Source organism: Canis lupus, chromosome 37 (genome assembly GCF_011100685.1).
Source record: "Canis lupus familiaris isolate Mischka breed German Shepherd chromosome 37, alternate assembly UU_Cfam_GSD_1.0, whole genome shotgun sequence".
NCBI classification, from domain to species: Eukaryota; Metazoa; Chordata; class Mammalia; order Carnivora; family Canidae; genus Canis; species Canis lupus.
Genome location: NC_049258.1, coordinates 2006540 through 2078628, shown reverse-complemented (window position 1 = coordinate 2078628; position 72089 = coordinate 2006540). Strand labels below are relative to the sequence as shown.

At 42.7% G+C, this 72089-nt stretch overlaps 1 protein-coding gene and 1 long non-coding RNA gene across 9 annotated transcripts; one reads left to right on the top strand and one right to left on the bottom strand.

Moving 5' to 3' along the window:
- Positions 1-32512: 32512 nt before the first annotated feature.
- On the bottom strand, positions 32513-46492 carry NABP1 (nucleic acid binding protein 1). 8 transcript variants are annotated; one of them, XM_038585203.1, is made up of 8 exons: positions 46331-46492; positions 45874-46012; positions 42869-42940; positions 41130-41205; positions 40622-40688; positions 39295-39426; positions 39043-39105; positions 32513-37043 (listed from the first exon to the last, which is right to left on the bottom strand). In XM_038585203.1, exons 1-8 carry the CDS (start codon positions 46419-46421, stop codon positions 36907-36909), a joined length of 777 nt encoding a protein of 258 aa, XP_038441131.1. In that variant the 5' UTR covers positions 46422-46492; the 3' UTR covers positions 32513-36906. The 8 variants fall into 8 exon arrangements, 5 of the variants coding, with proteins under 5 accessions (XP_038441131.1, XP_038441132.1, XP_038441135.1 ...); XR_005385085.1 differs by having other exon boundaries at positions 36900-37038; positions 38973-39105; positions 46331-46491; XR_005385084.1 differs by having other exon boundaries at positions 36905-37043; positions 38973-39105; positions 46331-46491.
- Positions 46493-48356: 1864 nt separating this feature from the next.
- LOC111094373 lies at positions 48357-53518 on the top strand. Its single transcript, XR_005384938.1, has 3 exons — positions 48357-48739; positions 49286-49388; positions 53232-53518. It is a non-coding gene; the product is annotated as an uncharacterized LOC111094373 (long non-coding RNA).
- The last annotated feature ends 18571 nt before the right edge of the window (positions 53519-72089 follow it).

Sequence of the window (72089 nt, the reverse complement as noted above, 5' to 3'; positions counted from 1 at the left end):
TCCCTCCCCCCTTGTGCTCACACACTCTCTCTCTCTCTCTCTCTGTCTCAAATAAATAAATAAAATCTTAAAAAAAAAAACAACAACAAACTGGGAAAAAATATTTGTAACATTTATATCAGGAAATGAGATAATATTTTTTAACATTTAAAGAACTCCTAAAAATCAGTTTGGACAAAAACAAACACTCAATAAAAAATAAATGAAGACATGAGACATCAATTCCAAGAAAAATAAATACAAAGAGATGCATTGCAGCTTTGTTCAAGTCTTAGGGATACATGTTCATCAATGATGAAAATAAAAAATGAGATGAACATATAAAATAAAATCGAGAGACGTATCAACCAATCACAATGTGTGGACATTACTTGAGTCATGATTCAAATGAAAAAATTTTTTTTAGGAATGATGTTTATGAAACAATTGGAAATTTGAATATTGACTGAATATTTGATGATATCAAGAAATCAGTGTCAACCTTTTTTGGCTTGATAATGTTTGTTTTAAAAAGTTATTTTCCTTTAGAGAGTCACATTGAAATATTTATGAATGAAACTATATGATGTTGGAGATTTCCTTCAAAATAAATATGGAGGGAAGAGATAGGAAAGAGCATCAGTGGAAAGCTGGTGGAGTTGGGTGTTGAGTACGTGTTGGTTCATAGAATTATTCTGTTCACTTTATCTCACACTCAAAATTCTCATAATAAAATGGAGGATTTTTTTTTATTTTGTAAATAAATAAGACCCAATGAAGAGACCACATAGTTTGGTTTTTGGAGAACTGGCTTCAGAGTCATCTGCCTAAATTCAAATTTCAGCTCAAGCAATTACTTGAGTAGGTTCTTTCTCGGTTTTCCGATATGTAAATTGGAAGTAATAATAATACCCACCTCTAATAAATAAATAAATACATAGAAGTGCAAAACAAAACAATAATATCCACTTCATCAGATTGTCGTGAAGATCACTTTGAGACAACACCCCAAAATTAGCAAACCGAATTCCATTGGCTTTGATTTCAGAAAATCATGCCATAGATATAAATTGTCCTGTTAAATGCAGCATTGCCTCTAAATTTTTCTCACGCCATCCCCAACAGTACAAGTAAGTAGATTATCAGCATCCTAGGACAAGAGGTGATTTCAGAAAATTCTGCAGAGCCTCTGATATGCTTGCTACATGGGATCATGTTCCTGACAGACCATTATTCAGTTTCTCAGAGATGCTCACATGGCAGAAGCCAACAGTCTCCACCAACTTGCCAACCATGTGAGTGAGCCACTTTGGAAGTGGATGGTCAATGCCCAGAGAGGCCTTCACATGGCTACGGCCCCGGTCAACAAATGACTCAATCTCCGAAAAACCCTCAGCCAGAACTACCTAGCCAAGACATTCCTGAATTCCTGACCGACAAAAATAATAAAGGCTGTGAGATATAATAGATGTTACTTAGAGCTATTAAGGCTGGGAGTAAATTGTTACACAGTAACGGATAACTAATAGACATAAAAATATGAGAACATTAAAATTCACTGGTAAATATAAATTCAGCTGTAAAATGCTACTCTGGTTTGCATAATTCTCAGAAAAATGTTCTTGAATGAACTTCAGAGAAGTTCCTCTACAAAATCAGTGCTGGTCATGGTTAATCCATGAATCAATTAATACAAAAGATTTTAAAGACCGGCTCAAAAAAAAAAAAAAAGAGTTTGCTTTCTTGGGGTATATTATCCACTTGTTTGAAAAAAAAGTATATTCTTGAAAAATAAATATTTGATTAAAAACTATCTAATGTAAAGCATAAGATGTAATGTAGATTGTCAGCAACAAACTGTTCCTCATGGCATGTGTAATTTTGGTTTGCGGTCAATTTTTTTTCTCAAGTGATCTTAGTATTTTTGTTGGAACCATCTGGCAATACTATTTCCAAACATGCATTGGAAGTTCCAGTATGGAACTTTGCATGGAGCTATGCAAATAAGGTCAGGGATAGTTAGAGCTATAAACTATAATTGACGAAGATTTTGGTTGAACAGAAGGTCCTCCCTCTATTTGCCAAGCACTGTGCTAGATGCTTGAAACAGAAAACTCAGTCAAGTGTGGATTTAAAAAAGCTCAAAGAGTCTGAGAACTCTTTCAAGCGTTGAAGGCATTGATACAGGAGAAAATCAATTCAAAAAGAAAACAAAGGCTGGTCAAGGGTTGTAAGACTTCTACTTGAAGAGATAGTGGAGGTTTAGTTAACACCATCACTATGTCTGTCCATTTTAGATTTTCTCTAATATAATTGTCATCTCAAATGTTGAGTTGTTGGGGAAGGTCATCAAAAAGACATGACCAAGGGCAGCACTCAGAAGTCTCCCCCATTCCTGTGGGTTCCACTTGCCTTTCCCACTCCCGGAGTCTGCTCCAAACACACAGCCTTGAGATAACGATGTGATGTTGAAAATGTCTGCACAGTATATATGACCAAACCCAATGGAGGCCACTTTTTAAATTTTTAAGATTCGGTGGGCAGGCCCGGAGATCCATTTGTCTTGCTGCCATCCAGTACAGGCCTTGTATATAAGTCCCCTTTGGAAGAGTATTACAACGGTCACCTGCCAACCTGGAGTGGCCCGTCACTTTCTTTGCTCTCTCCTTGCCCTCCCTGCACAGGGCAGATTATTCTGGAAGCTCCAGAGGGGCGTGAGAACTGACAGAGTAAACTCAACCCTCAATTAACTCTCATTCTGTGGGGTGGGTTCTATTATTCTCGGTATTTTTGGTAACCATAAATCCTACTTGGAAAAGATTTACACAGAAATATCTATGTCACACTACAGTTACATTTTTAAACCTTTAGGTTAAAAACATATTAAAGAACTGTTTAGTAGATGTGTACATCCTAATAATTCCCCGTCTAAGGAGACATTTTTAAAAAACTTATGTGAGCAAGAATTAATGTAGAGAATGTTCTTTGTGGTGTTGTTTATAATAGGCAATATTGAGTAGCTTTAGTGGGAGAAGTGAAGTATGGCTCCTTCATTGCTTTTCATTTTGGGGTTTGCCTCATTGTTCTTGCTTGTGTATTTTTCAAATTATCTTTAGATTTGATTTATCTAGCTCTAGGGGAAATGTTCATTAGTATTTTGTTGGTCTCGACTTAAATTTATATGTTAACTTATGACAATTGACATTTTCTATGAGATTAAGCCATTCTATCCAGGAACCAAAAAAAAAAAATGTCTTTCCACTTGTTTTTCTGTTTTTTTTTTTTTCTTTCAAATAGTTCACAGAGACATGCCTCTCTCCCTCTCAGATTATTGACATTGGTGAGGTGGAGCCTAAACTAATCGAGGGGAAAGAGTGGCCACATGACCCAGATTCTATGCATCAGAGTGATTATTGGGTTCAGGAATAGATATATGACCTGACCTGGACCAATGAAACCACTTGAGAATTCTTTCTGGATCTATTAGGAATGAGAGACACTCTGCTGTCATTACTATGTAGAGTATAGGCCTTCAGTTGTTTGGGAAGAACCTACGAACCAAGCCAACACCAAGAAAAAGACCACTTGGGAATGGAGCGTCAGATGCCTGACCACAATCCGCACACCACCACCCCGCCTTGCCTGACCGAGCGCGCTGGAGTCAATACATTCATTTTCCTTAAGGTAATTCAAGTTGAATTTTCATTACTTGCAACTGAGACATGATCAATATAATACGTTTTTTTGTTTTTTGTTTTTTGTTTTTTTGGAATTCCACGTAGAGCATGACTTTTTTGTTATCAGGCCATTTCTCTCTACCTTGGTCACTCATATCTCACTTCATCTGAATCAAAGAATTGAGACAGGGAAAGGCCGTAGTGGGAGATTTCTAAACCCCTGTCTCCTCAGAGAGAGCTCAGGTCAGCAGCCACACACACATCACTCTCTCCGTAGACTGTCTTGTCTCCATAGCGGGATCTCTACTTAAGGGCATGTAATTAAACTTGTAAATATGTAATGAAACACGTAAATATTCAGTCCAGGAAGGATGAGTCTCTCTGGATCTAGTCCTTTCCAGCCACCAGACAGTCTCATGTGCATGAGACTCCTGGGAACAGCGAGTCCGATCTGTCCTTTATTTCTGAACACAAAGATCGGCCTCCCAGTTCCTGGTTGGCAAAGTAGAGATATGCTGCGCTACTGATTAACACTGTATGTAAAGGACAGAAGGTCTGAACCCGGAGCAGTTTGAATCTGTGCAGCCAAAGCTACAGAGATACCCCTAAGATCCTGTCCTCATTTCCCATATTCTGCTGCTTACGTCTTGCACCACAAAACACAAAGAGCCGGGCAATACGAGGACCCCAGCAAATATGCAGACAGCATTTCCCAGCATCTCCCAGCAGGGGCCTCAGCCTCGCAGCGTGGGGCTCAGCCTCGGGATGTGAAAAGCCCGTCACAGACTGACTTGCCAGCTGATGCTGCAGCCCTCTTACATTCTGGATAAGCAATTTCTATACTGTTCCCTTCTCACATGAATTTCACAAATGGTTCATGTGAATTTGGCACAAACCTTCCAAAATTTCTGAAGAAATGACATTTCTATCCCTGGAAATGTAAAGTAAATTTGTGAATGTATTTGGGAATGTTGCTTTAAATATTATGTTACATATTCCAGTTACATTGTATCTATTGGCAATTAGAACCTTATTTCTCTTTATCTGCCCTATATTACATGACACAGACTCTCTAAGAATGTGTCAGAACCTTTAGAAAACTGTTAGTCCTTACTTGCTCCTATCCCTTCCTCCCACCTTAAATTAAGGATTTATTATGTGCTCATTTTCTTGAACTCTGTACTCAAATTTATTCTGTATTCCCTTTTTTATCCTTCATTTTCCTTCCTTTTACACTCTCTGCCTCTTGACCTGCACTAGGTGCTTTGCTGGGCTCTGGATAACGTTCTGTGCATATGCATGTATGTATTTTGGTGATAGACTTGAATTAATCTGTTATAGGTGCATCTGCTTGACCCTAAGCTTTGTTTGCTGGAGGATTTAGAATGTATTCATATGTCTCAATGGACAGTGGAGCAACCAAACCCAGAGTCCATTTGCAGCAGGAAAAAAAAAAGGGGGGGGGGAATGATAATTGAGAAAGAACTCATTCTAAGAGAAGAGAGAGTCAAGATGTACATTTTAGTCACAGGGGTGAGGGTGGTAAGTCCTAGACAGAGGGCTGGAATAAAGTAAGGAAGCCAGGTGCTGTCACCATCTTGCTGAGTAGGAGACCCCAGCCCCCTGTGTCCCCCCAAAATAACCAACCATTGCATGGCCATCCATAAACAAATGTAGCTCTAGAAAAGCTTAGGAATTCGCTTTAGAAAGTTCGGCAGCACAGTTGAGCAAAAATTTTCAGAGAATAACAAGGCTAAAAAGGAAGGAACAGTGACTTCATTTTCCCTGCATCACCTCAGCCTCCAGGCTGACGTTACACAGCACCGAAAGGAACTTCCCAGCTCAAGAGGCCCCTTGCCAGGAAAAGGAGAACAGGGTGAGCCATCAATTTCTCCAGCCTCTCATTGTGTATCACGAAGAACCTACTTCAGTCTCATCCAGAGGCCAACAAAACAGAGACACCTGGAGATGGCTAGGAACAAGGAAGAAGGGCGGGTGTCAGGAGGAGCAGCCATGCAGTGGGAGCAACGGCAGTTCCCAGGGACGCCAGCAGCTTTCAATGCTGAAAAAACCAAGGGTCAGCACAAATGCCGTCGGCCCCTTACAGATCCCACCACCGGTGTTCACACGCACAGATTTTCCCATTTGCAAATACCGACTCCCTCTCTATTTCCTCCTCAACCCTTCCCTCCCTGTACCTCCACCAGAACTTGGACTTTTACTGGTGGCCAGCCCTAGCCTCTGCTGTGGTGTCAGGCTAAGACGCTGGCCAAGACCCCAGCACCTGACTCCCACCCTATGTGTATTCAGGGATAGCCCTCTACTGTGCACCTGCAAGACCCACACTCGTCTCTGCTTCCACTGCCATGACATGCCCATGGGGAGACCCTGAAGCCAAGGAGTACATGCTGACAGCCAGGGCCTCCAAGCTGACTGTGTCCAGATCCAGCCCAGGACTCTATCACCGGCCTGAACTGCTGGTTCACCTGCAGCTAGCCCTTCCAGGTGTGCACCTGCACGCCCCTGCCCCAATTCCTGTTACTGACCTTTACTGCCATATGCACACCATGGGGAGACCCTGCAGTCACAGGGGTGCAAACCAGCAGCCAGGGCCCCCACAACTGCTAATATGGCCACAGTTGGCCCTGGCCCCCACCCACGATATATGTGTCTGCATTCAGCCCCTCCCATTATACAAGCACCTACAGCCAGCCCCCATACCATGCATATGCACACCACCAGCACTAACCACAACTGCTGCCTTGCTTGGTACCTAGAAGTGCTGCTGAGGATACCCAAAGCTCTTGTAACCACTGAAGCATCCCCATAGTGTTCACTAAGGACCATACGGTTGTCAATGTCATGGACCCCAGGAGCTTAAACCACCAAGACATCATGCTCTATCCCCAGGTCTGAGGATAAGCCACATATTTGGTGCCCTAGATCCCAGGCAGCACTCAACAATATGTGCCCAAAGGTCTTTCCATACTAAAGGCAGTCCATAAAATCTGAAAGAGGTTACTTCTTCCTCAAATGTGCAGATACCTACACAAGTTTAAGGAATCATGAATAGTTAGGTAAATATGACACCACCAAAGAACACAGTAAACTTCTAGTAACTGATCCCAAGGAAATGGAGATATATGAATTACCTGACAAGGAATTCAAAGTAATTGATGAAAAGATGCTCAGAGAGCTCCAGGAGAACAGAAATAAATAATTTAATGATATCAGGGAAAACAATACAAGTTCAAAATGAAAAGTTTAACAATTATCTTTTTAAAAGATTGTATTTATTTATTTGAGGGAGAGAGAGAGAGAGAGAGAGAGACCCAGAGAGAGAACTTGTGAGTTGGTGGGGGCAGGGACGAAGGAAGAACTAGATTTCCCACTTAGCAGGGAGCCTAACATGGGGCTCAATCCCAGGACCCTGGGAACATGACCTGAGCTGAAGCCAAACACTTAACTGACTGAGCCACCCAGGTGCCCTCAAAAGTTTAACAATTAGATAGAAAATAGAAAAGAACCAAATAGAAATTTTAGAGCTGAAGAATACAATGACTAAACTGAGGAATTCAATATAGAGTTTCCATCACTAACTAGATGAAGCAAAAGAAAAGAATCAGTGAATTCAAGGACAGATCATTTGAAAATACCCAGTCAGAGTGGCAAAAAGGAAAAATCATGAAAAGTAATGAGAAAAGCCTATAGGACCAATGGGACACAATAAAAGAAACAACCTATGGATTAGTGGAGTTCCAGAAGAAGAAGGGTGGAGGGGCACCTGAGTGGCTCAGTTGATTAAGCATCTGCCTTCAGCTCAGGTCATGATCTCAGGGTCCTGGGATCAAGTCCCACATCAAGCTTCATGCTCAGTGGAGAGTCTGCTTCTCCCACTCCCTCTGTGCTCTCTCACTCTCTCTCTCAAATAAGTAAAATTAGAAAAAAAAAAAAAAGGAAAAAATTGCAGAGAAAGGAGCAGAAAGCTATTTAAAGCAATAATGGTTGATAACTTCCCAAAACCAGGGAGAGATTTAGACATTCAAGTTCATGAACCTCATAGGTTCTCCCAAAATTTAAACCAAAAATGATTTTCTCCAAGATACATTATAATAGGGACACCTGAGTGGCTCAGTGGTTGAGTGTGTGTCTTCATCTCAGGGTATGATGCAAGATCCAGGGAGTCCTACAACAGGCTCTCTGTGTGGAGCCTGCTTCTCCCTCTGCCTGTGTCTCTGCCTCTCTCTGTGTGTCTCTCATGAATAGATAAATAAAATCTTTTTTTAAAAAAAATGATACATTATAATAAAACTGTCTAAAATCGAAGACAAAGAGAGGACCCTGAAAGCAGCAAAAGAAGCTTGTCACTTACCAGAAAACTCCCAGAGGCTATGAGATTTCTCAGCAGAAACCTTACAGGCCAAGAGAAATTTGGACAATATATTCAAAGTGCTGGAAAAAAGAAATCCCATCCAAGAATACTTCCCTCAGCAATATATCTTTTAGAATGAGAGATAAAGATTCCCAAACAAAAGCTGAGAGAGTTCATCACCACTAGACCCACTTTACAAGATTTGCTAAAGACCCACTTCTTTACAAGAAATGCTAAAAGTACTTTAAGCTGTAATAGAAGGATGTTAATTAGTGCTGTGAAAACCTATGAAGAAATAAAACACACTGGTAAAGGTAAGTATATAGTTAAATTCAGAATTCTCTAATACTGTAATATGGTGGTATATTAGTCACTGAACTCTAATATAAAGTTAAAAGGACAGAAGTATTAAAAATAGCTGTAGCTATAACAACTTGCCAATGAATACACAATGTAAAAACATGTAAATTGTGACATAAAAACATAAATGGTAGGGAGGAGTTAAATAATAGAATTTGGGTATGCAGTTGAAGGTAAGTTGCTATCAGCTTAAAAAGGCTGTTATACCTATAAGATGTTTCATGTAAGCCTCAGGGTAATCACAAAGCAAAAACCTATAGTAGATGCAAACAAGATAAAGATAAGGGAATCAAAATATACCACTATGGAAAATCACCAGTTTACATAAGAAGACAGCAATAAAGGAGCAAAGGAATTAAAACCAGCCAGAAAACAACTAACAAAATGGCAACAGTAAGCCCTAATCTATCAATAATTACTTTAAGTATAAATGGATTATATTTTCCAGTCAAAAGGCATAGAGTGGATGAATGTATGAAAAACAAGACTAATCAAATGCTGCCTACAAGAGACTTACTCAACTTTAAGGATACACAAAAGCTCAAAGTAAAGGCATAGAAAAGATATTTTATGTACCTGGAAACCAAAAGAGAGCAAGATTAGATACATTTATATCACATAAAACAGACTTTCAATTAAAAATTTTAACAAGAGAAAAACAGTCATTATATAATGATAGAGTTGTTAATTTATGCTAATTTGGAATTTATCAAAAATGTGTGGTAATAAATTGTATAAATATATGTGCAACCAACATTGGATCACCTAAATATATTAAGCAAATACTAAAAGATCTTAAGGGAGTAATAGAAAATAATACAATAATAGTAGAGACTTCAATATCTCACTTTCAACAATGGATATGTTATCTAGACAGAAAATCAATAAAAAAAACATTAGACCTGAGCTATACTTTAAACCAAATGGGCCTAACAGACATATACAGAGCATTTCATCACAGCAGCAGAATATACATTCTTCTCAAATGCATACTGAACATTCTCCTGCATAGATCAAACGTTAGGTCACAAAACAAGTTTTCACAAATTTAAAAAGACTGAAATCATACCAAATACATTTTCTGACCATAATGGTATGAAACTAGAAATCAATAACAAGAAGAAAACTGAAAATTTCACAAACATGTGGAAATTAAACAACATGTTCTGAACAACCAATGATTCAAAAAAGTAATCAAAAGGGAAATAAAAATATATCATAAACAAAAATGGAAACACAACACACCAAAATTTATGGGATATAGCAAATGTAGCTCTAGGTGGGAAGTTTATAGCAGTAAGTGCTTATCTTTTAAAATAAGAAAGAAAGAAATATCTGAAATAAATTCCCTAACTTTACATCTCAAGGAGCTAGAAAATGAAGAACAGGCTAAGCCCAAACTTAACAGAAGGAAGGAGACAACAAAGATCAGAGAGAAAAATAAATGAAATAGAGAATAAAAACAATAGAAAAAAATCAACAAAACTAAGAGTTGGCTTTTTGTAAAGATAAATAAAATTGACAAACCTTTAGCTAGAATAACCAAGAAAAAAGGAGAGAACACTCAAAGTTATAAATGAAAGAAGTGACATTAAAACTGATAGCATAGAAATTCAAATGATTGAGAGTACTATGAATAATTATATACCAAAAATCAGACAAACTAGAAGAAATAGATAAATTCCTAGAAACATACAACTAAGACTGAATCATGAAGAAATAGAAAATCTGAATAGTCCAGTGATGAGTAGGACACTGAAATTAAAAATCTTCCAACAAAGAAAAGCCCAGAACCAGATGGCTTCACAGGTGATTTCTATCAAACAGTTTAAAAACGAACTAATACCAATTCTTCTTAAAATTCTTCTGAAAAATTAAGGTAAGGAAACACTTTCAAAATCACTTTATAAAGCTAGCATTTCTGATACCAGAACCAGGGAAGGATACTACAAGAAAAATATGTCAATCTTCTTGTTGAAAATAGATGCCAAAATTCTCAACAGAATACTAGCAAACCAAATTCAATAGCATATTAAAAGGCTCATACAACATAATCAAGTGGGATTCATCCCTGGGATGCAAGGGTGTTTCAAATTAATAAATGTTATGTATCACAGTAATAGAATGAAACATAAAAATCATGATCTTCTTAATAGATACAAAAAAGTATTTGACAAAATTCAACCTTTCATGATAAAAACTCCCAACAAAGTGCTTATAAAAAGAACATACTTCAACATATAAAAGCCATATATGACAAGCCTACAGCTGACATCATACTCAATGGAGAAAGTTTGAAAGTTTATCCTCTAAAATCAGGAGTAAGACAAATACTCCTGCATCACCACTCCTATTCAACAGAGTACTGGAAATCCTAGCCAGAGCAATTAGGAAAGAAAAAAAATAAAAGGATCCAAACTGAAAGGAAAAAGTAAATTGTCCCTGTCTGCTGATGATATACCCTTGTATATAGAAAATCCTAAAGACTCCACCTAAAACCTGTTAGAACTAATAAATTCAATAGTTTCAGGATATAAAATCAGCATACAAAAATCAATTGTGTTTCAGTACACTAGGAATAAACAATCTGAAGGAGAAATAAAGAAAACAATCCCATTCACAATGGCATCAAAAAGAATAAAACACTTAGAAATAAATTTAACCAAGGAAGTAAAAGATCCATACATCAAAAACTATAAGACATTGGGGAAAGAAATTGAAAAAAAAAAAAAAAAAACACTAAAGAACTAGAAATCTATCCCTATTGATGGATTGGAAGAGTCAATTTTTTAAAGATGTCTATACTATCCAAAGCAATCTACAAATTCAATGCAATCCTATCAGAATTCCAGTTTTTGTTTTAAAGAAATGGAAAAAAATAATCCTAAAATTTATATGGCCTCAAAAGACCCAAGTAGCCAAAGAAATCTTGAGAAAGGAAAACAAATTTAAGTGCATCATACTTCCTGATTTCAAACTATATTACAAAGCTAGGGTAATCAAAAAAATAGGATACTGGCATAAAAAGAGACACATGGGACAATGACAGAATAGAGAGCCCAGAAATAAGCCCATTTACATGCAGTCAACTAATATTTGAAAAGGGAACCAAGAATACACAGTGGAGAAAGGACTGTCTTTTCAATAAATGGTATTAGGAAAACTAGATATTCATATGTAAAACAATGAAATTAGACGCCTATCGTAATAACTCTCACAAAAATGAACTAGAAATGGGGTAAGTATTTAACTGTAAAACCTGAAACCATAAAACTCCTAGAAGAAAACATAGGGAAAAAACTCCAAGACATTGATCTTGGTGGATATTTTTTGCACACGACACCAAAACCACAAGCTACGAAAGCACCAACAATTACATCAAACCAAAAAGCTCTGCACAGCAAAGGAAACAATCAACATAATGAAAAGGCAACCTACCAAATGAGAGAAAATTCTTACATACTATATATCTAATAAGAGATTAATATCCAAAACATATATGGAACTCCTGCAACTCAATAGCAAAAAAAAATAAAAAATAAAATAATTCAATTTAGAAATAGGCAAGGAATGAATAGACATTTTTCAAAAAAAATTCAAATGCCAAGAGATACATGAAAAGATGCTCAACATCGCTAATCATCAGAGAAATGTAATCAAAACAACAGTGAGATATCACCTCACTCCGGTTAGCATTTAGGATAGTCACTATGGAAAATAGTATGAAAGCCCCTCAGAAAATTAAAAGTAGATCTGCCACATGATCCAGCAATCCCATTTCTGGATATATAGCCAAAGGAAATGAAATCACTATCTCAAAGAGTTAACTTCATTCACACATCCATTACAGCATTATTTGCAATAGCTAAGACATGGAAAGAACCAAAATGTCCATCGATGGAAGAATGATAAAGAAAATGTGATATACACACAATAGAATTCATTCATAAAAGAAGGAAATCCTGCCATTTGCAATAATATGGATGAATCTTAAGAAAATTATGCTAAGTAAAATATGTCAGACAATGACAAATACTCTATAAGCTCATTTATATGTGTAACCTTAAAAAGCTAAAGTAGAGAGTAGAACAATAGTTCCCAGGTGGGAATTAACGGGTGGGGGCGAGCAAAATGAAGAGACAGCGGTCAAAGGTTGCAAACTTTCAGTTAGAAGAGGAATTCATTCTAGAGCCCTCATGTACAGCATGGTGACCACAGTTAACAATATATTCCAATTATATAATATAATTATATTATAAATTATATAATTTCAATTATATAATATAATTGAAAATGTCTACAAGGGTAGATTTTAAATGTTCCCACAATAACAACAACAGCAAAATGGTAGCCGGAGGAGATGAAAGATGTGTTAGCTAACATTACTGGGGCAAAAATTCCACAATATGTATGTCTACCAAATCACCACATTTGACACCTTAAACTCATATAATGTTACATGTCAGTTAGATCTCAGTAAAGCTGGGTGGCAGAAAGAATGAGAGGTGCTGAAGCAGGCAGAAATTTAGAAGAGTCAAGTGGTTGGCCCTGAAGCCAACCTTCAGTACATGGTCTACATCCCTCGCAGCCTTAGCTGCCCTCAGCCCAGATTTAGGAACAGACTCTTAGTTGCCTCATCACCCCATCTGGCAGTCTCTAGGACGCAGTACTAGGTACTAAGGCAGTGGGGCCAACAACAGGGAAAGCACTGGGGCAGTGAAGCCATCAACTGGCCAAACTGACCATCACTGGTGGTTATTCGGGCACCGGTGTCTCACGCTTTAGTAGCGACAGGAAATGTCATCACACCCGGGTCTGAAGGGAACTGGCTCCCAGGCTGTGATGGGCTAAGCTGTGCCTGCGTTACTGATCACCACTGAGCCAGCATCGAACACAGTAGCTGACGCGTAGTGGGTGTACACTGAATATTCAAGGTATGAATGAGTGAGAAGTGGATGAATGAATGAATGCATGCATGCGAGCATGGATGAATGAATGAATGAATGAATGAACCAGAGAACATCGCTGGATATATGTTTTCATCTATAGGAATAAACTCCAAAGGTGGTCTTTAAAAATGCATGGAGGGAATGTTTGTGAACACTTAGAATTCTAATCAAGGTAACAGAAGAGTCTGAAGGAGCCAGAATTGGCATTTGATTAGAAGTCGGATCCTAATCACGTATATTGGACTCGGGTTTGAAAGAAAAACCACATGAATAGAGAAGATGATCAGTCGCATAAGCAGGCGAAGAAGGGCGATCCCAGAGGAAGAAAGTGTTTACGAGTAACTACGCGAGTGTTGTCTACAGAAAAAGAAATGCTGACCGAGCCCTAACTACCATTTTGAATTTCTTGGCAACATTATCCCCAGAGTCCCTCGGCCTGGCCCAGCTGGGGGCCACTTCTTGAATCAAATCGCTCCTAATATTTGGATTCCTGACTCACCAATCTTCGCCAACCCAGGCCTTTTTATCTCTAAATGCGCTCTAAAATTTGACAAATTTGTCCATAGAGACACGCCTTGGGGAGCCTGGTTAATGCTGGGCCGCCTGAAGAGATGGAGCCTCTCAGCGTGCGGCAAAACAAGATTTCTGAGCCCCGGGGCTGAAGGCAGTGGCACTCCCAGGGTGACTGGTCCAAGGGGCCAGCCCTTCTGTCCTCTCTGCCTTGCCCTGTGCCTTTGCCAACACAACCCGTCTGCCAGAGAGCCAGGAGAGGAGAGGACACCACTCGTCAACTCTAATCAACACAAGAAACAGGCCGGAGTCCTCCAGAAGTGTGCAAAGAATTTTTAAATCCCTGAATTTTTCTACAGAGACAATAGAAGCAGAAACCAGGAAAAAAAAAAAAAATCCATTCTGTGTCTGTCACTATGACTACACGTTGTTGGGCCAGTTTCTCTGGTCAGCTTCGTTGACCCTGTATTTATCCCAAATCTAATAGAATTCAAAGTCACTATTTGTTCCTGGGCATCACCCCAAATCACCAAACCCCCAAATTACCGAGTTCATAGTTCACTGATTATCTTGGTGCTTCGGAAGCATTTGACATTGTAGAGCAGCAGCTCTTCACGCTCTTCACATCGTTTTTATTTCTCATTAGGCACAGCGCTGTGCCGGGCGCTGGTCTCTCCCTTTCCCGTCAGTGGCTCCTTCACAGTTCGGATCTCTCCTCCTAACGCTACCTGCAGTTTTGGCCTTCAGACCTCCACCCTCTGCCCTTCCCCCTGGGGAGTCCTGACCAGCCTGATTACTCTACCAACGCTCAACCAATATTTATTTATTGAGGAGCTCCTGTGGGACGTACCCCCATGTCCTCACCATGGCCCAAGCCCAGCCCCGACTGGTGCCCTGAACCTTACATCCATGCCCATAACAAAATGTCTGGACATTTGTATGGACATTTGATGGGCTAATTGTGCCTCCAACAAAGCACAATAAAAACATTTTTTTATAGATTGTCTCACAAGGAACAGGATAACACAACCAAAGTAGCCTAAACATATATGAAAATTATTTATTTGAGCCCAGGTATAAAATAAACTTTAGCATTCTGACTTTTTTTTCACTTTTTCCCTCCCTCCCTCTCTCTCTCTCTCTCTCTCTCTCTCTTTCTCGGGCTCTTGGCCTTCAGACCATCTTAGAAATCGCCTCACCATGGCAGCCAAGTGGAGAAAGAAGCAAATGCACAGGCTAGAGCACAAAAGAAGAAAGATGGGGCAAAGATCTAAGTAAAACTACTTAAAAAAAAAAAATCCTCACATGAGCTTCCTCCTGGTAACAAAACGGTTGCAGTCGTTCCAGGACTCAACTGCACACCTCAGATACAGAAAAAGAGAGCCCGCCTTCCATAGCCTTTGAACAGAAGCTGAGGGCTGTATTTTGACTAATGAACTGGGGTCAGCACCTACCTCTGTATGGTCTCTGTGGCCAGAAAAATGCTTTGAGCATTAATTTAGACCACAGCTCCAGGCTTACTCCTGAATTAATTACTGGGACAAAGGATGTGATCATCAGGATTAGCTTAGGCCAAGCAGCGCCTTTCTCTGAAGCAAGAGGTGAGGCTAGTCCCACTGACAGCACGGCTGCTACATAATGGGACAGGACGGAACGGATGCATATAGTTTTAACTATGTCCCATCCATGTGTTTGGAACCCAGGGAAAAAGAATAATTCTGTATAGTTGAGCTTGTAGGTGAGGGTTCACTTCGCTCCTTACATATCCTTAACCAGTTTAAATGATAGAGTTCAAAAGTGGACTCTTTATATCTCCTACTTTTAACAGAAGTATACCAAACATAATTGAAGCATTTAATGAGGATCTGAGGTCATCCTGATGTAAATTTATTATGGTACCAATTACAGAACAATGACCCCAGTAGTCACCGAGCTGTGCAGGCTTGTGGACCATTAAATGGGTCCAGAGTGCTGTGTGCACTTTAACAAATTTGATCTACATTTTATGACTTTTCTTTCTCGGCCCTTTCTCCAAATTGTTATTTCCAATCTACGGTGGAATTAGGAACCACATAAGGAAGCTTTCAATATTGAGTATAAATTAAAAGTAAAAATGAAATTGCCTGGGAGGAAATATGCTAAAATGCAAATTGGTTGCCTCTGAGGAGGGGCATTAACTTGTTTTTATTTATTTGTTTCCTCATAATTTCCTTTTCTATAATGATTAAGAGTAATTCTTGTGATCTTTCTTTTTTTTTTAAGATTTTATTTATTTATTCATGAGAGACAGAGAGAGAGAGAGAGAGAGGCTGAGACAGGGGCAGAAGGGAGAAACAGGCTCCATGCAGGGAGCCGGATGTGGGACTTGATCCGGGGTCTCCAGGAGCATGCCCTGGGCGAAAGGTGGGGTTAAACCGCTGAGCCACCCAGGCTGCCCCCGTTTTTTTTTTTTTTTAAAGATCTTGTGATCTTTCTCACACACACACCAACACGCATGGAAAACTAACAAAATAAATCAGATTTGGGTGGTGGCCAAATGGAAAACCGCCTGGTAGTTACTTCTTACAGCCTGTAGTCATTCCTCTAGCAGATTCCTCTAGTGTCATTGGTTTCCTACTGCCTGGTGAGCTCTGAGTCAGGAAGCGTCCACGCTTGAGGAGGAGAGATCACGGAAAGTCAGAACCTACCAGGGGAAGGTCCATTGCCTACTGACACGAGGCCCTGACCTGGTCGGTCACCACTGGGCGGAGGCTGGCCCTCAGCCTTACAGATGGAAAAACCCAGTTTTGCCTGTGCCCCAGGGTTGGACAGATCATGAGGATGAGGACTCAACACTGGAAACTCATAGTGACACGTGTGCTTCTTACCCAGAATACCAACTTAATGACAGACAATGAAAAGAGATCTGCTACTCACAAGGAGTTTTTCTTCCAGCATAGAAGCCATACGGGGAGTCAAATTATAAATAGAAGATTGATTTGGTAAGCAGAAAATTAGAACAAACTATAAAGTGGCAAAAAGTTAAAAAAAAAAAAGCCTGGTACCTGCATTCATTATCGCACTCGGTCGTATCGGGCCACCACATCGGCGGCCTAGTAAGGCCCGAGGCCACTCCCAGCAGTGTGTTGTGGGCACTTTCCAACTCCGCCGCCATGACTCACCATTTTGTTTAGTTTGTTACCAAACAACCCCCTTTCTAAGGAGCCATTCTTTCTTGAGATAACTTAATACAATCTCAGGTTATTAATAACGATCATTGCTCTTAAAAGTACTTTACATACTTCAGAAGCATAGCTCCAGGAGAGCTGTTTTCAAATTCGAGGGCCGCCTCATGGCTACCTCTCATTGGACATACTACCTTCAACTTCCAAGAGAGATGAAATCCTGGTCTTGGTCCAAGACGGCGGAGGACTAGGAGACCTCAGCTGCCACTGGCCCCCGGAATTCCGCAGGATAGCTACCACGCCATTCTGAACCCCTGCCAACTCAACCCGAGATCTAAGAGAATGGCTACAACTCTACAAATAGAAAAGTGACCCCCTCTCTGCAAGGTAAGAGGTGTGAAGTGAGTGTGAGCTGGGAGATGGGGAGGTAGACCCCGGGAGGTGGGGAGCCTCCAGCAGCTGGCCCCAGAAGATGACAGAGCAGCAGAGGGCACAACTAGAACTTTTAGAAGTCTGCGGTGAGGGAGGCCCCAGCCTGAGCGGTGCTCAGGTGGCCCAGTGGGGCGGAATCCCAGGGGGGACAGTGTGGTGTCAGGATCCTCAGGGTCGCAGACAGGAGGGCAGGGCCCCAGGGGGCAGACTTCCCGGGCATGCACGCAGGGCCGCCGGCTGCAGTCAGGAGCCTGGGAGTGGGCTTGCAGCCCGGGGTACCACAAACCAGGAGCCCGGGCACGGTCTGGGGACCGCTGGCTCTCCAGGCGCGGGCCCAGCAGGGCAGCACTGCAGTGAGAGGCCCCCGACCTCCCCCAGGCAGGAGGGGTGCAGGTGCACACTGCAGGAGGCTGCAGGGCGCAGGGACTCCACCCAGACCCTGGGCCACAGACGGGCCAGGGAGACAGGATGGTGGCCCGAGCTCCCAGCTCCTGGCCTGGGCCTGGGAGGTGCCACTGTCCCTCCGGCCTCCAGAGCAGTGCGGGAGGCCGTCCTGGGGCAGCAACCACACGGAGCAACCGGGCCCCCCAGGCAAGAACGGTGCGGTGCCCCCCGGGCCAAGACGACAGGACCCGCACGACAGGCCGCTCCCGCAGAAGACCAGCAGCACGTGCAGCTAAGGCCAAGGTGACAACTGACTGACAGGTGCACAACTCCAGTGCCAGGGGAACACAGCATACAGTCTTTGGGGTTTCCCCACGATTCTTTGGTCTTTCCATTTTCATTTTTCTTTTCTCTTTCCCTTTCAAAATAATTTCTTATTTTATCAACTCTTTTTAAAATTTTTTTAAATTTTCATTTTTACAGATACAGTCTATCCTTCCATTGTATTTGATTTTATTTTGCATCTATATAAGTTTTCTTTCTTTACAATTTGGTGATGCAGTTTCTTCTAACAAACAGGCCAAACTACACCCAGAATCTAGTGTGTGGCTCTGTTCTCTTCACCTGTCTGATCATAGTCTCTCTTTGTTTTTGTTGTTTGTTTTCTTTTTTAAGTCTTTTAATTTTAATCTTTATAATTACATTCTATCCTTTCAATATATTTAATTTTACTTTTATATATATTGTTTTTCATTCTTCACAATTTTGAGAGGTAGTTTCTTCTAACAAACTGACCAAAATACACTCAGGATATAGTGTATTACTCTATATTATTCTATTCTGTCCACCTGTCTGATTATTTTCTCGCCTCTTTTTTTTTTTTTTTTTTTTTTTTTTAGTTTTTTGGATCTCTTCTGATTTGTTTAGTGTATATTTCTCTGGGGTCTTTGCTGCCATTTCAGTATTTTGTTCTCTTGTTCATCTATTCTTCTCTGGACAGAATGACAAGATAGAAAAACTCATTTCAAAAAAGAGAACAAAAGGCAGTACTGACTGCCAGGGAACTAATCAGTATGGATATAAGTAAGATGTCAGAACTAGAGTTCAAAATAATGATTATAAAGATACTAGCTGAGCTTGAATAAAGCATAGAAAACACTAGACAATCCCTTTCTAGAAAAATAAAAGAAATAAAATTTAATCAGGTTGAAATCAAAGAGACTATTAAGGAGATGCAATAAAAAATGGAGGTTCTAGCTGCCAGGATAAATGAGGCAGAAGAAAGAATTAGTGATATAGAAGACAAAATTATGAAGAATAAAGAAGCTGAGAAAAAGAGAGATAAACAACTCTTGGATCATGAGGGGAGAATTCAAGAGATAAGTCATACCATAAAATGAAACAATATTAGAACAATTGGGATTCCAGAAGAAGAGGAATGAAAGAAGGGGGCAGAAAATATATTGCAGCAAATTATAGTGGAGAACTTCCCTAACTGGGGAAGGAAACAAGCATTCTAGTTGAGGAGGCACAGAGAACCCCCTCAAAATCAATAAAAATAGGTCAACACCCCAACACATAATAGTAAAACTTGTAAACCTCGGAAATAGAAAATCCTGAAACCATCTTAGGATGAGAGATCTGTAATCCAAGGGTAGAAACACTAGACTGGCAGCAGACCTATCTACAAAGACCTGGCAGGCCAGAAAGGACTGGCATCATACATTCAGGAGGCCAAATGAGAAGAATATGTAGCCAAGAATACTTTATCCAGCTAGGATGTCATTCAAAATAGAAGGAGAGATAAAAAAAACTTTCAGGACAAACAGAAACTAAAAGATTTTGTGATCACTAAACCATACCTGTAAGAAATGTTTAAAAAGGGATCCATTTTTAGCAAAGAGACCAAAAGTAACATAGACCAGAAAGGAACAGACAATATATTGAAACAGTGACTTTACAAGTAATACAATGGCACTAAATTCATATCTTTCAAAAGTTATTCTGAAGGTAAATGGGCTAAATGCCCAATCAAAAGACACAGGGTATCAGATTGGAAAAAAAAAAAAAAAAGCAAGACCCATCAATATGCTGTCTGCAAGAGATTCATTTTAGACCCAAAGACACTTCCAGATTTATTTTTTTTGACACTTCCAGATTTAAAGTGAGAGTGTGGAAAACCATTTATCACACTAATGAACATCAAAAGAAAGCTGGGGTAGCAATTCTCATATTAGACCAATTGGATTTTAAACCAAAGACTTTAATAAGAGATGAGAAAGGACACTGTATCTTAGTTAAAAGGGTCAATCTGACTATTGTAAATGTTAGATGCGCCCTAATGTGGGAGCAGTCAAGTATATACACCAATTAATAAAAACAATTAAAGAAATACATCTACAATAATACAACAATAGTAGGGGACTTTAACACCCCACTGATTGCAAAAGGCAGATCATCTAAGCAGAAGATCAACAAGGAAATGAGGGCTTTGAATGACACACTGGACCAGATGGACTTCACAGATATATTCAGAACATTCCATTCAAAGCAGCAGAATACACATTCTTCTTGAGTGCACATGGAACATTCCCCAGAATAGATCACATTCCTGGTCACAAATCAGGTCTCAATCAGTATCAAAAGATTAGGGTCATTCCCTGTATATTCTCAGACCACAATGCTTTGAAATTGGAACTCAATCACAAGAGGAAATTTGGAAAGAACTCAAATACATGAAGACTAAAGAACATCCTACTAAAGAATGAATGAGTCAAATAGGAAATTAAAGAAGAATTTTTAAAAATTCATGGAAGCAAATGAAAATGAAAACACAGCAGTTCAGAACCTTTGGGATGCAGCAAAGGCAGTCCTAAGAGAGAAGTGCATAGTAATCCATGCCTTTCTCAAGAAACAAGAAAGGTCACAAAAACACAATTTAAACCTAACCTTACACCTAAAGGAGCTGGATAAAGAACACAAATAAAACCTAAACCCAGCAGAAGAGAATTAATAAAAATTAGAGCAGAAATCAATGAAATAGAAACCAAAAGAACAGTAGAACAGATCAACGAAGCAAGGAGCTGGTTCTTTGAAAGAAATAATAAGATCGATAAACTACTGGCCAGACTTTTCAAAAAGAAAAAATAAAGGACTCAAATAAAGAAAATCAGGAATGAAAAAGGAGAGATCACAACCAACACCAAAGAAATACAAACAATTATAATAACATATTATGAGCAACTATATACCAACAAGTTAGGCAATCTGGAAGAAATGGATGCATTCTTAGAAACATATAAACTACCAAAACTAAAACAGGAAGAATTAGAAAACCTGAACAGACCGATAGCCAGCAAGGAAATTGAAGCAGTCATCTAAAATCTCCCAACAAACAAGAGTCCAGGGCCAGATGGCTTCCCAAGGGAATTCTACAAAACATTTAAAGAAGAATAATACCTATTCTTCTGAAGCTCTTTCAAAAAATAGAAATATTTTTTAAAGAAAAATTCCAAACTCATTCTATGAGGCCAGCATTACCTTGATCCCAAAACCAGACAAAGACCCCACCGAAAGGAAAATTATAGACCAATATCCTTGATGAATATAGATGTGAACATTCTTACCAAGATACTAGCCAATAGGACCCAACAGCACATAAAAGGATTAGTCACCACAACCAAGTGGGCTTTATTCCTGGGCTGTAAGGGTGACTCAACATCCACAAAGCAATCAATGTGATGCACTACATTAATAAAAGAAAGGACAAGAACCATATGATCCTCTCAATAGATGCAGAAAAAGCATTTGACAAAGTACAGCATCCTTTCTTGATTAAAACTCTCCACAGTGTAGAGATAGAGGGAACATTCCTCAATATCATAAAAGCCATATATAAAAAGCTCACAATGAAGATCATTCTCCATGGGGAAGGATTGAGAGCTTTTCTCCTAAGGTCAGGAACATGGCAGGGATGTCCACTATCACCACCGTTGTTCAATATAATACTGTAAGTCCTAGCCTCAGCAATCAGACAACAAAAAGAAATTAAAGGCACCTGAACTGGCAAAGAAGTCAAACTCTCACTCTTCGCAGATGACATGATACTCTATGTGGAAAATCCAAAAGACTCCACCCCTAAATTGCTAGAACTCATACAGGAATTCTGCAAAGTGGCAAGGATATTAAATCAATGCACAGAAATCATCAATGCATTTCTGTAACTAACAATGAGAAAGAAGAAAGAGAAATTAAGGAGTTGATCCTGCTTACAATTGCACCAAAACCATAAGATACCTAGGAACAAACATAACCAAAAAGGCAAAGATTCTGTACTCAGAAAACTACAAAACGCTTACAAAAGAAATTGAGGAAGGCACAAAGAAATGGAAAAACGTTCTATGTTCATGAATTGAAAAACAAATATTGTTAAAATGTCTGTGCTACCAGAGCAATCTATTCGTTCAATTTCTATCAAAATACCATCAACTTTTTTCACCGAACTGGAACAAATAGTCCTAATACTTGTATGGAACCAGGAAAGATCCTGAGTAGCCAAACGAATGTTGAAAAAAACCTTAAACTGGTGGCATCACAATCCCAGACTCCAAGCTGTATTACAAAGCTGTGATCATCAAGACAGTGTGGTACTGGCACAAAAAGAGACACACAGATCAATGAAACAGAATAGAGAACCCAGAAATGGACCCTCAACTCCATGGTCTGCTAATCTTTGACAAATCAGGAAAGAATATCCAATGGAAAAAAGATAGCCTCTTCAACAAATGGTGTTGGGAAAATTGGACAACTACATGTGGAACAGTGAAACTGGTCCATTTCCTTACACCACACACAAAAAGTAGTCTCAAAATGGATGGAAGACCTAAATGTGAGACGGGAAACCATCAAAATCCTGGAGGAGAACGCAGGCAGTAACCTCTTTGATCGTGGCTGCAGCAACTTCTTGCCAGACACGCCTTCAAAGGCAAAGGATACAAAAACCAAAATGAACTTTATCAAGATAAAAAGCTTTTGTGCAGCTAAGGAAACAGTCAACAAAACCAAGACAACCTACAGAATAGGAGAAGATATTAGCAAATGTCTTATCAGATAAAGCCTAGGATCCAAAATCTATAAAGAACTTACCAAACTCAACACTCCAAAAAACAAACAATCCAATCAAGAAATGGGCAGAAGACATGAATAGACATTTCACCAAAGAAGACATACAGATGGCCAACATGAAAAGATGCTCAACATCCCTTGGCATCATGGGAGTACAAATCAAAACCACAATGAGATCCCACCTCACAGCAGTCATAATGGCTAAAATTAACAAGTCAGGAAAAGACAGAGGTTGGCCAGGATGTGGAGAAAGGGGACCCCTCTTGCACTATTGGTGGGAATGCAGGCTGCTGCAGTCACTCTGGAGAACAGTGTGGAGGGTCCTCAAAAAGTTGAAAATAGAGCTACCCTACAACCCAGCAATTGTACTACTAGGTATTTACCCCAAAGATACAGATGTAGTGATCCGATGGGGCACCTGCACCTCAACCTTTACAGCAGCAATGTCCACAATAGCCAAACTGTGGAAAGAGCCCAGATGTCCACTGACAAATAAAGAATAAAGAAGATGTGCTAAATATATATACAATGGAATACTATTCAGCCATCAAATAAATGAAACCTTGACATTTGCAATGATGTGGGTGGAACTAGAGGGTATTATACTAAGCACAGTAAGTCGATCAGAGAAAGACAATTATCACGTGATCTCACTCACATGTGGACTTTAAGAAACAAAACAGAGAATCATAGGGGAAGACAGGAAAAAATAAATCAGGACAAAACCAGAGAGGGAGACAAACCATAAGAGACTCTTAATTCTAGGAAACAAACTGAGGGTTGCTGGAGGGGAGGGGGGTGGGGGGATGGGGTAACTGGGTGATGGATAGTAAAGAGGCACATGACATAATGAGCACTGGGTGTTATAGAAGACTGATGAATCACTGACCTCTATCTCTGAAACTAATAATACATTGTACGTTAATTAATGTAATATAATTAAATAAATAAGTAAATAAAAGAGAAATGAAATCCAAACAGAAGAGGGGTCAAAATAAGTATAAAATCAAATTCATTATTTTTCCTGCAGTTCCTCCCCCAAGCCAACTAGCTCCCCAAACTAAAATTTAAAAAAAAAAATTAATATGCTCACCTTATACTCTTATCCCTCTGCTCCCCCTATTCTTGGGGTAACCAACCCTCACTTGCTCTTCCTTCTCAATGCCTTTCCCATCCACTGTTTTCTTTCCACTCCCATTGCCCTATTTTATATATATATCAACCTGAGTTACTGCAATAGTCCAGTCATTTCTTCCCTTCTACTCTCATCTGCATATTATTACCCCATTAATCTTCTAGAAACATTCTCATTCAAGATACTTAAGGGTCTCTTATTACAAAAGAATGAAGGGCAAAGCCTTGGACCAGTGCTCAAAGCCTTCCCAAAGTTGGATTTTGTGTTCTCTTTGGTCTTTACTTTCTGTAATTCCTCAACATGAACTCTCTATTTTAAGCTTTGTAATACTCACTGTGGATAAAGGGAAAAGTCCACAAAGAATGCTTATGTTTTATAATACAAATCTATAAAGAAGGAAACTTAGAAATTAACATCAGCAGATAAAGTTTGCAGATTTTCATTTTAACAGCTCATTCAGCTTCTCTTTCCTAATTCCTTGTATTTACCTTCACAGACACACACGTACACTCATAGAACCATGGCTACTCACCAGGTGATCAACAGGTATCCATGGTTTCGGCCAGGCTTTTGAAGGAAACCTAAACCTGTTTAAGGTAGGTCGTAAACTGATGACAACATTGCACAGACACTGCATAACTCAGACTGACATGTACCATCATTCAGAAATATCCTGAATCAAAAACGTTCTTGACATTTAATGTGATAGAAACTCGGCTTATGTCTGATGTAGGATATGACCTTGAGGAACATAAAATGAACTCTCAAGTTGGTCACCTTTCAATAAAATCCCAACACAAAATGATTTGAGCAATAAAGGCAATATATTGACTCATGAAACTCCAAAGTCCAGACATGGCTACATGCAAGTGTTTCTAAGATGGTCACTGGGACACATCTTTGCATCTCAACTCCGCATTTCTCCATGTAGAGTCTTTCTTCGTAGGAGAAAAGATAGTCACTGGGACCTTCAAGCATAGGTGGCCCCACAAAAAGATGGTGTCATTTTCCTGATAATATCAATAAACATCCAAGCGTGGGTTCTTACTGGTCCAGCTCAAGTCATGTGCTCATTACTGAGCCAATCACTGTGTCAGGAGAATAAGTTGTTGACTACCCAGGATTACCCCTCCTGTCATCAGAAGAAAGGAGAACCTCTATGAAACAAATTGGTGACTGCTGGGGCGGATTCTTACCCTGTGAACCTGTCTATTTTCACTCATTTTAATATGCTCAACAATAAGTCCCACAACTTTGTAATTAAAATATAAGATGAAGTTGGCAATTCGTATTATTATTATTTTTTAATATACATATCCTTAGCCCAGCAGTTCCAGTTCTAGGGATGATAGCTAAGCTAGTAAATGCTTCCCTGTGTGCTCCACACTGGCCTAAGCACACTGCATGGAACTCAGCACTCCAGGATGAAGTGGCATCGTATCCATCCACTCTGAGCTCCAGAAGTCGAGCTTAGAGAGGTTAAGTGACTTAAACAAGGTTGCACAGCTAATAAGAGGGAAAGCCAGGATTCAGCCTTCAAATTCTTCAAAACTGTTAGCTACCTCCCCCTCTGGAGTCTCTGCGGCATTAGTCTTATGAATTTAGCCTAATAAAAAATATGACAGGTGAGAAAAGATGTACATCCCAGGATTTGCTTATTTATAAGCATTTGTCCACAGAACTCAAGTGTGAAATAATCAATAAATTATGTCAACCTACATACGCCCCTTCGTTATCAGTAAATATATACTAAGATCCTCCATTATAACATGATAAAAGATTAATGGATTTTTGTTTTGTTTTGTTTTGTTTTGTTTATTCATTTATTTATTTTTGGTAAAGGCTGTGAAATTACAAGTGTGTTTAAACCAGCTGCCTGAACTGCAAACGCATCCACAGTCAAGGTTAATCAAACACAGTGAGGCCTTGTGCGTTGTTTTATATCTATCACCACGTCAGTTTATCATTTAGGGAAAAAAATTGAGTATTTACTCTGTACAACCACTCAGAATACATCTTTATATATTGTAGCTGCCGGCTCTCAGGGCCAAAGGCAGCTTTAGGCTAAATTATTTAACCTTGATGATCTCAACACTGGAACATTCCATCAGATGGGAAAGTGAGTGGCCTGGGAGCCCACGGGCTGCTGGTTTTAACCACTGAGCCCCAGACTAAGACGCTTCCTTTAGCAGTTAGAAACCCTCATCCTCAGCCAGTCCCCAAATCAGGGCCAGAGAGGGGGAGGGCAGCAAGAGCTGAAGCTGTTAAAGAGTTTTGGCTGCTAGTAAGGAAGGCTGGAGAAGTAGACATACTAGTCTGGGTTTCTGCCATTTTGCCTGGACTGGGTGGGAGTAGGGGAGCTCAAAGGATATATATCACTAACATGCTGTTGTTACTTTTTAATTTATGTATGTATTTATTTATTGATAGATTTTATTTATTTGAGAGAGAAGGAGAGAGAGCTGGAGCAGAAGGGAGAGGGAGGGACAAGCAGTCACTACGCTGCTGTTACTTTTTTACATTTCATTTATGTATTTTTCGAAGATTTTATTTATTTACATGAGAGAGAAAGAAAGAGAGGGAGAACACATGAGCAGGGGGAGAGGGAGAAGCAGATTCCCTGGAGCCCGGAGCCCCATTCAGGGCTCCATCCCAGGATCTTGAGATCCTGACCTCGGCTGAAGTCAGATGCTTAACCAACTGAATCAAGTTTGTGTTTATAGACCTCGGATTTTGCTATTTTTTTTTTCTTTTTTCAACCTCTTGTAATACCTAGAAAGATCAGTTTCTAATCAGTCTCTTTTTCACCATGCCTCCATTTCCCATTATCCCCAGGAATGTATCCTCAGCAAATATAACCCTAAAACACTCCTGAAAAGTACATGAAGGAGAGGTTCATTTGAACCAGAATAATGATTTAGTCCTGTGAACTTTTAATTTACATAATCGCCTTGTCTTTCCCCACTTTCTTAAAGCCTTTGATATTTTTTTTTCTCCAAATGATGAGGGTTGGGAGAAAGAATTAAGCAAGCATCAAAGTTCTAGCTCTTGTGTTCTCAGCTATTACATTAATCTTTAAGATTTTCTCTCCCATTTATTAAAAATCAGTGACTCATCCAACTTTGCACAGAAATCCACATCAAAGTTAATTAGAATCTTGGGAGTCTAATGTTTGTCTCTTCCTTTATTAATTCCTAGAAGCTTGAAGCAAGCCTTTGTGTGTGATTGTGGAAGAAAGAAAAAGAGAAGCTGGTAGACATGACCTGCCAGTGGCAGGATTCAGAACCGGACCCAAGCTCATTTGGAGCAAAGAAGGACCAGCCCCCTGGGCAGGCAGCCCACTCACTGGTCAGGTCAGCCTCCTGGGGAACAGACGTCGTCCTGACCGCCTTCTGAAGGATGGAGGATAGAGGTGAGAATTAAGCAGTGGAGAATAGAGCCCTGCTTGCTAATCTCTTTTTCTCTCCATCCTCTATAATCAGGAAAAGCAGCCAATTATTCTGATGAATTGACTTTCTCTCCGTCCTTCCTGTAAAGTTTAAAAAAAAAACACAAATACCATGCAGCTTTGCAAAACTTCTGGAAGCAGGGGGTTGGCGGTGGTGGTGGTGGGGGGAAGCAGGAGATAGAAGCAAGAGGGAAATGATCGTGCAGGAAGACATTTTTACATTTGCTTTCCCAGTGGGCACCTGGCTGCACAGATGTAGGGAAAGGACATGGGTAGGACAGGGGACCCGATCTCATAGAGCGAGCAACCCACAGCAAGGGCTGCAGGGCTTCGTTGCCTATTGATTTTGCTTTAGGAGGTTTGTGCGGAAATCACCTAAAACAGACTTCTCTGAGAAAACTAATTTTCTTCTAAACTGTTCCTGAAAAGTGTGGAGGAAATCTTCCAATGTACTTTCTTATTTTAAAAAAATCAGTGGCATTAACATTCTAAAGTCTAAGGCAAATGAAACAGGAAGGGCGAGAAGCTCACACTTAGGCCCCGCAGGAGGCTGAAATCACCCACAGTTATTAAGACAAGTTACAGTTTTATTTTATTTTTTTAAGAATTTATTTATTTATTCACGAGAGACACACAGAGAGAGAGAGAGAGAGAGAGAGAAAGGCAGAGACCCAGGCAGAGGGAGAAGCAGGCTCCCTGCAGGGAGCTTGACGCGGGACTCGATCCCAGGACCCCAGGGTCACGTCCTGGGCTGAAGGCGGGTGCCAAACCGCTGAGCCCCCCAGGGATCCCCCAAGTTACAGTTTTAAAAGCCTAATTAATGTGTTTCACTTACGTGTATTTGAAGCCACTTTTGTGAAGTCACGCACTTCCAGGCTGACTGTAGAGGATAATCTGAAGCCAGAGGAAAACTTCGGGCCAGAGAAGCCAGTATGGAGCGTAGCAGGCCCTGGAGGGCTGGTGCAGGCCCTGGCTCCCCGAGAAGTGCTCCCCCAGCCGACAGAGAGCATGAGGAGCGCCCCCAGCCCAAGGCCCACCCCGTCTGCATGTGCACCTGCCCCCCCCCCGCCCCCGCCGTGCCCTGAACCAGCAGGCACATCTACCAGTTGCAAGCCCCTTGATGGCCAGCTGAGAGCTGAAGGGCAGGGAGGGTGAACACAGGTCCCCAACAGAGTGGCCCGGGGGACCCGGTTCATGTGTCGGCCCCTTAGGGGGTCACAGCTCTTGGGCTGGGATCTGGGGCACCCGCTGCTGCGCCAAGGCTACCTGCCTGGAGCACCTGCTGCGCTGCTGGCGTGGGGGTGGGGGGTCCTCCACCTGGTGACCTGGTGACCTGGTGACTATGGCTTTGCTCCGGGTCCAATTCCACAGGCCCAGACCCGCTCCCCCTAGGACCTTCCTCCCCCTGTCCCAGCACCTAGTGCTGCCCTTGAAGCACTCACATCGGGCCAGGTCACAGCCCAGGTGCTAGGCCCCAGCGGCCAGCCGGCTCCGGTCCCTTCCCGGGAGCCTCTTCTACCTCCAGGCAAAGATACGGCCCCGCTGAAAGCCAGAGGACGGACCCTTGCAACGCAGAGGCCAGGACACACACGGGGGGGGCGGAGGGGGTGACCTGGCCGTGCGGGCGAGGGGCACAGGCTGCTGTGGATGTGTGCGTGCTCCAAGGCAGGGGAGCACAATGTGGGGAGGGCAGGTGTGCACAACGTGGGAAGAGCAGGTGTGCACAACGTGGGGGAGAAGTGTGCACAACATGGAGGGGCGGGTGTGCACAACGTGGGGGGAGGTGTGCACAACGTTGGGGGGGGAGGTGTGCACAATGTGGGGGGGCAGGTTGCACAATGCCCGGGCGCCAGGTGCCACCTGTAACGGGCACCTGGCACGGGCGGCCGCGTAAGACCAGAGCCCGCTTCACGATTTACACAGCCCAATCGGGTGGTCTGGTTGCTGTTTTGTGGTTTTCACCATGTCACTTTCTGGGGCCTCCTGGGGGGCTCCGTCGGTTCAGCGCCTGTCCTCGGCTCAGGTCACGATCCCCCAGCCTCTCTCCTGAATGAATAAAATCTCTAAAACAGAAAACCGTGCTTCCTCTGGACCCCCAGCCACAGAATCGTTTTGAAGCACATCACAGACAGCCTGGGGTTTCCTCTGTAGCCACTTGAGGACGGGCGCGGGCTCCGCATCTTTGGCTCCAGGGCGTGGCGTGGACCCTCCTGGATCCGCTGTCCAGGAGGGAGCCGGCTGCCTGCCTGGCCCCTGCGGGCACCTGAGCCCGGCGCCGCGGGCGTCTGCCCACCGAGCCGGACGCGGTTTTAAGCGTCTTTTCACTTAATATATTCTAAAGATCACTTCAGGGACGCGCGGACGGGTTTCTGCTGCAGCTGCTTAGCAGCCCCGAGTGACTGCGCGTCCTCTAGTCGGCCGCTCGGGAACTGGTGGCCGGGGCTCGCTTGCACACTTCCAGCTTGCACACTTCCAGCTCAGGCGATGCTTCAGTAAATGCCTTTTTACGTTTTTGCCCGAGTATCTCCAGCATCGTGTCAGTTAGCTCTGGTCACGCGGGGCGCGCCAGCGCAAGACTCGGTGGCCTAGAGCAACATCGCTATCAACCAGGCCTGTGCGGCCCAGCGGGCTTGGCGGGGTTCAGCCCCCTTCCCTCTGCTGCCCTCACTCCGGGGACGGAAGTCAGCGGTCAACTCGGTGGAGCTGGACGGCCCAAGATAGACTGTGACGTGCAGGGAGCCTGGCAGGTACTTGGCCCCGCTGCCTCGAGGGGCCCCCACCCCCCCATCAAGCGCTCACGTCCTCCTGGCACGCTCAGGGTCCCCAGCACCTCAGAGGGGAGCAAGCCCCAAGGCCCAAGTGCTTCTCAGTTTTCTCTTTGCATGAAGTTTGCTGCCGTCCTGGGGCACGACCCCACCGCCCCTGGGAAGAGGAGCCCACCCGAGCCCACCCAACGGCCGTGCAGATGGGCAGGGCCTCCAGCAGCAGCCGCCGCGGCGGGGCCGAGGGCCAGACGGCCCGGGCAGGCCTGGCAGTCACGACAAAAAATGTAAAATCGCCAAATCCCGCCCTTAACCCTAGAAATTAAAGTTTGCATTCCCTCAAACTAGGAATGAAAGTGTCTGTTTCTCATGGTATCACACCAAGGGCACGTTTTCACACTCTTCTATTTTTGCCAATGAAAAAGTGAGGAATGGTATCTCAATGGCATTTTAGTCTGTCTCTCTCATTGTGAGGTCAAACACTCCATTCCTTTCATGTGCTCAGGGGCCCTTTGAATTTTGTGTGTGTGTGAACTGCTTATATTTTTTTGTCCGTTTTTCCAGAGTGGTTGGCTCCACTTCTACAAGGTTTTTTTTGTTTGTTTTGTTTTGTTTTGTTTTATCAGGAATACAAGCCCTTTTTCAGGGATATAAATTACAAATATTTTTCACAGTTTGTCTCCACACTTTATCTTCTAACTATGCAAAGGGAGTCAAATGAACCAATCTTTTCTTCTAATGTTTCTGGATTTTGAGCCATTATTAGAAGGCTTTATTACCAAATAACAGGGGGATTCATCCATGGTTTTCTAGTATTTGCAGGGGTTGGGGCAGGCGAGATAGGACCTATCTATGTCATAGACTAAATGTCTTCAATCGGGTCTGCATTCAGTTCACATTTAAAATAGGACTAATCCTAGGTAACAACATGAATTAGTCAAATTCTGTATTTCTAGTCTCCATCTTCCCCTTTGCTAGCGTATAGGTGCACCTGCTCTCCCTTTTAAAACCAAAGCAAACTCCAGCTCCTGCCCGGCAGCGTCCAGTGAGTCAGCAGCAGCTTCCAAGCTTCCACAAAAATAACTGGTTAAAAGTACAGGCTTTAGGGCGGCCTGGGGGGCTCAGCGGTTCAGCACCGCCTTCGGCCCAGGCCGTGACCCCGGGGTCCCGGGATTGAGCGTGGAGCCTGCTTCTCCCCCTGCCTGTGTCTCTGCCTCTCTGTCTCTCTGTGTCTCTGTCTCATGAATAAATAAAATCTTAAAAAAAAAAAAAAAAAAGTACAGGCTTTGGTGTGTGGGACTCTCAATTTCTAGTAGTGTGAGATCAAGTAAATTACTCAATTCTTCTAAATCTTTTTTTTTTAAATCCTTCTAAAACTTAGTCCCTATCTGTAACACAAAGCTAGCAAAACCTCCCTCCCAGGTTGATTCAGTGAGAGAACCTAGGGGACTCGCTAGCATAGTGCTGGCACATAGTAACTACTCAATAAATGACAGGGAGCCAATTAAAGCAGCAGAGTCGAGGATCCTTAAGCACCAAGTGATGAAGAAAGGAAAAGATCTAAGATTGGAAAATGTGGAGCTTGACGCAGAAATGGTGCTGCTGGCCGTGATTAACATAGGTCACGCGTGGGCACCCACACATGAATACAGAAATAAGCTGGAGGAGAAACCCATGATCATAGGTCTCATTCAGGGATGCTTTGCTGCACATTGAGTAGCGGAGTCTTTGTTGGGCGAGGAGCTGACGCATTCTTGAGCGGGGCCAACTCTGGATCCCTAACTCTGAAATGGCAAAATGCTAAGGAGCAGAGAGGGCACTTGAGACAGCTCAGCTCTTAAAAAAATTAAGTTTTTAGAATCCAGATCTGCTGAAGAGCTGAGCACCAGATCTGAAAACACTGGAGTTCCAGGGGTTCCCTTCCCTTCCACTCCTGGCACCGAGTACACCCCGAGAATCTTGTAGCTCTGGCCCTCAGTGCACCCCCTGCACCTGCTACTTGTCACGAGCTGCCAGAGGCTGCCCACATCGGCTGGCGCCGCCCATGCCCCAGTCCTCGGGCCGCAGGTGCTCCCGCCCAGCCGGTACCCGCTCAGCAGTTTCAGTCCCGAGAGTCTAGGACACCAGTGGAAATCTTGGGGGGGGAGGGGGAATACTAAGGGCAGAGCTGGAGTTAAATTGAAATAAGAGGACAGGATAAAACAAACAAAACAATTAAAAAAAAAACAACCAAGGTCTTAGGATTACATTTTTGGGATGTGTGAGCCTGGGTTCGGCTGTGTCCGGCATCACTGGAGCTCTTGAACTCGGCCAGGAAATCTAGATCTGACCTTGGCACTTACAAAACGTCCCCCTTTGGTTAAAGATGGTTTTTTAAAGATCAGGAGAGTCTACTGTCCCTGGGCCTTGGGGGGTGACTTGGGAAAGCGCAGGGGAACAGTTGCTGCCAGGTGGCCCTGTTCTTGTGCCCTGAGGGGTTCAGGCTCCCAGGCACAGGCAGCCCATAAAGGCCACAGGTGCACCCAGGACACTGCAGGGGTCTCTGGCCAATGAGCTGCTGCACCAGACGTGCTCACGAGACCTATGAGGAGTGGGTGGGTGAACGCCACGGAGGCGATGAAACAGTCACACGGGAAGAAGAAAGTCTAAGTGGTGAATGCACGAAGGTCTACTCTGAAATTCGCTCAACATCACTGTATGTTCGAGATTTTTCTTAATAACATGTTGCGAGGTTACTCAGTGCTGAGGAGCAAACACCCCTGGGCGCTGTCACTGGGAAGGCGGGCTTCCTCCTGGGGCTTGGGGCCCACTGACCTCCCCTCTGCGCCAGCCCTGGCCCACGTGCCCCGGCCTCTGGGCAAAGGTGAACGGAAAAGCAGCACAGGAAGTACAGCTGCAGGGCAGGCCTTTGCCAAGACCCCCTGCCCCGGGGCCGTCGCAGCTGCCTGCCTGCGGACTCTGCGCCCAGAGGAGGGTGCAAAGGCTTGGCTGTTTGCACACACACATACACGCACCAGGAGAAACCCAACCTCTGGTGCCTGGGGGGGCTCAGGGGTTGAGCATCTGCCTTTGCCTCAGGGCATGACCCCGGGATCCTGGGATCGAGTCCCGCGTCGGGCTCCCTGCATGGAGCCTGCTTTTCCCTCTGCCTGGGTCTTCGCCTCTCTGTCTCCTGAATAAATAAAATCTCCAAAACAAAAACAAAAACAACTTAACTGCGATAACAGATACAAGTTGCCTAAGATTTCAGATGTCAAATAGGATTGTCTTCTCAAGGCATGAGAAAAATCATCAGTAGTCGCCTATTTCCACTGCTCATGGAGAGCAGTTAATGTTTGCTGAGCCCTTGATATGGTTGTGTTTTGCACACTGGCTCACACAGTCCTCAGAGCCCCATCATCTTCGTTTCATAACAAGGCTCACGGTCATGGAGCCGGTAAACAGATCTAGGACTCAAACCAAGATCACTCAGCTCAAGACTATTTTTCACTAACGCACATCGTCACGGAAATTTAAAACAAGTTACGTCCTGCAAAGTTAACATCCCTACAAGAACAGCGCAGTCATTTGGCTAGGGTTTTACAAATAAAGGCAGTTTCATGTTCTACTTCAGCTGTTTTTACCAAAACACCAAAACACCACCCACCAAAAAAGTATTTTTAAGTTTACACTCCCTACCAGTATTGTTGACAAATGTAATAAGAACGCAAAGTTTGGTAAACTTTTCCATATTTTCTATAGCTTTGGGGGCAGTTCGGGGTTTAATAAGCCCGTTTAACTGAGGGGAACTTACTTTTGATGTCAGGGTGTTGCTGGTTCATAAATTAGAACTAGATGGCTCAACTACTCCCTAGTGATCTGTACCATGAGGCCATCAGAAATTCTTAGCCAATGGAATAAAGAAACCTTGAAAACCTTTCGCCCACGTGTTGAGCCAGATTCCTCAGCTGCAGAAACTATAATCACCCAGTAGATGGCACTAGCCGAGCCGACTACTGATTTTATTTTTGCTTAGTCCTAGGACCTAGGTCAGAGGTCTTCCTCTCCTACTAGGGTTTTATTTGAAACCTAGAAGACCAGCCACCATAGCTACCAAGTGATGCCTTGCAGATCACTAGTGAATATTTAGCTGCGTACAGAACAAGACTGAGATCTCTAGGTGGTGGCTTCTATTAGGCACTCCTAGGAATGCTCATCATGCCCCCAACACCACTACTTTTCACTTTGGCCAGCCTCTCTGCACAAATATAGTAGGGGACTGAGGAATGCTCTGGGGGCAAGAGAGAGTTGAAGATGCTATCAAAGTATATTTGCTGAGATAAGCACTAATAAAATCTATTCTCAAAAAAGCTTAACAGAAACCTAGGTTGAAAAAAGCCTTTTGATATAGGCCCAAATGAAGTTAGGGGGCTGCACTGTAGACGATCTGATTTTAGTATTCTCATAATTTGAAATTTCTGCTTGAACCTAATTCAAAATTAAACACAGCTCACACCCAGAGGCCATACTCAAGACTACCCTGTTTTACTCAGCTCTGCCCTTTGGAAGCATCGAACTACAATTTCTCCATGTTTTATAAAACGGAACTTTGGTAGAGTCTAGCCTCACAAAGAAATTGTATAGGCCTTTCAAGTTATTTGTGTTGGGGAAGGTATCAAGGGCAGGAGACAAAAATCCTCAAGGCCATTATTTCAAGTGCTGCTCTACCAAGACCCACACTTTAAAAAAATCCTTCTGATAGAGAAGAGCAGCAACTCGTACCTCCAACGGGTTCCTGAGGGAAATCTCACAGAAGTGGCTTAGAAACCACTATGTCCGTTTCACTCAACATATCCAACAGATGGACAAGAAACTGAACTTTTCCACTCAAAAGATTTCAGTGGAGTCAAACAAAAAGGTGCTGGACTTCTGGTTGGAAATAGTTAAAAAGACTGGCTTCTAAAGGCATGCCAGATCCTTCAGCTGATCTGGTCTCTGTCATGTTGAGGACTGTGGTGTGAAGGTGGCCTCTCAAGACACCGGAGTCTACTGCAGCCTTGGGTTGGCGGCCTTGGGTCGGCATGGTCTTAAAACTTGTGGAGTTGTGCTCACTTCGGCAGCACATATACTAAACTTGTGGAGCCGTACTAGTTGTGGGTTACTTTTCAAGACCTTTCCAAAAGGCTTACAGGTCTACGAGTCCAACTTGTTAAAACGTTCACTTTGCTACCGTCTTACAGTGGCAAAGAGCCCTTAGGAACATCTTTGGGCCTCGTGTTCTTAAGGAGAAAAGTGCTAAGTGAATGGCTTATTGGGGGACGGTCTGGACTTGATTTCCCCTAGTCTCTTAGTTTGTGACCTATGCTTTGAGAAACATTGACCCTTTTAGCTCAGAAACCTGGAGTGATTTGGTTCTTCAATGAATTTGTTTTTTTAACTTCAATGAATTTGGAGAAAAGCTGAATATGCCTGGAAAGTAAAATATTTTCCTAAGCTTCTCCCTTGGGACCTAACAACGTAGCATTCACGACAGTGCTGTTTTCCAAAGGTCACAATTAGATTTCCTCAGAAGTATACCTGAACTGTTAATCATTACAACTACCTTGTGAAACGTGGGAGTGTCCTTACCCTAACATCTAATCATTGGCTGAAGCCTGGTTTTCACCACAGCCAAGTACATCTGCCTTTACCCCTCCCATAGCCCCTACTAGAGAACTGTAACTCTCTTTTCTACCAGAAATGTTAAGACTTTCATCAGATAGGATTAAAGAATAATACATTTCTATAAAAGCCATCGTAGGGCAAGTAATCCCAAGAAAAAGCCTAGAGGCAAAACAGACTGAGGCTGGGCAAGTGCTCCATGTTGATTCTGCTTTCATATGGTTTTCAGGGTTTGCTGTCTTAAGGATCTTAAGAGTCACAGGGGAGCCCTAAGTTGCCTGGAGCAAACAGTAATCACTTTCATAACAAAAAAGGGAAGTCATTTCTAGAACTAGAATGCCAGACCTATATGGACTTAAAAGTGCCATTGTGTCTTCAGACTGTCATAAAACAGTCAATTTGTACTTCTGAGAACACTGTATAGGGCCAGTTAACCAGCTTCCTATACTTTAAATGTTCTCATAATCATAACTTTATATTAACCCCACATTTATTTGTTCTCAGCATCATCCTTTTAGCATTATTACTCAACCCAGAATTAAATGTTCTTTTAAAATATTAAATGATAACACAAGTGACAAGGACTCAGTACTAAAAACATTCAGGGCATCAAGTTAAAACGGTCTTCAAAGTTAAAGCAGATTACTAAAAAAACCTATAGGAAAAAAAGCAAAAAAAAAAAAAGAGGTAGTAAACTACAGGAAACCCTGGGTAAATGCCTATGGGAATGTGCGCTGCAACCCTCAATATTACACATCATCCTCTGGATTTAGGAGTTCATCTTCCCGTTTCTGTATTGTAGCCACTACCCAAAAAGTTGGCCCAGAGAGGAGGGGCCAGCGGGCTGATGAGACTTCAAATCACTTCCGAAGTGTCTTTGCAGAAATGAAACGGGACCCAATCCTAGCAGGCTGTGTATTTCTAGACTACATGGTTTTTGTTTTTGGTAGGTGTTTAGACATTTAAAAATTCACAGGTCAAAGCACCAGGAAAAGAGGAAGGTAGAAAACTTTCTTCCTCTTCTTGATGAGTACCGTCCAAGCAGACTGGTAGGGCAAATATTCATTATGGACTGTAATTCACTTTGCTTTGGTTTTGGAGGCTTCCCTTAAGAAAAAAGAGATTTGTTAATAAATGATAAAGAGCACAGAACAACAAGATTAAATTACTGAGGCAAATTACAATTACAAAATAATAGCTTAGATCGTTCTCTATTTAATCTCAACATGTTGAAGGGTAACAGTATTTCCACACCTAATGTTGCCATTTTTTTCTGTTCTTGAGATAGGACCAGACGACTAACATCTGACTGCCTATTATGTGCCAGAAATCATTCTCATCACTTACATGGAAAATCTTTAGTAACTCTCTAAAGGGATATTACTTACTTGTTTTTACAGTTGCGCAACTTAAGGCTTACAGAGATTCTAAGTGTAATAATTTGTCTGACATCACAGGTTAGGAGATGATGGGCCAGGACTGGAAGCCAACAATCCCTGATAGTTGACTTTTCTGAAACCCCAAATTTCTTTCTTTTGATATCATCTTGAATATTATATTCTCCCACAAATAACTTACATTGTTATTGCTCCTACCTCTACTTAGATTTAAAGAAAAAATTATATACTCATTTTAAGTATTTTTTACTCCAAATATCTGTAATTTTGTAAATATCTTAAAAAGAATACTAGTCATTAAACCAAATTAACTATAATCATGAGTTAAAAATAAAGGGAACACTGCTTTCTAGAACATATAAACCCCAGGTACCAAAGTACTATGAACCATGAATAAGCTCCTTGGCTTTACTCATCACCTATCCCTTAACTCTCCACTGTACGGAAATTGTTCAATACACTGATTTAGAACAAATATTATGGCACAAACTTTCATATCCAAAGGCTGTGGAGTTTTTAGAAAACAGAAGCTACTTATTTTGTGACTTAAGGTAGGGTCAAAAAGCGACAAATCCAGAGCTAAAAGCAGTCGCCAGGATGAAGCAATCACTACAACTACAGGAAAATGTACTGGCTCTCCATTGTAAATCAATGAAAGAGCAAAAATAAGGTAGGTCCGTTAACATTAATGCAAGTTTTATTCAAGAGATAATATTGAAGAACTGAGTTTTTAACAAAGGAAAAATTTATCAGTTTTCCACTCTGCAGTAAAAAGTGGAACTGGGGACCATTTACAACACATAAATAAACTCTACCTTTACATTTCTGAATAAAGCTGTATTCACTTCTTAGAGAGAGCCATTTAACTTTTGCTGATAAGGCTTTGTGAATTGTGTTCAGAAACTTTGACAACACGCACATACATACAGACACTCTTCAAATAAGCTTAAGTACCTAGGATTTTCACTCCAGGATGTGTTTCTGCGAGTACCCAGGACTCTCTAACTTATGACTGCATATTTTCTACATGAATTCAATTTGAATTGCCTTCATCTTTAGCTACCATGGTTTTGTTTTTTTTTTTAAATAATCAGATCAATGTTTATTATGACTTTTTAACTCCCTCAAATTAAACGTTAATATTTGACACGGTAGTTTCAAAAAATAAATATTCAAGGCCTCAGTTTTAAACTTCCCTTCAGTGTAATGCACAAAGTTGCTAACAAATATTAACAGGACTACCCTAAAATAAATGCAGCTTTCTTATAAAAATTACTTGTTATAATACAGTTCTCATTCTATTCCGTAATTCTGATAAAGAATATATATATATATATATATATTTTTTTTTTTTTGGTAATTAAACAAGAGTTTAGAATGATTCAGTCCTTGGAAAATCTTAATGGCAGTCACTCAATCAATGAAGAAGTCGGTCACTCCTGGAGTCACACACACTCAAAAACTGCTGTTAGCATTGACTGGGTTTTTGTGGGTTTTGTTGGTGGTTATTGCTTTAGTTGGCAATACCTGAATTTAAGACGAAAGAACATCTCCCACTAAGCCTTATTTTAAATATTATAAAATGTATACGGAAAATAGACTCATAGAGGCTATAATGCTGACGTCTTAAGGAACTCACCCATGAAATGGGTGCATGTTTTTTAGAGGATAACCACGGATCTTTTTGCTCTAAAAATAAATGCCCCTACTTTTCAGAGTGTTCCCATTCTTCAAATTCTTCAACAGGAGACTTGAGCAGCTTAACAGTTTTGCTATAAAAACAAACCACTCTTGTTAACAAATGAAAAACAAAAAGGAAACTGATAAAGGACATAGTTTTCACAGTTAACGATAAATAAAAGTGCAATAAGTGTTCAAGTAGGGCACGTAGTTTAAAAACTACATGGGAATATTTGGCATAGGTCATCTTTTAAAGGCTCTCCGAGGGTCCCTGCCATTACTTATTGTGGTCATGACTGTCTGATTATTAGCAGTTCCTTGTAGCTGTGGATTTGTAGGTCCCCGGCCATTGCTTCTACCAGCATATGAAAATTGGCATCCCCTTGATTCTGGGCCACTTTGAACCCCATTTCCTAAAAAAGAATATAAAAATTCATCACCATTTACAGACACGGATCTATAGAAGTACACCTACTTGAAGTTCTAACACATGCTTACAAGTAGTATTAGAAAAAACAAATGCCTTTATTTTTAAGCTCCTGGGGAAAAATTCAATGTGGGCTCTAGGTTTTTCCAAATGAACGATTACTGTAAATATATTGACTTGATGCTGTACTAATAAGGAGAGAGAAACAGAGCAGTTTGAGCAACAGAATGAGAAATTAGTAGAGGAGAAAAACATAGGTAATGCATTGCCTATACCGTAAAAGGAAAAAGGAAAATGGGTAAAATGGCGCATGAACACTGGCATTGGGTTCAAATATGGTTAATAAAGTTTCAAGATGGACAGTATAATTCTAACTTTTCAAAGGAAAAACAACAAAGTTTCCCACCAGCTGTGCCAAAACATGCAGCCATCAGTTCAAATAAAAGCTTCAGCCACTCTCAAACTCCAATCCCAAAGACCCTTCCTCAGTTATTTACGAATAAAAACTTCAAGAAGACCTTTAACACAGCTGTTAAGAACCATTGACGTGACATTTGAGAGTATTTGAGGGGTAAAGGCCAAACTTTGAAAGAGGCAGCTACCAACATGTGAAAATTTAAGGTGAGCTATTAATCTAAAGATAAAAGGCTTTTGGTGTGCCAAAGTAACCAGTAACTCTGCATCTTTTATAAATAATCACTAGATTACAGAAGTTTTGTTAAAAGAAATCAATGGAAAACCTATTATGCATCTCTAAAACAGATTTCTTATTATAAGCCACTGTTTAAATATAGAATGTGCTCCGGGAGGTGGATGGGGGGGATGGGTGGAAATAGGTGAAGGGGATTAACAGTACACTTATCTTGGTGAGCACTGAGTAATACATGGAATTGTTGAATCACTACTGTACATGTACTAATAAAATACTGTATGTTAACTACACTGGAATTTAAACAAATAAATGTATAAAAAATAAAGAATGTGCTCAATAAAGTAGCTAGAGAATATCTGCTATCTAGTATCTAGAAAATCAGTTACTTGGGAATTCCTTGTTTACCAGTAGCTCCCTTTTAGTGCTAATTTATGCCTAAATTGTTTTCTTCTAAATCTTTCATAAGATACATTCACGTAATTGTTAACACCTGATCACAAATATGCAAAAAAAAAAAAAAAAATCTTACCCACTGGTCCAAATGTACCTGTACCCATATTATTATTCATGGAATTACTCTTCTGTTCATTGTGTGCCTAAAAAATATGTTTTTAATTTAACCAATTGAAGAATTATAAAAAAAAATTATTATAATAACATGTTGTATCCATTCTTTAATTGTTAAGGTTTTTTCTAAACAAATTTTTAGAAGATTTATCCAAGTCCATTCAATGTTACTACTTAGGAAAGTTTCTCAAGCCTTTCATAGTTTTTGTTAGATCTTAATGTGTTTTCCTGATGTTACTCTCTACTCCTCGAAGTGCTCAACAGCACATATGTTTAAAATGAGATACTAAAAACACAAACATAGACTCACAAAATACACAGAATGAAAATGACTTTCTAAAGATTTTTTTTTAAAAACTGTCTTCATTATACTTTGGGTATGACAAGGTTGGACACCTAGTCGGGGAATTATAGTACCCAGTCAAAATCAGCCTAATCATAAAAATAGACTATACATTTGGATTAATTACCCCTCTGCTCTGTTGTCCTCGATAGTCTGGGTTGGGTTCACTGAAATTTGGCACTTCTGAATAAACCATACAAAATCTGAAAGAAAATAAAGCTCAAGTTAAATGACTCCTAAAATAATCAACCTTTCTTTATACAACATGCATAACTTACAGGAATGAAGAATTTAGGTATCATACAAATTAGCTAAAAAGCAACATGCTAACTATCCAACAAAAACATCCTAAATGCTATGTCCCATAAAAACAAAGTACTCGAAAGTATTCAACTGCCTACAATATACAATACGCTCTAATTTTAGTGCTTCTGTACTACAAAAAATAAATCATGTCAAAGATCAAGGACACAGAAACACAACTCTGTGCTGTTTTTTCCACATAGGCTGATGCCACTGAACCATGTTTAGGGTTCCAGAGTGTTTTTTCCAGTAGTGGTGATGGATTTGCACTGATCCATTCACACCACTCTCATCCAGTCCCTCTTTGACCAATCACTGTGAATCTGCAAAGATAATCATCCAAGGTTAAGAGTGGATTCCGCAGGTATATAGAAAGACATGTGGCTATTAAGACAACAGTTGATACCAAGGCTTCTTTAAAGTTGACAATGGCATATATTAACATTACACATCAACATTTACTTAGCTCCTTGCCCCATAAATAAGAAATTAAAATCACTTTTGGTAAATCCTAGACTGATGCTGACAAAGTCAAAGTCACTAAGAATTGAGTGACCTCCAAAGGTTCTTCACAAAATTGACCTCTATTATAAATACTTCTGTATACACAAAGGTCAGGAAAAAACCATAAATCTTTTGATGATACCGTTGCTAAGAGCATTCATAACACATTGCTCTAACACTACTCTAATAACAAACATAAGTAAATTCTAGTTTTCCTCCTAGCAAGAGCAAAGTGTTACCAGTTTCTGAGCTTTAAAAGCTAGCAGGATTGCTTATCTTTTCCAAATAAGAATTTTATTCCTGCAGTGTGGAACAGCATTTTTTTTTCTTTTTTGGTGCCATGTGTGGCTTCTCTCTTTAAATATCCTCCAATTTGATGGCATTAAGTAGATATCTACGCATTAACCGAACAGAATGGACTAATGATTTGGCTTGCTGCCAACACAGTACTTTATGAATACATCCCAAATGTCTAGGCTAATATGGAGGCTGAATTACCTTTATACCCTTAGAGAGGATGGTTCCTCCAAGTCAGGGTAGTAGTGTATGGAAGCTCGCATTGTGGCTGCCTGTACGGTACCTAGACTGTGGATAAATACAGGACTTCAATTGTCATCACTGCAAGTCCTTTTACCATGAGTACATATTCATCCATAAATGAAAAAAGAAATTTTAAACTATTGGCCTGAAACTTAGCTTCTTATGTAGCTTCTTCTTCTTTGGCAATTCACTAGAAAACAGAACCTATTTAAAAATGGCACTGTGACACTTGGAAGATGCCATGTTGCCAGTGCCTCCAGAAAAGGCCCCGCTGGGGATCGTCTCAAGTAGGACTTAACGCTCTCTGCCAGGGAAAACGGATATTCTCAACCACAGGAAACAATATGGATGGCTGTTCAACTGGTACATACGTGGAAAGCTGCTTTTACAGTGAAGGGGCTGAAGGCATTCAGTTTACCAGTCAAGCAAAGCTACGAGGTTTACAGTTTATACCTACCAGTTATTCTGTAGATATGTGATTTATTCAATTGCGATAGGAAATTGCATTTTAATACTTACTCCCCAATTTTCTGAAGTTCTCCACCCCTTCCAGTATAAAGTGTCAAACACCCTTTCCACATGGATGCATACCTAGAAAGAAAAGAAACATCCGTTCTGTAGAAATACATAAATTCCCTCTACGTAAGTAAAATTATGCTTATTTTTTGTATTGGGTATAGGCAGAGATCAAACTCTGTGTCTACGGTAGTAAATCAAATAGAATTAATTTTGATCAACCTGTTACTTACAAAAAAACAGTACAAAGAAAACCACTGCCATATGTTCACACAATTATCTAAACTATATCTAACCCTAGAAAAGAGTCTTTTTGCAAAGCAAGCATTGTTATACTCCAAAGACCGCATCTTTAGTCAATTAACAAAAGAACTTTCAGTTGTAGAGAGTCAAGCAGAAATTATTTTTCAGTTACAAAATACATAAAATTAACACTGTTTATTTACTTTTATACTCATTTACTTGGTCTACTCAATTATCAATATAATAGTTTTTCCTTTGCCTCCATAAACCACACAGGATTCACAAGCTACTGAAAACTTGGTAAAATTAAATCCAGGGCCTAAAAAAAACCAATCACAAATCTCTGTCTTTCCAAATCTGCAACTTTTAGCATCAACTTGGCTGAACAGATTATTTACTCTGATCAACCCTGAATGCAGACAGCATTGTTACATATTCCTCCACACAAAACTGTTTAAAAAAATAAGTTAATAAACATTGTAAAATCAGTCTGTGGTTTGGTTTTCAGTGGTTCTCTACACCACTACTATGGTAACTTTGTATCTTAGAATGATAAATTATAACTAAATATTGTTGAAATACAGTTATAGTCAATAAATACTTGTTAGTTTCACATTATACATTTCCCTTTAGTGAGGGTTATTAGAGACTCCAGCACTCTTATGCTACACAAAAAGCGACTTAGAAGAAAAATAATGCACTGGTATTTCACCTTTTAACAAATGTTAATGCGTGTTGAGAAAAAAATTTCAAGGTACAAGTAAACATTTAACTTGCACTTGTTTCCAGAATGAGATCAACGATAGATAGCAGGGTTTTCTGATAAACCTATCAATATTCAAATTACCATTATTTAGATGCATGCTTTTCTTCAAAAACTACTTTTCTCAGATACGATCACAACTGAAGCACCTACAATAGGCCAGACTCTGCTAGATGTTATTTTAGTTAATAAAGTAATCATTACTCCCATTTAACAGAAATGGAAGTTACAGAAGTGTAATAATCTCAAGATCATGGTAAAGTTACAAAATAGTGGAGTTTCTTTAGTTTTGAGTTTTCCTTTAAGTTGCCTTCCTTAAAATCCTATAAATACACTATATGGGTGTCTTGATGTTAGTTTTTCCACCGATTTTTTGATGGACACATCTATGTATTTTCCAGGACCACAAAATATGAAATATTTGAAATGAGATGCTGTGTACACTGCATAAAATACTTATAATCACTGGAACGAGAAATACTTTGGTAGCCAAAAAACTTTAATTATACTAATCCTCACCACACCCTCACAGGCAGGAATTCTCTTCTGTGTGAGCTACAGATGTGGAAGTTTAAAAGACACAATCAGTGTCATAATGAGTCACTGAAGGAGAATAAAATGTCTATGTTCTGACTCTCACTTCCTTCTTTGATGATACTCTGCCTCACTTCCTGAAGATGTTGCAAGGCCTGGAAGGTCTTACCAAAGGGCTCTAACTAACCAGCCTCCTCCATTCAGGGCAAGCCGACACGCCCCTGAGATTCTATTTACCATGCCAACATCAATCTCCACCCACTTTTCCTGTAGTTACCACCAGTAACTTATTACAAGTCTATTGGCCACAGAACTTCCAAAATCCATTTCGAGGCCCTTTTCTGGACTTTTATCTTCCTACTTTAAATATCTGGTAAAATCTTAAAGGCAGTCTAACTCTATCAAAACAAACAAACAACAAAATAAAAGGCTGTGCTCAATTATTATTTATCCATTTATTTTCTTCCTAAATTATTTTTAAAAGCCAATCTGCCAGCTGACCCTTTTGGATGGAGGTATCATTGACACCTTCCTGCCAAACATTTTCTGCACATCATCCTGGTTTTTGCACTATGCTGACCTGACAGCAGTAGGCACAGGAAATCTTTTTTTCAGAATGCATCTTCCAGGTAACCGTAAACTTCCCCTCTTAACTTTTTTTTACATGGGAGCACAAACCTGACATACCACGAAAACTGCTAACCTGTCCCATGACAATCTTACGTCCTTGCTGACTAAATAAAATAGGGGCAGGATTTCAAAAGTCACTAAAAAGGGGGAAAGGTCGGAAAAGTACTGTCAACTTAAAAACTCATGAGGAAAAAAAAAAAAAGTATGGATTATGTGAATTTTATCCACGTTTTAAAAACTCCACCCCTTCCAGACCCTTCCACCCAAAGCAGGGTCTAATAATCTAACTTGTGAACTGAGGGGCAGCGGGTTGGATTCCTGAGGGAGGCTGACCACTCTTTCCGGCAAAGGTGGGGACATCCCTCGATCCAAGTTAGCATCCCGCCCCCCGCCCCCCACCCTGGGGAAAGATGCAGGCCTCGCCCAGGTTCCCGCAGCAGCTGAGCAGCTGAGCCCCGGGCCTGTGACTAGGGCAGCCCTCCCCTCCCCCCTCCTCCCCTTTCCCCTTCCTTCCCTCCCTCTCCCCTCCCCCCTCCGCTCCCCTCCCCCCTCCGCTCCCCTCCCCCTCCTTCCTCCTCCCTTTTCCTTCTCTCCCCCTCCTCTTCCCTCCCCCTCCTTCCCTCCCCTTTCCTTTCTTCCCTCCCCCCTCCTCCCCTTTCCCCTTCCTCCCCCTCCCCCTCCCCTTTCCTTCCTTCTCTCTCCCTCCTCTCCTCCCCCTCCCCCCCTTTCCCTCCTCCTCCCCTCCCCCTCCCCCCTGTGACTCAGGCAGCCCTCCCCCTCCCCCCTCCCCCCCTCCTCCCTCCCTCCCCCTCCCCCTCCCCCTCCGGTGCACACCTACCCTCTGGTCAACCGAATAATATCCCCGGGCTGTATGAGCCCTCCGATCTCATCCCACACGGAGATCGTGATGCTGCCCGTTTTATCTGCTACTTTGCAGGATCTCACTTCGTGGCCGTCTTTGGTTTTGGTCACGCGTCCTGCGAAGATTTAAAAATCACAAAGGGGGGGGGAGGAGGGATGGGGAGGGGGAGGGGGAGGAGGAGGGGGGAGGGGTGCACCGGAGGATGAGGACTTCCAGAAAGGCTCTGACTCCTCCTCCGGGACCAGAGCGCGGCGGAAAGACGGGAAGACGGAAGGAGGTCGAGCCCCGGGGTTCGCCGCAGGCTGGATCCGAGCCCGGCGGGGGCGCCGGGGCCACGTGGAGGGGGAGGGGGAGGGGAGGGGAGGGGAGGGGAGGGGGAGGGGAGCTCGCAGCCGCGGCGCCGGGGGAGGGCGGGGCTGCGGACCCCACTTACCTATCTCCAGGACAATAAAGACGACATTTAAGTTTTTCAGTCCGGGCTTAATGTCTTTTATAAAGAGAGGCGGGTCGCTGACCCCATTCATATCGAGGCAGGTGCGGCCGCGGCTGCGGGCGGGGGCGGGACGGGGCTCCCCTCCGGGGCCGGGGCCGGGGCCGGGGGCGGGCGGGGGGCGGGCACCGGGGGACCGGCCCGGACGGCACCGAGTCCAAAAAAAGAGGAAGGAAAAAAAAAGGGGGGGGGGGGGAGAAAAGAAGAGCTCACAAGTTTAAAAGGAAAAAAAAAAAAGAACGCCGAGGCAGGTCGCCCGCGAACCGCGCTCCTGGAGGGAGCAGGCGCCCGCCCTCCGGATGCGGGGAGGCGAAGCGGGCGCGGGGGGGACGGCCGGGCCCCCGGGCGCACACACGACCGCGCACCCCCGCGCACCCCCGCGCACCCCCGCGCACACGCGCGCCCGGCAGCGGACCGGCAGCGGACCGGCAGGCACCGAGAGCCCGAGGCGCACGCCCAGCAACCGCGCACCCGGCGCCCAAGCAGCGACTGCCCGCCGCGCCCGCGCGCCGCCCGCCCCGCACCGGCCGCCCCGCCCCTTGTGACGTCACGCGGCGTCGGCACGCCCGCCCCGGCCCCTCCCGGCTGTCAGCGCGGGCCCCGCCCCTCGGGCTCCCTCGGGGCTCTCGGCCCCGCCCCCGCCCCCGCGCACGCCCCGCCCCCCGCGCACGCCCCGCCCCCGCCCCCCGCGCGCGCCCCGCCCCCGCCCCCGCCCCCGCCCCCGCCCCCTGCGGTGCTGCCCCCGCGCTCCCGCCTGCGCCCCGCCCGGCCGCCGCCCTAACCTCGCAGGGGACGGTCGCCGTGTCTGGGCCCCGTGGGTGCTCGCGGGGAGCTGCGGCGGCGCCCGTGCGTCGGGGGCGGGGCCGCGGGCCCGAGGGCTCTGCCGCCCGCCCCGCCGCCTCCTCGGGGAAGGTCACCCCGCCCCCCGCGTCCCTCCCGGGCCCTATCCCATGCCCGACCTGTGCCTGTTTTATTGTTTTGTAACGGACACATTTTTAGGGCAGTTTTAGGGCCAGAGCGAAACTTAGGGAGGAACTTCCCGTCAAGGCCGACTCCAAGGCGTCCCCTTAGCCCCCCCCGTTCACCTTGGGGCCCCCCCTTCACCTTGGGGCCCTCCGCTCACCCCGGGGCCCCCCCGTTCACCTTAGGGCCCCCCCCGTTCACCCCGGGGCCCCTCCGCTCACCTTAGGGCCCCTCCGCTCACCCCGGGGCCCCCCCGCTCACCTTAGGGCCCCTCCGCTCACCCCGGGGCCCCCCCGTTCACCCCGGGGCCCCCCCGTTCACCTTAGGGCCCCCCCGTTCATCTTAGGGCCCCTCCGCTCACCCCGGGGCCCCCCCGTTCATCTTAGGGCCCCTCCGCTCACCCCGGGGCCCCCCCGCTCACCTTAGGGCCCCCCCGTTCACCCCGGGGCCCCCCCGTTCACCTTAGGGCCCCTCCGTTCATCTTAGGGCCCCTCCGCTCACCCCGGAGCCCCCCCCTTCACCTTAGGGCCCCTCCGCTCACCCCGGGGCCCCCCCGTTCACCCCGGGGCCCCCCCGTTCATCTTAGGGCCCCCCCGTTCACCTTAGGGCCCCCCCGTTCATCTTAGGGCCCCTCCGCTCACCCCGGGGCCCCCCCCTTCACCTTAGGGCCCCTCCGCTCACCCCGGGGCCCCCCCGTTCACCCCGGGGCCCCCCCGTTCACCTTAGGGCCCCCCCGTTCATCTTAGGGCCCCTCCGCTCACCCCGGGGCCCCCCCGTTCATCTTAGGGCCCCTCCGCTCACCCCGGGGCCCCCCCGCTCACCTTAGGGCCCCCCCGTTCACCCCGGGGCCCCCCCGTTCACCTTAGGGCCCCCCCGTTCATCTTAGGGCCCCTCCGCTCACCCCGGGGCCCCCCCCTTCACCTTAGGGCCCCTCCGCTCACCCCGGGGCCCCCCCGTTCACCCCGGGGCCCCCCGCTCACCTTAGGGCCCCTCCGCTCACCCCGGAGCCCCCCCCGTTCACCTTAGGGCCCCCCCGTTCACCCCGGGGCCCCTCCGGGGTGTGCTGTGGGTCTTCAGGGACCTGGAGGACTTGTGTCTCCAGCCATCCTGTCCACAGAGTAGCTCCCTGTGTGCCACCCGGCCTCCTCCCGTCTCGCCTCACCCTTGCCCTTGCCTCACCTGGCCCTTCTGGGGTCCCGGTAGTCCCGGCGTTTCCAGAATGTGGATACTTGGCGGCAGACACTCTGCAGCCTTTTCAGCCTGGCTTCCCGCGCTTGGGAATCGGCGTTGAGGCTTCATCTGGGCCTTTTCAGGCACCATCCATTTGTTTCATCCATCGTGTAACAGTAGTGGGAAACCTGAGACACTAAAGCCCGGGAAAAAAAATGAGTAAAGTTTTTTTAGGCCTTTACCTCTGGTAGTGAAAAAGGGCACGTGCTTTACAAACAACGCTGGACTTGGACTCCGTACGGTGTGATCCTTAGGACACTTGATGAAGCTTTGGAGTCTTAAGTGTAATAATCTGGAAAATAAAAGAATGCTTGCCTCTGACAATTACACAGGATCAGAGATAGAAACTGCCTGACCAGGGCCTAGAAAATAGTAGCTACTCAATACGTAGTTCCCTCACTTCTTTATTATTATTACTTTTTATTTTTAAGATTTTATGTATTTATTCATGAAAGACACAGGGAGAGAGAGAGGCAGAGACCCAGGCAGAGGGAGAAGCAGGCTCCATGCAGGGAGCCCGACGTGGGACTCGATCCCGGGTCTCCAGGATCACGCCCCGGGCTGAAGGCGGCGCTGAACCACTGAGCCACCCGGGCTGCCCCTTTTTTATTGTTAAGGAAGAGAAAAACAATGGTAGCTTGAACTGTGATCACGTGTTTCATCAATCCTATATGGTGACTGCTAATTTTTATCCCCACTTCACAGATGATGCAGCTCACCAGAGACTACGTAGCTAGAGAATGGCCAAACTGGGTTTCGAATCTAGGCGATCTTGACACCCCCTCCCCTAGGGCCCTCCGGCTTAAAGGTGATTTTTTGTTTTTTAGACTTAAATTGTAGTGGTAGATCTGAACTTTTTAGCGGTAAGATATATCTGTAGGACTTTAAGGAATCATCTAATTAACTGTTTGTGATGGTAACAGAAATGTTGCAAAGAGCTGAGAATATTTGCATGGCAGCCGCCTTCTTTTTTTTTCTTGATTCTTACTATTTTTAGGTCAACCACCACTTCCCAAACATCTGCAAAGAAGTGGCATAGATATCCTAGAACCTGAGAAGGGTTTCAGAGACAGTCGCACTAGCAGGGGAGACCAGACATTCTTAAGGAAGCAGAAGCTTCCATTTCTTGGACAAATGAGGCCTGGGAAGCCAAAGACCTTAATGGAATGTTGGAGACCGGTGTCAAATAATATCATACGTATGATTTCAACCTCAAATAAAACAAATGATGAAACATGTCAGGTAATGGCAGAACCACATCCAACCTCAGGGCTTCCGAAGACTCCAACTTCAGATCAGAGGCTCTAATCCTACCAAGATCACCTAGCAGTAATGGATGCTTCATTTAGATCTTCCCCAAAGCTACATTCTTCAACACAGGCAAAAACATTCTCACAAAAGCAATATTTAAATCGGACACACACCCCTTTTTCTTAAGGTTTAGCAAGATATTTAAAAGATTAGCAGTAGATAGGAAACCAATGAAGAATGTTGAGCACGGTTGTGGCCAAGAGTTTGGATAAAGCAGGTCAGCCACTCCTTGCATTCTCAGTCATTTGTTCCCAGAAAAGGGATTAGTTCGGGCCGCTCAGACTGATTTTACCAACGTGCATAAAGAGGAACCAGTTAGCAAACCAAGGCCCACAAAAGCAGAAGCTGAGGCTCAGCAACCCAGCCCTGCGCTAACCCCGCAGGACAGAACCAGCCAAACACCTACTTCCTTCCCATTAACTCAGCTGTTCTCAGAAAGGAAACTGCAACCCAGTGCCGTCGCAGTCACCAAAACTGAAGACAGCCGAGTGTGTGGACAGTGCAGGAACTCCGCAACCCAGACCTGTTGGTTCCAGCTAACCCCGGTCACTCACAAAGGTGGTGCTTAGTAGAAAGAAAAAGGAGATGTCTAGAAAAGCTATTGCCACTCAGATCATCGCTCCTAGTATACCATTCAGCGAAAATAAACCGAGGTGGCGGGTCACTAGACCTAGCCGCTTAGGTCATGATGATTACACTGCTGGTTCCTTAACACATCCACAGGCCTCCTTCATGGTCTTCTTCCTCCTACTGTTCTTCAGGCCTTCCTCATTTTTAGAGACCAGACATAAATCTCTGCGATAATGAGAGGCTTATGGCCAGAATCTCAGCATCAGTATCCTGTGTAAAGATGATTTAGTGCGACCCAGTATGAGTTAGAATCCTGTACATAAGGGTCTGGTCCTCTGGTTCCCTCACTGATGAAGGTTTTTCTGTCAATTTTGCCACCGCCCGCCACCCATGCTCATCACCACATCCTGGTTTCCGGGATCATCAAAATCATTTTCACTTTCGTTACACTATGCATCTGTTCAAGACTATTACAGCGTCTTGGGGCACCTGGGTGGCTCAGTCGGTTAAGCATGTGCCTTTGGCTCAGCTCGTGATCCCAGGAGCCGGGATCAAGCGCTGCATCAGGCTCTCTGCTCAGCGAGGAGCCTGCTTCTCCCTCTCCCTCTGCCTGCTGCTCTGCCTACTTGTACTCTCTCTCCATCAAATAAATAAATTCTTTAAAAAAAAAACAGCTATTAACAGCATCAATATTATAGCTGACCAAGTTCTGTTTGAAACTAGACATCTTGGGCAACCCGGGTGGCTCAAGCAGTTTAGCGCCGCCCTCAGCCCAGGGCATGACCCTGGAGACCCGGAATCCAGTCCCACGTCGGGCTCCCTGCATGGAGCCTGCTTCTCCCTCTGCCTGTGTCTCTGCCTCTCTCTCTCTCTCTCAATCTCTCTCTCTGTGTGTCTCTCATGAATAAATAAAATCTTTAAAAAAAATTAAAAACTAGGCATCTTGTGTAGTGAAATTAACAAAAAATTAACCAGAACTACAGTGTTCTCACATTACAGAGGTAATCTACTTTGTAACACTTGGTGAGGTCAAAAGAAATGGCCTTTTCTTAATCTTCTTAAAAAGATTTAACCTTAGGGGGCACCTGGGTGGCTCGGTTGGTTAAGCATCTGCCTTCTGCTGGAGTCAGGATCCCAAGGTCCTGGCACCGAGTCCCATGGGCTCTCTGCTTGGTGGGGAGTCTGCTTCTCCCTCTCCCTCCACCTGCCAGCCCCTTCTGCTTGTTCTCTCTGTGTGTGTGTCAAATAGATAAATAAAATCTTAAGATTAAACCGTTAAAAAAAAGATTTAATCAAAAGACTCATAAGTAATATTTAGTAATATCTACAACTTAGCCGCACAAATAATCCCTGTAATGATAAATGCTAACACTGAGCATTTGCTATGTGCCAAGCATTTTATCCTTAGAATCACGTTATACTTACTGATATATTATTTAACAATATAAGTGAATTTTCTCATTTTATAGTAAGTTCCAGAGCTGGGATTTAAAACCAAATGTTACGTGAAATAACTTTTTTTATAAAACAGGTTCTTTTGCCTTTAAAAGTACACTTCTCTGGTTATCTAAGTGGGTAATTGGATTTTTTTTTTTTTTTGAAGGCTTTGTAGTTCACAGTGATCAGCGCAACACCAGGTTATTTAATCCCTAATGTCTAATTGTGGTGGGGGCAGTGAGGTCCGCTGGCGAGGAATAACTTTGTAGTTTCTCTTGGGAGGAAATGCATCCCTAAGTAGGTTAATTCAGCGCAACTACATTATCTTTTTAATGATAGCGTGAACAACTTTAGTTTCTGTGTTCCAGAAAGTTTCTTTCAAGTGCACCATTCATCTAACTAGCTGCCTGGATTTATTGTTTATTCAGCTGAGAAAACAAAATATTACTGGCAACTGAACTAATTCAGAATTCATTAAACAAAATTATTTCTTTATTGGCAGATTTATCTAATTGGAGTATGTGTCACACTCTTCATACTCCTCATACTTAAAGGGATATGATAGAAAAGGCTAGGGACGCCTGGGTGGCTCAGTGGTTTAGCGCCTGCCTTCGGCCCAGGGCATGACCCTGGGGTCTTGGGATCGAGTCCCATGTCAGGCTCCCTGCATGGAGCCTGCTTCTCTCTCTGCCTGTGTCTCTGCCTCTCTCTCTCTCTGTCTCTCATGAATAAATAAATAAAATCTTTAAAAAAAAAGGATATTCTGTTAAAAAAAAAAAAAGCTACAAATCACATATACAAAGAGAGATGACCAAGTTCTGTAGATCAGAAGTGCTTTCCATACTGACTGTTTATAGACGCTTCAAAAAGAGTTACTCACACTGTTTGCTGATGTTCCTCATTGTCCTATGTTGAGCTAGAGGGAATGTTCAAGTGCCACCCCAAATTCCTGTATTGAAATCTAATCCCCAGTGTAATGTGGAATTTGGAGGTAGGGTCTTCAGATAAGAAGGTGGAGCCCTCGTGAATGGGCTGGGTGCCCTTATGAAAGAGACCCCAGCACGCTCCCTACCCCCTCTGCCGGGGGAGGACACGAAGCAAAGACGGGCATCAGTGAACTAGGAAACAGGCCCTTCCCAGACACCAAATCTGCCAATGCCTCACTCTTTGACTTCCCAGTCTCCAAAGCTACGAGAAATCAATTTCTGTTGTTTATAAGTCACCCAGTCAATGCTATTCTGTTAAAACAGACCAAATAGGCTAAGACATGTGTAAAAAAATAAATAAGTACATTCATGAGCATTTAAAAAATTTTTTTATTTATTTATGATAGGCATGCAGTGAGAGAGAGAGGCAGAGACACAGGCAGAGGGAGAAGCAGGCTCCATGCACCGAGAGCCCGACGCGGGATTCGATCCCGGGTCTCCAGGATCGCGCCCTGGGCCAAAGGCAAGCGCCAAACCGCTGCGCCACCCAGGGATCCCTCATGAGCATTTTAAAATCCTAGTCTCCTGTTCTCAGAAGCCCTACCAGAAGCCGTAACAGGCTCCCCTAACTACCATCATGCCTGACACACACTGCTGGAGGGCTTGATGACTCTTTATGGAAGATGTATTTATTCTCTTGGCTTCTCTATGATAAAAATAAATGATCTTTTCTTATTTCAAAGCACTCTACAGCTTACTTTCTCTGCCTTCTCACACATGCAAGCATACACATATACCAATGAATCACCTGGAAGAAACAGCCACTGCTTCCATACAAACCCCTAGTCAAGAGCATTTTCCAAGTGGACATGGAGCATCTGCATTGGAAGAGCACTTACAGGTAGTGTCCTCTAACCCCTTCTCTTTGTATGGTAATACATGACATGGTCCCAGAAATGTGGACAAGATGACCGCGACAGCCGCTCATGAATTAACAGGCTCTCAGTAATAATCATTAGAGGCTACTGATATGATGGCAAGGGGACAACAGTCAAAACCAATTAAATCAGAGTCTCTAAAGGTGGCACTCAGGCATCAGCATATGCTAAAATCCCTCAGGTAATTACAGTGTACCACCGAATCAGAACCACAGCAGGCTAGAAGAAATCTTTTCTTTTCTTTTTTTTTTTTTTTTAATATTGTCTTTATTTTCCAGATAACTATTCTGCAATGGTACTTCCCTTATTCTAGCCTGGGAAATTCTGCACGGAGATGTTTCTAAACGTGAAATTACTGAACGTACGGTTAAGGCTTCTGACATGTATTGTCAATTGACAGTTTAGGAATTCTGAAGAGATTTATACTCCTTTTTGCCCTTTGTATATTCATTGAATGTAGTTTTTTTTTAATTTATTCAACAGACCTTTATTGAGCAACTACTATGTGCCAGCACCGAGACTGCATCAGCAAAAAAAAAATAATAATAATACAAACAAAAGTCCCTAACTTCATGGAGCTTGCATCCTAATGGGAGTAGACAGAAACAATAGACAAAATAAATATATTAGAGGATGATGAATACTAACTCAAAAAAATGAAGCAAGGGAGGGGATAGGGATTTAGCAGGAACGACTACAGAGAATGGGCAGGGAATTGAGTAAAGATACAAAGGAGAGGGGGAACCCTTGAAAAGGCTCAGGTCGCCTGTCTTTTTTCAGGAAGAGTAAACAGGCTGCTGTGACTGAAGCAGAGTGAGCAAGGAGAGTGTAAAGGATGAGAATGGGAAGGGGGCTTATCCTATAGGAGGACGCGGAGTTCAACTCTGAGACAGGAATCTGTTGGACATTTTTTTTTTTTCTGTTGGACATTTTTGAGCAAAGACTCAACATGTTAATCAGACTTAGCAGGATCACTTTGACTGCTGGGAGGAGAACAAAAGGAACGAGGGGGGAAGCAGAAAAAACAGTTAAAAGATTATGAATCCCCTTGAGATATGTTGTAGCTTGTACTCAGAACCGGAGCAGAGACACTGGTAAGATTAGATAAGAATCTAGATCTGTTTTGAAGAGCGAACCAACAGGTTTACTGTTGGTCATAAGCAGAGTTTGGGACAATGAGAAGAATCAAATAGGACTTCTAGATTTTTGGTCTGAACAACTGGAAAGAAGGTCGCCATTCACTGAGATGGTTAAGCCTACTGAGTGGATCGTTGGGGGAATGTGGAAAATTCAGGAGGGCCACGTTAGACACGAAAACCTGTGAGGCAGGAAGAACAGAGTAAGGAGAGTGGTGTCCTGGGTGCCAGGTGAGCTGATGTTTCCTGGAAGAGGGGGTGACTGTTGTGTCACATGCTCCCAATAATAGATCAGGTAAAACTGAAGGTAAAGCTGAAGGTTGAACATTGGGTTTAGCAAAAAAGGAAAGTCACGGCTGACCTTGACAAGAACAGTTGCACTGGAATGGGTGGGAGTGAAAGCCTGAACGGGTTGAGTCAAGAGAGAATGGAAGTTGAGGAACTGAAAATGGTAAAGCAAGTATATCCAGCTCCTTCTAGGGGGATTGCTGCAGCCCAGAGCAAGGGGCAGTAACTTAAGGGGGGGAGTGGGACAAAAGAGATTTTTTTTTTTTAAGACGTGAAAAATAATGTCATGACTGTGGGCTGAAGAGAGTGGTTCAGCAGATAGAGGGAATTTCTGGAGACACAGCTTTGTCCTTGAGCACGCAAAAGGGGGTGGAACAGAGACCCTGTGAAAGGGATGCTGGGAGTATAGGAGATTCTTCTGCAACAGGACGGGAGATGCTAGTGGGTGGGGTGACATGATGGTGTGACTGTGGAAATCCTCTGGTTTCTACTACTTTCTGAGTGAAATAAGCAAAATGATTCAGAGTGAAGATGGGGAGAAGATGCTGGAAGTGTGGAAGGGGGTATGAAATAGTTGTCAGGGAACATGGGAGAATGAGAGAAGTAGGGAAATGCATTACGATTTTACAACAGGAACAATTGCTCACTTAAAGGCAATTAACCGTAAATTTACAATTAGACCAGTGCACATAGTTTTGTATTTTTTTTTCTTCAGACACATTCATCTGTGAAGGTTTGGGCACAGACTAGGCCGAGAGTTGGATTTAACCAGTATCGGAGTTTTGCCAAATGATAGTAACCCTATTTTTTTTTTTTTTTCAATGTACGGTGTAGAAATCTTTCCTGGTTTATGATTTGCCTTTTGTGTCTATATTATTTTGAACTACTGTGACTTTTTATATGGTCAAATCCATTATCTTTTCCTTTTTTTTTTTTTTTTATATTATCTTTTCCTATGGCTTCTTCCCTTTTCTTTTGATTGAAGGATCCAGTCTTTCCTTAAGAAGGGATGATATAGGGGCACCTGAGTGGCTCAGTCCCTCAAGTTCTGCCTTCGGCCCAGGTCATGATCCCAGGGTCCTGGGATCATGCTCCCTGCTCAGTAGGGAGTCTGCGTCTCCCTCTCCCCCTGCTCGTGCGTGTGATCTCTCTCTCTCTCTCTCTCTCTCCTCCCCTCAAATAAATAAAATCGTTTAAAAAAAATAAACGGATGATATAAACTTTCTTCTATACCTTCTCCAATTTTTTATGGTTGAATTTTTAACTTTTTATCTGTATGTATGCTGTGATTCAAAGTTCTAATAAAATAGTCATCAAAATTTCCTTCTTCTCCACATTAACTATTAATGAATCAATTCCTTATCTTTAAGTTTGTAATTTTTAAAAACATGTTACCTTATTATATTTCTATATTTTATAAGTTCTAGTTGCAGGTTATCACTTCTGAGTCATAACATGCTACAACAATTGTATGTTTATAATTCTTCAGCATCTGATAAGGCAAATAGCAACCTCCAACCTCATTTGTATGAGTATTCTTTAGCCATTCTTTTTTTTTTTTTAAGGTAATGACGAGTTCGTTTTTTTTTTTTTTTAATTTTTATTTATTTGTGATAGTCACACAGAGACAGAGAGAGAGAGAGGCAGAGACACAGGCAGAGGGAGAAGCAGGCTCCATGCACCGGGAGCCCGACGTGGGATTCGATCCCGGGTCTCCAGGATCGCGCCCTGGGCCAAAGGCAGGTGCCAAACCGCTGTGCCACCCAGGGATCCCTAGCCATTCTTATTTTTCTAGAAAATTTTGTCATGATGCAAAAACAGACCCCTCTTAGGGTTTGTCTGGAATCAAAAGAAACCCTAAACCTTAATTTGGAACTGTCGATTTCTTTATAATATTTAAGTTCCCCGTTGAGGAGCCATGCTCTGATCATCTATGCTGGTCTTTGAAATTGTACTGGGTTCATTACTCATACATGTTTTTATACACTTAAAATCTCCCTGAAATACAGTTTCACTTTGATTTTGATTTTGCTATAGTGATTCCTCATGTAATTTCCCCAGAAAGAAAAGCAGAAGGTAACTTTCTGATACTTCACATATTAAAAAAAAAATTCTTTTCATAGACATAGAATATTTGGGGCAGGTATAGAATGTTCAGATTGTAATTTTTTTCTCTTAATATTTATCACTGAGTTCAATGGATAGAATGTTACTCGAAACACTACTATTAGAAGGGAAAAAATGGAAAGTAACCTAAATGTCAAAAAGAAGAAGAGATTTATTAAATAAGTTAGTGAATCTTTAGTAGGGAAATCTATCAACTATTTTTAAAATGAGGTAAATATATGCACATGATAAGGAAGATTATGTGGGGGGGGGATGGCAGCTGTATAACAATATGTATACTACAATTCGATTTTTGAAAAGACCCTACATGGATATATATGATATGATATGTCTATTTCATATAGATTGATATGTCTATTTTCAAATCTATTTATCTGGAAGAACACACATCAAATATTAACAGATCACAATAGGTATTAAAATTAATGTGTTTGGGGAAGAACTTTCACTTTTTATTGTCTATACTGTAAGTTATTTGAAGTTTTAAAATTATGTATTCTTAACCAACAGGTGTACAGTTTTCTACTGCCAACACGCACACTTACTTCACCTTTTTCCACACCTAAACTGTTGACCCCACTCCCTCCTACACAAACTGGGTTAAGTGCCTCTTCTAAGTGTTCTTATGACACACTACACTTATTTGAATTATAGAACTTTTCACTTTAATTCATAATTGCCTACTTATTTATCTGTTTTTTTTTTCCAAGTAGACTGAAAAGTTGGGTACTTTTCCCTGTTTCCTCATTTTCTGTTCTACCTTATGAAGTAATTGTTCAATAACTATTCTTTGCAAATGTCTATGATTTGAAAGAGAATGTGTTTTATCTAGTTCTCAGGAAAGAAAAAGAGGCAGTGTTCAGAAGATAGAAAGGGGAAGTGATACAAGCAGAGTGGAAAGTACTGAGAGTGAGCAGCCAATCTAACTATGGGAATGATTCCTTTAACTGCCATCTAAGTAGGTCAAAGGGTCCGAGGTGGAGACTTACGGGGAGAGTCTGTCAAGAGTACTATGAAGGTAACTGGCCTTCTCCTTTGGGGGAATTCCACACTTAGACTGGAGACTATGATGTCATTGTCTTTCTCCGGTGACCTAGTAGTTCACATATCCCATCTGGGTATAGGATACATAGGAGTAGCAGGAAACTTCTGAAGGGGAAGTTGAAAGGCAAATATCACAGGAAAAGCAAGAGAAAGCAAGACTTGCTTATGAGGGTGAACACTAAGCTGCCCCAAAAAACAAAACACTAAAAAGTATACATTTACATGCAGAGGCTTAAATGCCACAGAAGTTCATAACCTTCTCGTGTTACTGGAAGGTGAGCAGTCCAACTTGGCAGGGAGTCTCCACCCCATCAAGTCACTCCGGGATCCACCTTCCTTCCATGTATTATTGTTTCACTATTCCCTGAGGTGATCTCTTCATCTTCAGGGTCACAGTCAGGTTGTGGGCACACTCATGCTTCCAACCTATGGCGAAGGAAAAGAGAGGGACTCCAAGGCAAGTGGCTTATCTTAAGATAGAGATGACCCAGAAATAGGGTCTACTTCAGCTTACATCCCCTCGGCTAAAACTTAGCCACATAATCATATCTAGTTGCGAAAAGTGGATAAAGGGGTAGTCTTTAGCCAAGTAGCCATGCTTTCTAGTGTCGTCTATTTCTTTGGAAGACAGAAAATACAAATGAGAGAAAAACCAGGAGTTTTTGCCATGTAAAGAAGTCAAATACTGTGCTCATAACCTGACTGATAAAAGTAGCATGGAAACTCTCGTGGCCGTCAAATCCTGGTCTAAGACTACTAATATCTGTGCAGTGCAAAAACTAAGGTCTATGGAGGTAATTTAAAGCTAAAGGTAGGGACGCCGGGTGACTCAGTGGTTGAGTGTCTGCCTTTGGCTCATCAGGCTGTGATCCCGGGATCGAGTACCACATTAGACTCCCTGCAGGGAGACTGCTTCTCCCACTGCCTATGTCTCTGTCTCTCATGAATAAATAAAATCTTTAAAAATAAATAAAGCTTAAATGTATTTAATTTAAGGGATTTTTTTATTATGAGGTAATGTCTTATCTATTTTTTATGTTAAAATATCTTTAATGATACAGTGAGGATGGTAGATAACATTTTAAATATCCTTTTTCTTTTTCTTTTTTTTTATTGGTGTTCAATTTACTAACATACAGAATAACACCCAGTGCCCGTCACCCATTCACTCCCACCCCCCGCCCTCCTCCCCTTCTACCACCCCTAGTTCGTTTCCCAGAGTTACCAGTCTTTACGTTCTGTCTCCCTTTCTGATATTTCCCACACATTTCTTCTCCCTTCCCTTATTTTCCCTTTCACTATTATTTATATTCCCCAAATGAATGAGAACATATAATGTTTGTCCTTCTCCGACTGACTTACTTCACTCAGCATAATACCCTCCAGTTCCATCCACGTTGAAGCAAATGGTGGGTATTTGTCATTTCTAATAGCTGAGTAATATTCCATTGTATACATAAACCACATCTTCTTTATCCATTCATCTTTCGTTGGACACCGAGGCTCCTTCCACAGTTTGGCTATAGTGGCCATTGCTGCTAGAAACATCGGGGTGCAGGTGTCCCGGCGTTTCATTGCATTTGTATCTTTGGGGTAAATCCCCAACAGTGCAATTGCTGGGTCATAGGGCAGATATATTTTTAACAGTTTGAGGAACCTCCACACAGTTTTCCAGAGTGGCTGCACCAGTTCACATTCCCACCAACAGTGTAAGAGGGTTCCCTTTTCTCCGCATCCTCTCCAACATTTGTTGTTTCCTGCCTTGTTAATTTTCCCCATTCTCACTGGTGTGAGGTGGTATCTCATTGTAGTTTTGATTTGTATTTCCCTGATGGCAAGTGATGCAGAGCATTTTCCTCATAGTGCATGTTGGCCATGTCTATGTCTTCCTCTGTGAGATTTCTCTTCATGTCTTTTGCCCATTTCATGATTGGATTGTTTGTTTCTTTGGTGTTGAGTTTAAGAAGTTCTTTATAGATCTTGGAAACTAGCCCTTTATCTGATATGTCATTTGCAAATATCTTCTCCCCTTCTGTAGGTTGTCTTTGAGTTTTGTTGACTGTATCCTTTGCTGTGCAAAAGCTTCTTATCTTGGTGAAGTCCCAATAGTTCATTTTTGCTTTTGTTTCTTTTGCCTTTGTGGATGTATCTTGCAAGAAGTTACTATGGCCGAGTTCAAAAAGGGTGTTGCCTGTGTTCTTCTCTAGGATTTTGATGGAATCTTGTCTCACATTTAGATCTTTCATCCATTTTGAGTTTATCTTTGTGTATGGTGAAAGAGAGTGCTCTAGTTTCATTCTTCTGCATGTGGATGTCCAATTTTCCCAGCACCATTTATTGAAGAGACTGTCTTTCTTCCAATGGATAGTCTTTCCTCCTTTATCGAATATTAGTTGCCCATAAAGTTCAGGGTCCACTTCTGGATTCTCTATTCTGTTCCACTGATCTATGTGTCTGTTTTTGTGCCAGTACCACACTGTCTTGATGACCACAGCTTTGTAGTACAACCTGAAATCTGGCATTGTGATGCCCCCAGATATGGTTTTCTTTTTTAAAATTCCCCTGGCTATTCGGGGTCTTTTCTGATTCCACACAAATCTTAAAATAATTTGTTCTAACTCTCTGAAGAAAGTCCATGGTATTTTGATAGGGATTGCATTAAACGAGTACATTGCCCTGGGTAACATTGACATTTTCACAATATTAATTCTGCCAATCCATGAGCATGGAATATTTTTCCATCTCTTTGTGTCTTCCTCAATTTCTTTCAGAAGTGTTCTATAGTTTTGAGGGTATAGATCCTTTACATCTTTGGTGAGGTTTATTCCTAGGTATCTTATGCTTTTGGGTGCTATTGTAAATGGGATTGACTCCTTAATTTCTCTTTCTTCAGTCTCATTGTTAGTGTATAGAAATGCCACTGACTTCTGGGCATTGATTTTGTATCCTGCCACGCTACCGAATTGCTGTATGAGTTCTAGCAATCTTGGGGTGGAGACTTTTGGGTTTTCTATGTAGAGTATCATGTCATCGGCGAAGAGAGAGAGTTTGACTTCTTCTTTGCCAATTTGAATGCCTTTAATGTCTTTTTGTTGTCTGATTGCTGAGGCTAGGACTTCCAGTACTATGTTGAATAGCAGTGGTGAGAGTGGACATCCCTGTCTTGTTCCTGATCTTAGGGGAAAGGCTCCCAGTGCTTCCCCATTGAGAATGATATTTGCTGTGGGCTTTTCATAGATGGCTTTTAAGATGTCGAGGAATGTTCCCTCTATCCCTACACTCTGAAGAGTTTTAATCAGGAATGGATGCTGTATTTTGTCAAATGCTTTCTCTGCATCCAATGAGAGGATCATATGGTTCTTGGTTTTTCTCTTGCTGATATGATGAATCACATTGATTGTTTTACGGGTGTTGAACCAGCCTTGTGTCCCAGGGATAAATCCTACTTGGTCATGGTGAATAATTTTCTTAATGTACTGTTGGATCCTATTGGCCAGTATCTTGTTGAGAATTTTTGCATCCATGTTCATCAGGGATATTGGTCTGTAATTCTCCTTTTTGGCGGGGTCTTTGTCTGGCTTTGGAATTAAGGTGATGCTGGCTTCATAGAACGAATTTGGAAGTACTCCATCTCTTTCTATCTTTCCAAACAGCTTTAGGAGAATAGGTATGATTTCTTCTTTAAACGTTTGATAAAATTCTCCTGGGAAGCCATCTGGCCCTGGACTCTTGTGTCTTGGGAGGTTTTTGATGACTGCTTCAATTTCCTCCCTGGTTATTGGCCTGTTCAGGTTTTCTATTTCTTCCTGTTCCAGTTTTGGTAGTTTGTGGCTTTCCAGGAATGCGTCCATTTCTTCTAGATTGCCTAATTTATTGGCGTAGAGCTGTTCATAATATGTTTTTAAAATCGTTTGTATTTCCTTGGTGTTGGTAGTGATCTCTCCTTTCTCATTCATGATTTTATTAATTTGAGTCTTCTCTCTCTTCTTTTTAATAAGGCTGGCTAATGGTTTATCTATCTTATTAATTCTTTCAAAGAACCAACTCCTGGTTCTGTTGATCTGTTCCACAGTTCTTCTGGTCTCGATTTCGTTGAGTTCTGCTCGAATCTTTATTAGCTCCCTTCTTCTCTTGGGTGTAGGATCTATTTGCTGTTTTTTCTCTAGCTCCTTTATGTGTAAGGTTAGCTTTTGTTTTTTTTTGTTTGTTTTTTTTTTTTTAATTTTTATTTATTTATGATAGTCACAGAGAGAGAAATAGAGAGAGGCAGAGACACAGGCAGAGGGAGAAGCAGGCTCCATGCACCGGGAGCCCGATGTGGGATTCGATCCCGGGTCTCCAGGATCACGCCCTGGGCCAAAGGCAGGCGCCAAACCGCTGCGCCACCCAGGGATCCCAAGGTTAGCTTTTGTATTTGAGTTCTTTCCAGTTTTTGAATGGATGCTTGTATTGCGATGTATTTCCCCCTCAGGACTGCTTTTGCTGCATCCCAAAGATTTTGAACGGTTGTATCTTCATTCTCATTAGTTTCCATGAATCTTTTTAATTCTTCCTTAATTTCCTGGTTGACCCTTTTATCTTTTAGCAGGATGGTCCTTAACCTCCATGTGTTTGAGGTCCTTCCAAACTTCTTGTTGTGATTTAGTTCTAATTTCAAGGCATTATGGTCCGAGAATATGCAGGGGACAATCCCAATCTTTTGGTATCGGTTCAGACCCGATTTGTGACCCAATATGTGGTCTATTCTGGAGAAAGTTCCATGTGCGCTTGATAAGAATGTGTATTCAGTTGAGTTTGGATGTAAAGTTCTGTAGATATCTGTGAAATCCATCTGGTCCAGTGTATCATTTAAAGCTCTCGTTTCTTTGGAGATGTTTTGCTTAGAAGACCTATCGAGTATAGAAAGAGCTAGATTGAAGTCACCAAGTATAAGTGTATTATTATCTAAGTATTTCTTCACTTTGGTTAATAATTGATTTATATATTTGGCAGCTCCCACATTCGGAGCATATATATTGAGGATTGTTAAGTCCTCTTGTTGAATAGATCCTTTAAGTATGATATAGTGTCCCTCTTCATCTCTCACTACAGTCTTTGGGGTAAATTTTAGTTTATCTGATATAAGGATGGCTACCCCTGCTTTCTTTTGAGGACCATTCGAATGGTAAATGGTTCTCCAACCTTTTATTTTCAGGCTGTAGGTGTCCTTCTGTCTAAAATGAGTCTCTTGTAGACAGCAAATAGATGGGTCCTGCTTTTTTATCCAGTCTGAAACCCTGCGCCTTTTGATGGGGTCATTAAGCCCGTTCACATTCAGAGTTACTATTGAGAGATATGAGTTTAGTGTCATCATGATATCTATTCAGTCTTTGTTTTTGTGGACTGTTCCACTGAACTTCTTCTTAAAGGGGAATTTTAAGAGGCCCCCTTAAAATTTCTTGCAGAGCTGGTTTGGAGGTCACATATTCTTTTAGTTGCTGCCTGTCTTGGAAGCTCTTTATCTCTCCTTCCATTTTGAATGAGAGCCTTGCTGGATAAAGTATTCTTGGTTGCATGTTCTTCTCATTTAGGACCCTGAATATATCCTGCCAGCCCTTTCTGGCCTGCCAGGTCTCTGTGGAGAGGTCTGCTGTTACCCTAATACTCCTCCCCATAAAAGTCAGGGATTTCTTGTCTCTTGCTGCTTTAAGGATCTTCTCCTTATCTTTGGAATTTGCAAGCTTCACAATTAAATGTCGAGGTGTTGAACGGTTTTTATTGATTTTAGGGGGGGATCTCTCTATTTCCTGGATCTGAATGCCTGTTTCCCTTCCCAGATTAGGAAAGTTTTCAGCTAGAATTTGTTCAAATACATATTCTGGCCCTCTGTCCCTTTCGGCGCCCTCGGGAACCCCAATTAAACGTAGGTTTTTCTTCCTCAGGCTGTCGTTTATTTCCCTTAATCTATCTTCATGGTCTTTTAATTGTTTGTCTCTTTTTTCCTCAGTTTCCCTCTTTGCTATCAACTTGTCTTCTAGGTCACTCACTCGTTCTTCCACCTCGTTAACCCTTGTCGTTAGGACTTCTAGTTTGGATTGCATCTCATTCAATTGATTTTTAATTTCTGCCTGATTAGCTCTAAATTCTGCAGTCATGAAGTCTCTTGAGTCCTTTATACTTTTTTCTAGAGCCACCAGTAGCTGTATAATAGTGCTTCTGAATTGGCTTTCTGACATTGAATTGTAATCCAGATTTTGTAACTCTGTGGGAGAGAGGACTGTTTCTGATTCTTTCTTTTGAGGTGAGGTTTTCCTTCTAGTCATTTTGCTCAGTGCAGAGTGGCCAAAAGCAAGTTGTATTGGGAAAAAGAGAAAAAGAGAGGAGAGAAAGAAGGAAAGAAAAGAGAAAGAGAAAAAAAAAGGGAAGAAAAAGAAAAAAAAAAAAACGAAAAAAAAAAGAAGAAGAAAAGAGAAAGAAAAAGAAAGGAGAAAAAAAAGGGGGTGGGGGAAGGAAACAAATCAAAAAGCAAAACAAAACAAAACAAAACAAAACAAAAGAACCACGGGGGAGTATCTTCTGATTCTGTGTACTTTAAGTCCCTTGGCTTCTCCTGGAAGTTGTCCGTCTAGCTGGTGTTCTGGGGGAGGGGCCTGTTGTGCTGATTCTCAGGTGTTAGCAGTTGGGGGAGCTGCTGTGCCCCTGCCTGGTGCAGGGCTCAGTGGGGGGTTGTTTACCCCGTGAGGCCGCAGGAGGAACAGCCCCAGTGGCGGGGCAGCTCTGGAAACCTGGATTCAGCTCCGGCAGGAACTCCGTCTGCAGGGCCTGGAGGCTCCGGGGCGGGGCCGCTGATCTGCTCAGCTGGGGCAGGAGCGTCCTCGCTGTCCTGGGCCCTCCCGGCCTCTGCCTGTCCCGGGGGAGGCGGGATCCTGGGCTGTGTCCCGGCGCCCTGTGCTCCGGAGCCTGCGCTGGTGGATCCGCGCTCCCGCCCCGCAGCCCCCTCCGCGGAGCCGCCGCCCAAGTCCCTCCGAGCTGCTCCTGGAACCGCGCAGCCCCCTCCGCACGGAGCCTCTTCCTCTGCCCGAGCCCCACCCCGAGCTGCTCCCGGGGCCGCGCAGCCCCCTCCGCGGAGCCGCCCCCGAGCCCCTCCGAGCTGCTCCGGGTCCGCTGTGCGCGCTGCAGCCCTTAGGGAGCTCGGCGCACTCTCCCGGGGCGCAGGTGTCTGTTAGTGTCCCGGGGAGCCCGAGGGCATCCCCGCCCTCCTGGGTCCTGCTCCACCTCCCTGGAGCCCCTTTCCCCCGGGAAGGTCGGTGCAGCTCCTGCGTCTCCGGGACGGGGCTCTCCTGTCCTGGGGACACTCGCCCCGGCCTCAGCCCGGCTCCTCGTGGGCCCCTCCCCCTTGGAGGCCTTTTGTTTCTTTATTTCTTTTTCCCCGTCTTCCTACCTTGATAGAAGCGCGAACTCTTCTCACTGTAGCATTCCAGCTGGTCTCTCTTTAAATCTCAGGCCGAATTCATAGATTTTCAGGATAATTTGAAGGTTTTCTAAGTAGTTTGGTGGAGACAGGTGATTTGGGGACCCTGCTCTTCCGCCCTCTTGCTCCTCCCTAAATATCCTTTTTCTTTTCTTCGTTAGTAAAATATGGTATTGACAATACTACATCAGTATTCCCATTCTCCGGTTTGTGTACATATGTTTGTTGAGATTTTACTGATTCTTGACATTTTTATGTGGGACCGATGCTCTATATGACCACCAACCACAGAGGCCCAGCAGAGCGGCCAGTAATTAGGATTGTTATTATCATCTATTTTTCCTCCAACATGAAGATGGCATCTTGCTCGTAGGTGAAGTTTTCCAAAGTCTCCCTGCTGGAGCCACTATTATCTCCCTCTTCACGGCCAGTCACGTTCCCCTCCTCTAGACTCCGAGTATTCTTTATGTGGTTCCACCATAGCATTTATCATACTGCATTGTTTTTAAAGGTTAATATTTCTCCTACTTGAACACAAGCACCTCAAGAATAGGGACCCCGTGCCATTGAAGGTACTAGCTCTTTTTCAATAGGAAACATCTGTATTAGTTTGTTTGGGCTGCTCCAAAGTACAGCTGTCTAGGTGATTTAAACATCAGAAATTTGCCTTGTCACAATCTATAAATCTCAGATCCAAGGGTCAGCAGGATGGGTTTCTTCTTAGGCGCCTCTCCACGGCTTGTAGGTGGCCACCTGCTCACTGTGTCCATGCTTGGTTTTCCTTCTGTGCGCACGGTGTCTCTTCAAGCACCAAGTTTCCTCTCCTTATGAAGATACCACTCAGATTGGATTAGGACTGACCCCTAATGGCCTCATTTTAACCTAATGACCTCTTCAAAGGCCCTATCTTTAAAAACAGGCTGAATTAGGACTTTAGCATAAGCATATCTGTTTGGGTGCAGACATAGGTTAGCGCATAACAACATCTTTGTTGATTATAAACTAATCTTGATCTTTGCTGATTAAAAACTAATCTGTGTTTTTCTTTTTTAATCAAATTATACAGAAATGTATAAGTAGAAAATCAAAATCTTGCTTCATCTCACTCTTCATGATAGCAGCTCCCAGTAGTTAGAAGTACTCAGTGATTCTGGAATGAATGAGTGAGTGAGCAATGAGGTGGCCCCCATATTACACCTGAGGAAAAAGAGACACACCCAAAGGTTAGGCAACCTTTTTTTTTTTTTTTTAATCTTTTTAAAAGATTTTATTTATTTAGAGAGTGAGGACACATGCAGGGGGTGGGGCAGAGGGAAAGGGAAAGAGAGCATCTCAAACAGACTCCATGCTGAGTACAGAGCCGACATGGGGCTCAGTCTCATGACCCTGAGATCATGACCTGAGCCAAAATCAAGAGTCAGACAGACGCTTAGCTGACTGAGTCACCCAGGTGCCCCAAGGCAACTTTCTTAAGGTCTCAAACCAATTAATGATAGGAGGACTCATAATCCTCTTTTACTAATTTCTCATTTAATATTCCTTCTACTACTCTTTGCTACTTCTTTTTTACATTTATTGTAATTATTGAATAAAGACCTGTGTTCCTTATTCTTAATGTCAAAGTAGGTAAGCTGAAGATTTTATATTTCTGTTTAAAAGTTACCAAACGATGGGATCCTTGGGTAGCTCAGTGGTTTAGAGCCTGCCATTGGCTCAGGGCGTGATCCTGGAGTCCTGGGATTGAGTCCCACATCAAGCTCCCTGCATGGAGCCTGCTTCTCCCTCTGCCTGTGTCTCTGTCTCTGTTCTCTCATGAATAAAAAAAAAAAAAAAAAGTCACCAAGCTCAATTACTTTAAATGCTAACTTACATTTAGCCCTGTCTTAGGATCTTTTTGTTGCAAGAAACAGATATGCACTCTGATTAATTTTCAAGTATCTGTTGCTGCATAACAAACCTTGTCAAAATTTAGTGGCTTAGGGGCATTTACACGGCTCAGTCAGTTAAGCATCTGACTCTTGATTTCAGCTCCGGTCGTGATCTCAGGGTGCTAGGATAGAGCCCCACCTTGAGCTTCATGCTCAACAGAAAGTCTGCTTGTCTCCCTCTCCCTCTGCCCCTCCCCTTGTGTGCGCTCTCACTCTCTCTCCCTCTCTCTCTCTTTCAAGTAAATAAATCTTTTAAAAAAAATTTAGTGGCTTAAAGTAGCAACTACTTTATTTTTATGATTCTCTAGGCTGGCCATCAGGGAGGGATTTCTGATGACCTCACCTGCAACCACTCAAGGTCTCTTATGGCTTAGACTCTGGAACTCACACAGTGTTGCTTTTGTCACATTCTATTGGTCAAGGTCAGTCACAAGGCCAACCCAGATCCAAGAGCGTGGAGAGATAGCCTCTGCCTCTCTCTCTCTCTCTATTTTTTTTTTAAAGATTTATTTATTTATTCATGAGAGAGGCAGAGACACAGGCAGAGGGAGAAGCAGGCTCCTCTCAAGAAGCCCAATGTGGGCCTCAATCCCGGATCCCAGGATCACGCCCTGGGCTGAAGGCAGACGCTCAACTGCTGAGCCACCCGGGGATCCCTAGCTTCTGCCTCTTGATGGAAGGAGTGCCAACATCATATTGCAAAGATGCATGTGGACATAGGAAAGTGTGACTCATTGGGGGCTTTATTATAATGCTTTTCCAAAGCTGACATTTCCCACAGGATAACATTCTGTTTGCCAGCCTTCCTGTTATGCCCACGGCTTCCTTTAAATAAACTGAATAGTTCATATGGTTTCACGCTTTGTACTGTATAACTGCCACTTGGCTTCAAGAAGTCGGACTGGAAATTAGTGTTTATATTAGGATTACGACCAACTTCAAGTGAGACAAAATCCCACACGCCTGGATTTAAACAAGATGGAAGTTTATTTTTGGCTCTTGTCAAAGTCGAGAGGTAGATTCTTCAGGATTGGTATTGGCCTTAAATTATCTGGCCCCTTCAATCTTGTTGCTCCACTAAGCGACAGTACTTTCTGTTCCCAAGGTTGCCTCATGATCCAAAGCCACCCAAGCTCTAGTTATCACAACCAATTCCACCAGGAAAGGAAAAGGGGAGGAAAAATAGAACCCACTCTAATTAAGGATACTTCTGAAAGGTGCACACCCAACTTCTCCGTATATCGCATTGGCCGGCACTTAGTCATATAGCCATACCTATGAACACCGGATTGGGAAATGTATGCTATTGCTGGTGGCCATGTGCCCCGCCAGAAACCAGGGATCCTATTACGACAAAATAAGGAGAGAGTAGATACTGAGGTATCATCAACAGTCCCTGCCACGGGGCTTGATCTAAAGGCAGACATCTGTACACTGTCCGTGGACGTGTCATGTGGCCTGGTGAGAGATGTATTATTTATTGACTCATTCCTTCTGCAAACATAGTATACAGCGTGTCCTTTCTATGTGCCGAACACTGTTCTAGCTACTAAAAATAGGGCAGTAAACAAAGCAAAGTCCCTGCCTTCATTTAGTTATACTCTAGTTGGGAAAGATAGGTAATAAACAAATAAACAATATAATGTAAAGTATTGATAAGTGCTATGAGTAATTCACCTAGATAAAGGGATACATAGTTTAAGGCATATATATGGATAGGAAGGGACAGTCACTTTAGATGGGTGACATGTGAGCGGGGACACAGATGAGGTGAAGAGTAGCCTTGTAGATCTGGGAAAAAAAGGCACAGGCTGACAACAGTAAGTCCAAAGGCCCTGGAGCAGGAGCATGCTTGGAATGTTTGAGGAACAGCAAGGAATCTGGCATAACTAGAACAGGGGGTCAGGGAGTGACAAGACACGAGTATAGAGACGGCCAGGGTCAGATTACAACAAGCACTACATGGTGGACCGTGAATAAGATATTCTTTAGGGGTCTAAAAACAAGTTGTGTCAGGGGTTCTCAAGATCACCCCCAGGGTCAGTAATTTGCTAGGAGGACTCAGGACTCGGCATACAGTCATACTTATGGCTAAAACAGCAACAAGGTACAGAACAAAATCAGCAAAGGGAAAAAATGCATAAGGCAAAGTCTGGAGGAAACAAGGTACAAGCTTCCAGGAGTCTTTTCCCAGGGGAGTGACCCAGAGGAGCTCATTTCTTCCAGAAACTAGCCGCAACAACAGGTATGACATGCTGTCTACCAGGGAGGCTTATTACAAGGGTTTTGGTTTTTTTTTTTTGTTTTTTTTTTAGGATTGGTCACATGGGTGTCCTCTTCCGGGTATGCACCGAATTCCTGACTGCCAGAAGGAGAGCACATGTTTAGCGTAAGCCTTATTGCTTGTACAGTGTCGGCAGAGCGAGCTACTCTTGCCATTCAGCAGTGGTCAGAACCCTCCTGAAACCGAAGTTCTCAGATGCTAGGCAAGGGCCAGCCCTGAAAACGGATCTAAGAATAGCCGTCTTGGGCCTGTTATTAACTCTACTCTGCACAGAAGCTCACAGAGAGACGCTCCAAGCAAAGTGGAATAGGAGCCAAGAAACTAAGCAGACTAAGCCGACTCCATGAGCTAATAGAGGCAATAAGTAAATAAAACTCATGAGATAAATAAACTGAGAAGTGGCCAGAGAGCAGTAATAACAGCAGGAGGAAGAGGCAGAGGGGAGAGAAACTGAATCAAATGAATGCAAGGGTAGGTTGTGGGGGAAGACTAAATGCCCTCCTATGTGACAACGGCCCACGTTAGGAGTGCTTTATGATCCGGGAGACCAGTGAGCAATGCTCTGCTTCTTCCTGAGGCCTGGTTGTTCCATTAAGATGGTTTCCCATCCCTGCCTCTTCGTTCCCTTTTGTATCTTTGTAATCCGTTTCAATCACCCAGGATCAGAGATATGTCTTGTGCTGTGCTCCTCGAAACCGGGAGGCACCTCACTAATACCCCTGGGTTTTCAGCCATTGGAAACATAGGCTAAAAGAGGAAAACTCCTATGGTGGCCAAGGGATCACTGGCCAAGTGGGTGAAGGACCAAGATTTGCAGCGTAGTGTGAACTCCCCACCTTCCACCACGAAGCCATGCTCCAGTCATATCAAACTACACACAACTATACTCAGATGCAAAGTGGACTTTTAGGCCTTTTAATCTTGATCATGTTTTTCACTCCGTTTCGAATTTCAGGGCTTTTCATCCTTAAAAAGACACCTAGCCTCAAACCGGCATAATCTATGAGGCCTCCCTAACCACCTCTCTCCCCGTACTCTTCTCTGGCCCAGTTGGAATGACTCCTACCCTCTGCACTGCTCTCTCGGCAATTGGTACAGATTTCTGTAGTAACAAGTGTAAAGCATATTATAATGAACTATTTAGACATTTGTCTCTGGAACAAATTATGTTCCTAGCATAGTGCTTCAAAAGTGGTAATTTTCTAATAAATGTATATTTGGTTGAGGAAATGAATGAATGAATGAATGAATGAATGAATGAATTAGCCAAGAAACAGAGGCAGTAAGTCACATCTTGAAGAATTCTGATCCCAGGATTTAAGACCACCTCCTTGACCAAGACACTGAGTTCTTAATTTTCATGCTTGAAACAATAATTTCTCTCATTTATTGGGACACTTATTATTTTCTAAAATTATATTGCTTTTATATTATTTCTTTGAGGCTGTTATTACTTTACAGGTGTTAAATGGCCATGTTGGCATTGATCCTAATGATTTTCCTAGTGAAAATAAAATTCTTTTTTTATTTTCTAATTATGTGAGGACTTAAATATACTCCATCCAAAAAAGTATATGCTAAGTATACTCAATTTTGTGGTTTTCAAGTATGTTTATAGAGGTAAACACACAGAATTGCTCTCCTGCTATGAAAGTACTCCCTATCACTAGTGCCTCATGTATATATGCATATTTTTAATTAATTTTTCAAAGGGGAATAATTTCAAGTACTATTGTTTTCACAATCCACTACTTTCGGCACTGAAAGTGAATTGCCTAAGAGATTTTATGTATAACCAATTCTGAAGAGCATAGTCAGGATCATAGCAAGCATTAAATGGAATCTAAGGGTGTTACTCTTTCCAAAGATCTCTTTTGATTAATGGCCTTTTAAAACCTGATAGTATATTTTATAGCTTTCCTTTACTTCCTTGAGAGTTCTCAGAATCAAGGCCTTTTTAAAAAACGCTTTGATGACATGCTGTAGCTGGCTGTTGTTAACACGCAAGAGGTTTTTAAGAACTAAATGAAATATATTACCAGAAATTGAGGACAGATTTTTTTTTTCAAT

What these genes read in the sequence shown, in the direction of transcription:
- NABP1 (XM_038585203.1), bottom strand. Translation starts at nt 46,421, where the DNA reads ATGAATGGGGTCAGCGACCCGCCTCTCTTTATAAAAGACATTAAGCCC. An exon ending in CTTTATTGTCCTGGAGATAG is followed by an intron (nt 46,013 to 46,330) that starts GTAAGTGGGGTC and finishes AAATCTTCGCAG; the next exon opens with GACGCGTGACCAAAACCAAA. An exon ending in GACAGTCATGACCACAATAA is followed by an intron (nt 39,106 to 39,294) that starts GTAATGGCAGGG and finishes TTGTTTTTATAG; the next exon opens with CAAAACTGTTAAGCTGCTCA.